We start from the raw sequence: 72,089 nt of genomic DNA, 5'->3' as shown, positions 1-72,089 counted from the left end.
TGCTAGGAAACATGGTAAAGAAAGAGAGCCTTGGGTTCAGAAACCCATGCCTTTTCCTCCCAAACCATCCAATAAAAAGGATGATGAGGATTTTGAGCACTTTGCTGAAATGATTAGACCTATATTTTTGCGTATGCGATTGACTGATATGCTCAAAATGAATCCTTATGCTAAGTACATGAAAGATATTGTTACAAATAAAAGAAAGATACCAGAAGCTGAAATTTCCACCATGCTTGCTAATTATACTTTTAAGGGTGGAATACCAAAGAAACTTGGAGATCCAGGAGTACCTACTATACCATGCTCCATCAAAAGAAACTATGTTAAAACCGCTTTATGTGATCTTGGAGCCGGTGTTAGTGTTATGCCTCTCTCTTTATATCGTAGACTTGACTTGAATAAGTTGACACCTACTGAAATATCTTTGCAAATGGCTGATAAATCAACTGCTATACCTGTCGGTATTTGTGAGGACGTGCCTGTTGTGGTTGCAAATGTTACTATTTTAACGGACTTTGTTATTCTTGATATTCCCGAGGACGATAGTATGTCTATTATTCTTGGAAGACCTTTTCTTAATACTGCAGGGGCTGTTATTGATTGCAACAAAGGCAATGTCACTTTTCATGTTAATGGTAATGAGCATACGATACACTTTCAGAGGAAACAACCTCAAGTTCATAGTATCAACTCTGTCGGAAAAATTCCATCGATTATATTTGGAGGTTTTGAATTTCCTCTTCCTACTGTCAAGAAGAAATATGATATACTTATTATTGGGGATGTGCATATCCCCGTTGAGGTAACCTAGTGTTATTCAAAATTTCTCCGGTTTCATGTTAATCGGAATGAGTTTGTTAACAAGACTTGATCAACCTTGTTAGTGGATTCCTTTTGACGAGCATGAGATGGATGAAACTAGAAGCACAACCTTCTGTACCCTCTCTATAATTTCTATTATTTATATTAAATAAAGTAAAAATAAATAATTTTCTGTCCGTCATCTGATTATCAGTGCAATATAAAAATACCTCGAAAATAAAAGTTCTCCAAATGCCCTGAAAATTAAATATGATTTTTTCTAGAATATTTGAGGATTTATGGAACAAAGAACACACCAGGGGGGCCAACCACCTTGCCACGAGGGTGGAGGCTGCGCCCACCCCCCTAGGGTGCACCCCCTACCTCGTGGGCCCATGGTGGCCCTCCTCCACTTATTCTTTCACCCATCCTCTTCTTCTTCCTCCCACAAACACGAAAAACCAACTCAAGCACGAGTTCCAGCCCTCTTTGCTGCCATTTTCGATCTCCTTGCTCAAAGCACCTCTCACAAAACTACTTGGGGAGATTGTTCCTTGGTATGTGACTCCTCCATTGGTCCAATTAGTTTTTGTTCTAGTGCTTTATTCATTGCAAAATTTTGCTGCTTAGGTGACCCTGTTCTTGAGCTTGCATGTCAAATTTATATGGTCAAAAGTAGTTTTGATGCATGATATAGGCCCTAGGCACTTGTAGGAGTAGTTGCTATCAATATTATTGAGTTTGGTTCACTTTTATTTTGAAGTTATTAAAAATTTCAGAATTTTTTTCAGAAAATGATGAGGAGATTATTGAGGGGCTCATCGAGCCAAAGCTCGAAGGAAAAGGCACCGAAGCCTAAGTATAATTTGCCGCGCACCGCGGAGGTTCGGGCGTGTGAATGGCCTTCCGAGGATTTCTTAAGAGCAGCCGGGATTTATGAAGATTTTCATGAGTTGGCTCATAATGCAGGCCTCACCTCTTTCCTCCACGACCAATGCGATCAGTATCTCTTACTCACAAATACCTTTGTGCAAAACTTTCATTTTCAGTCTTGGAACTCACCACCTACGGTGGAGTTTCATTTATATGATGAGCATAAGGAGATGTCACTTTATGATTTCTGTCGAATTTGTTTAGTCCCTTTTGAGGGCAAGACAGAAGAACCACATCGTGATGATGTGGAGGGATTTATTAATACTATCACTGTAGGGGAAACTAGGAAGGTTTCCGATGCACGAATCACTAGCATACATTTTCCTGTCTTACCTTACTTTGCATTATTTGCTAGTCATTGCTTAATTGGTCGCGGAAACTGTGGAAACCTTAATATCCCTGATATTATTATTTTGCTCCAAGGTTTATACAGTGATAACACTTTTAGTATGGGCGGCATTATTGCTAGACGGTTAAGTATGAACCGTACTTAGGGTCCCATCTTTGGAGGCATCTATGCTACACGCCTAGCTGCACATTTTAACATACCTATTAGGCATGCTGAGAAGGAAGAAAAAGTGCTGCCTCGTATTTATTTAGATTATAAAAGTATGGTGGAACATGATTTTATTGTTAAGAATAGGGCAGGAGAGCTTAAATATCAATTGTTCTTTAATAAACATCATCGTGAGACTATTACCTTGCCTGCTCCTTCTTTGTTTGATTTGACTGTAGGCACGTACCTTGTTCCGTTGACGGCTATCCACACCTACGGAACCCTGCACCAGCCGAGGAGCCAGAACCGGAACCACAATTTGATCCTTCATGACATTCTAACTATCAGTGGGATCCGGAGATGATTGCCAGCCAGTGGCAATCGGAGCCTTCTTCTTCCTCATCGCAGTATGACCCCAACTATTATTATGGATATCAGCCAGGCCAGCCATGGCCATAAACCAACTTAGGCCAAAAGCCTAAGCTTGGGGGAGTATGTATTTCTCACCGACATTACATTTATGTTCACACACACTCATTGCTAGATGTCGGTGCTCATACTTTTTCATTGTATCATCCATGCTAGTTTATTTCCTTTTATGCTTTCTTCTTCTGTTTTAATAAACCTTAAGAAAAAACCAAAAAAATTAGTTGTAGCTTCTAATTAATTTACTTTCCATGCTTGTAGTAGTAATTAAAAAGAAAACCCGAAAATATTTCCTGGTCTTCTTTTGCTTGTTGGGAGCTTTCCCGTGTAAATAGTTTTATTTCTTTTCTTTTCTTTGGGGGTCAGTAGGAGAAGACCATGATTAAATTACTAAAATGGCTCTTATATGCATTATTTTTATCTGACAAAAGAGCCCATATTTCCTTGTCTTCTCGTGTTTATTAAATGCTCACAGATTCCAGCTTAGTCCAATGCACGTGCACTCTTATTATTATTCACATCGTTCAGTCGTGCAAGTGAAAGGCAATTATGATGATATATGATGGACTGACTAAGATGAGAAAAGCTGGTACGAACTTGACCTCTTTTGTTTTTGTAAATATGATGAGTTCATCATTCTTGATTCAGCTTGTTATGAATAAACATGTTTGCAATGACAATTAGAGATCATAGTTGCTTGTGCCATGCTTGATTAGCTATGAGTTATAATGGTTCACCTTGCGTGCCAACATGCTATTAAAATGGTTATGATGTGGTATGATAGGGTGGTATCCTCCTCTGAATGATTTAAGCGACTTGACTTGGCACATGTTCACGCATGTAGTTGAAACAAATCAACATAGCCTTCACGATATTTATGTTCATGGTGGATTATATCCTACTCATGCTTGCATCCAATGTTTATTAATTTTAATGCATGTACATGGCTGTTGTCGCTCTCTAGTTGGTCGCTTTCGAGTCTTTTGCTAGCCTTCACCTGTACTAAGCGGGAATACTGCTTGTGCATCCAAACTCCTTAAACCCCAAAGTTATTCTAGATGAGTCCACTATACCTTCCTATATGCGGTATCTACCTGCCGTTCCAAGTAAATTTGTATGTGCCAAACTCTAAACCTTCAAATAATCATCCTGTTTTGTATGCTCGAATAGCTCATGTATCAACTAGGGCTGTCTGTATCTTCCATGTTAGGCGGGTTATTCTCAAGAGGAGTGGACTCCGCTCCTCACTCATGAGATAAATGGCTGGTCACCGGGATGCCCAGTCCCATGCTTTATGCCAACTAAATCAAAATAATTGCAAACAAAACTCCCCCTGGGACCTGACGTATGTTGGAGGCACTCGTTGTTTCGAGCAAGCCATGGATTGCTGTTTGTTGGTGGAGGGGGAGTATAAACTTTACCATTCTGTTTGGGAACCGCCTATAATGTGTGTAGCATGGAAGATATCGCCATCTCTTGGTTGTTATGTTGACAATGAAAGTATACCGCTCAAAATGTTATTCACCTCTATTTCAAAACCGAGCTCTGGCACCTCTACAAATCCCTGCTTCCCTCTGCAAAGGGCCTATCTATTTACTTTTATGCTGAGTCATCACCCTCTTATTAAAAAGCACCAGTTGGAGAACACCGCTGTCATTTGCATTCATTATTGTTAGTTTACATTGGGTTTGACTATGATTGGACCTCTTTTACCATGAATTACAATGTCTAGTCAGTCCTTGATCTTTAAAGGTGCTCTGCATTTATGTTTTGCGGTCTCAGAAAGGGCTAGCGAGATACCATCTTGTTATATCATATTATGATTGTTTTGAGAAAGTGTTGTCATCCGAGATTTATTATTATGGCTTGCTAGTTGATTATGCTATTGATATGGGCAATCATGAGACCTGAGAATTATTGCAAATGTGGTTAGTTATAATCTTTGCTGAAAACTTGAATGCTAGCTTGACATATTTACAACAACAAGAGCAAACAGAGTTTGTAAAAGTTTTTCTTTATTTCTTTCAGTTTGTTAACTGAATTGCTTGAGGACAAGCAAGGGTTTAAGCTTGGGGGAGTTGATACGTCTCCGTCGTATCTACTTTTCCAAACACTTTTGCCCTTGTTTTGGACTCTAACTTGTATGATTTGAATGAAACTAACCCGGACTGACGCTGTTTTCAGCAGAATTGCCATGATGTTGTTTTATGTGCAGAAAACAAAAGTTCTCGGAATGACCTGAAACTCCACAGAATATCTTACAATAAATAATAAAAAATACTTGCCAAAGATGAAGACCAGGGGGCCCACACCCTTGCCACGAGGGTGGGGGGCGCGCCCCCTACCTCGTGGGCCCCCTGGAGACCCCCCGACTCCAACTCCAACTCTATATAACTGCTTTCGGGGAGAAAAAAATAAGAGAGAAGAAATCATCGCGTTTTACGATACAGAGTCGCCGCCAAGCCCAAAAACCTCTCGGGAGGGCTGATCTGGAGTCCGTTCGGGGCTCCGGAGAGGGGGATTCGTCGCCGTCATCATCATCAACCATCCTCCATCACCAATTTCATGATGCTCACCGCCGTGCGTGAGTAATTCCATCGTAGGCTTGCTGGACGGTGATGGGTTCGATGAGATTCACCATGTAATCGAGTTAGTTTTGTTAGGGTTTGATCCCTAGTATCCACTATGTTCTGAGATTGATGTTGCTATTACTTTGCTATGCTTAATGCTTGTCACTAGGGCCCGAGTGCCATGATTTCAGATCTGAACCTATTATGTCGTCATCAATATATGAGAGTTCTAGATCCTATCTTGCAAGTCTATAGTCACCTATTATGTGTTATGATCCGTTATCCCCGAAGTGACAATAATCGGGATACTTACCGGTGATGACCATAGTTTGAGGAGTTCATGTATTCACTATGTGCTAATGCTTTGTTCCGGTTCTCTATTAAAAGGAGGCCTTAATATCCCCTAGTTTACATTAGGACCCCACTGCCACGTGAGGGTAGGACAAAAGATGTCATGCAAGTTATTTTCCATAAGCACATATGACTATATTCGGAATACATGCCTACATTACATTGACGAATTGGAGCTAGTTCTGTGTCACCCTATGTTATGACTGTTACATGATGAACCGCATCTGACATAGTTATCCATCATTGATCCAATGCCTACAAGCTTTCCATATACCGCTTTACGCTTATTTACTTTCCCGTTGCTATTGTTACAATCACTACAAAATACCAAAAACATTACTTTGCTTTCGTTACTCTTTTGTTACCGTTACCATCACCATCATATTACTTTGCTACTAAACACTTTGCTGCAGATACTAAGTTTCCAGGTGTGGTTGAATTGACAACTCAGCTACTAATACTTGAGAATATTCTTTGGCTCCCCTTGTGTCGAATCAATAAATTTGGGTTGAATACTCTACCCTCGGAAGCTGTTGCGATCCCCTATACTTGTGGGTTATCAGTGCTATTGCTTATGCGAGCAAGCCAAGTGTCTTCTCCCGCGCAAAAACGGGTCATAAGTGCGATGAGGGATACCATGGACTTCGTCTTTTCTTGGCCGAGGTGTTGGGCGAGCCACTCGTATCGGACGCTATGTTTGAAGGCCGCGAGGGCTTCTATGTCCGGACAATCCACAGTCTGGTTCTTTTTTATTAGGAACCTAGCTTGTCCAAAGCTGTCGGGCCGATTCCCCGGGTTGCTGGATTATGTGGCTAAGGTCATCGGCATCTGGGGGCCGAACATAGGTACCTTGGAAGTTGTCTCTGAATGCATCCTCTAGGTCCTCCCAACTACCAATAGAATTTTCTGGTAGACTATTCAGCCAGTGCCGTGCTAGTCCCTTAAGTTTGAGGGGAAGGTATTTGATGGCGTGTAGATCATCACCGCGAGCCATGTGAATGTGGAGAAGAAAGTCTTCAATCCATACCGTGTGAACTGTTGTGCCGTCATATGATTCGATGTTCATGGGTTTGAACCCTTCTGGGAACTAGTGCTCCATTAACTCATCGGTGAAGCATAAGGGGTGTGCGGCGCCCCTATATCGGGCCGTGTCATGGCGTAGTTCGGATGAAGTCCGTATGCGGTTTTCGGCCGGGGCCTGGTTATACTTTCCGCGCCGGGATTGGTAACCGTCCTCTCGCGCCGGGGCGTGCCCCCATGATCCATAGATTGATCTGGTTTGACCTGCTCTATTTTCTAGGTCCTGTCGTAGGTCATATGTATACCCCCGAGTTGTTGTTTCTCTACTTTTACAACGAGGTGGAGCAGGCTGGTGTTCGACCTGAGTTGTCATTCTGCCCTGGCCACGTGGTGGTCGGTTGGGTCCGTCAGCCGCGTTATGTGCGGGCAGTATGGGCTCCAGCGCCTCGTCGTCGAATTGGGTAGCAGTTTACGCTTCGGGTAACTCTTTGTTGGGCGTTCGAGGCCATACTCTTCGGCTGCCAAGACATTAGTCCATCTGTCGTTGAGCAGATCATGGTCAGCTTGCAGCTGTTGCCGTTTCTTTTTTAGGCTTCTAGCCGTGGCTATTAGCCGGCGTTTGAAGCACTCTTGTTCGAGGGGTTCCTCTGGCACGATAAAATCTTCGTCGCTGAGGCTTACATCATCCTCGGAGAGTGGCAGATAGTTGCTGTCCTCCGAGTCATTGTTCCTTGTTTGTTCGTCAGGGTCAGCTTGCCCGTCCTCCCGATCATCCTGTTCGGATGTTGGTTCAATGGGGTTTTCTTGGTCTTCGGTGTTCTCCAGAGTATCATTGTCTTCGGTCCCAGTATTGCTGTTCTTGCCGCGACGCGATTTAGAGTGACGCCGCTGACATCGACGTTTCGGTGGTATATCAGGAGGTTTGTCCTCGACTAGGTTTTTCTCATCATTGCCGTCGCTGTTCTTAGGTGTATCCACCATGTATACATCATACGAGGAGGTGGCCGTCCAACATCCGGTGGCCGGCAGATTTTGGGCCTGCTCCTCTCCGGCATCGTCGTCCATACCTTCGATGTCTTCGGAGGCGTAATCAAGTATGTCAGTTAGGTCCTCGACAGTGGCTATGAAGTTGGTGGTGGGTGGGAAGTAAAATTCCCTATTTCCAGCCCCTAGTCCGGGCTAGGCGTGATTCAGAAGCGGTTCCTCTGTGATGACGAGGGATCGCATTAGGTCCAAAGCCTCGTTTAAGAGTGGGGTTTGGACATGGTCGGAAGTTTCTGGGCTGAGCTCGCATGACGCGGGCCTCCAGGGTTCGGAAGTAGTATCCGAAGAAAAGTCCGGCCTTGCAATGATTGTCAGAGAAGCTATTCTTTCGGTGTTGAGCTCTAAGGCCGCAGAGAGTCTGGCGGGCTCTAGACTCCCGTCTTCGGACCTGATAACGCGCTCTGGATCTAAGGCCAGAGTGGTAGCTGAGGCCGCGAACCCTTGGAAGATCAAGTCTCCTCGGATATCAGTGACATAGTTCAGGTTTCCAAAACGGATCTAGTGACCAGGGGCGTAGCTATCGATCTGCTCTAGGTGGCCAACCGAGTTGGCCCGCAGTGCGAAGCCGCCGAATACAAAGATCTAGCCGGGGAGAAAAATCTCCTTCGCGGCAGCATTGTTGTAGATGATTGATGGAGCCATCAAGCCTTTCGACAACGGCACATCAGAACTCTCAATGAAAGCACCAATGTCGGTGTCAAAACTGGTAGATCTCAGGTAGGGGGTCCCGAACTATGCGTCTAAGGATCGATGGTAATAGGAGACAGGGGACACGATGTTTTACCCAGGTTCGGGCCCTCTTGATGGAGGTAATACCCTACGTCCTGCTTGATTGACTTTGATGAGTATAGGGGTTACAAGAGTTGATCTATCACGAGATCGTAATGGCTACACCCTAATTGTCTAGCCTGTCTGATTATGAATATCTCTATGGACTAAACCCTCCGGTTTATATAGACACCAGAGGGCACTAGGGTTTGTACAGAGTTGGTTTTACAGAGAAAGGAATCTTCATATTCGCACGCAAAGCTTGCCTTCCATGCCAAGGAGAGTCCCATCCAGACACGGGGAAAGTCTTTCGTCTTGTATCTTCCAGGCCCATCTGTCCGGCCCACGTCACGTAGCCTGGACGCCCGAGGACCCCATAATCCTGGACTCCCTCACTAGATGCCATGTTTTGTTTCTCTGTAATGCTTGAAACTCTTCTTACATAGCCTTTTTCCAACATAAATACTTGGATGCTTCTTGGAACGTACAAGGTTCGCCTGTTGAGCATGTCAGGACAAATTCAACCTTGTAATTTGTATGTTGAATTACCCCTGATTGAAGTCTTGTGCGAGGTGCAGTAGAAGTGGGCACAAATGCCTTGGGCACAGAGGATCCAGCGATCTGCTGCTGCTGTTCCGCCCCATGCACATTGGCCGAAGTAGATTCCCTCGACGGATCCTCTATGGCTATTACTGGTGAAGACGCCATCGATGGCGGCACAGAAGATCCGGGCAAGGCGGCCGCTGAATCGGGATGTGATCCCGCGCCCGCGTCCGCCTGGCCTAGGGGCCGCCTGGCATACATACGTAGTTCCACACCAAACCACACGGGCGGGTGGTTCACGGAAGCCGACACACGCGTGGGGGATGACTGGCTCGTGTCCCACCATATGTCGTCTGCTGGTTGGCGGGGCGCGTGTGGAGTGGATGGCTGGCTCACGTCCTGCTGCGCAGCCATTTCTGGTAGGTGCAGCGCTGATTCCAGTGGAGTGCCGCCACATGAGTCCTGGCGCGGCACCGATCCCGGGGAGCATTGCGATAGGTCTGGCATGGGCGATCCCGAGGAGGAGTCGATGCTAGGGGTGTTGCACCGTGGGGGCACATGAAATACTACTCATTTGACTTGTTTGCTTCACTGTTTTGCACCGACTTCTTTTCTGTTGCTTCGACATTCGACCCTGCAGTACCACAAAGCTCATTTTCAAGGTTAGGAGAGTTCGTCATGTGATCACAATTATTGTCCCGTGATGCAAAGCGGTCAAATGAGAGGGAAGTAGAAGAATTTCCTTTCGGGGGAGAGCACCGGCATTAGGATGGAGATTGGCGAAAGGAAAAACCCTCTCATGAAAGACAATATCTCGTGATATATAGAAACGTCCAATAGGTACATCAAGGCACTTGACACCCTTGTGTTGTGCACTATAGCCAAGACACACACACTGTTTGGAACGGAACATAAGTTTGCGATTATTATAAGGATGAAGATTGGGCCAACATGCGCACCCAAAGACACGAAGAGACTTATAATCCGGTCTAACATGAAGTAGTCCTTGCATGGGAGTGTCATTGTTAATAACACGACTAGGAAGCATGTTGATGAGATGGACGACAGTAAGGAACACTTCATCTCAAAAGTTGAGAGGCATAGATGCACCAGCAAGGTGGGCTAGTCCTACTTCCACAATATGCCTATGCTTGTGTTTGGCGGAACTGTTTTGTTGTGTGCATGTGTGCAAGATAAATGATGGAAAATGCCAAGTGTTTAAAAAATGAGTTTAGTTTCTCATACTCACCACCCCAATTAGACTGGACAGCGATGATCTTGCTATAAAATTTGCGTTTTATACATGATGGAAAATGCCAAGTGCTTGAAAGTTTTTGAATACTTGGAAAACATCAGAACGACGTTTAATAAGGTAAATCCAAGTAAATTTTCTCAAGTCATCGATGAAGCTAACATAGTAGGTATGTCTACCAACAGAGGAGGGTGTTGGACCCCATACATCGGAGAAAATAAGTTGGAGCGGTTTGGTAGAAATACTAGTAGAGACATGATATGTCAATTGATGAGACTTCACTTTTTGACAAGAATCACAAATTGTTCCGACACTACGCTCACCAACACATGGGAGCTGATTATTCTAAGCACTTGTTGAACAATATAAAAAGATGGGTGTACTAGTCTAGCATGCCACCTATCCGGTGAGATTTTGATGACACCAAACACTTGTTTATTGCAGCGTCAAAATTTGGGAAATAGTGGATAGAGCCCATGCGCGCATCTACCGCGATAGATAACTCTCCCCGTGACCTGATCCTTTATAAACAATAGGGGTGATATTCAAGAAAAACTTTGTTGTCAAGAGCAATGCGATGCACGGAAAGAAGATTTTTGGCAGTTTGTGGAACATGCAAGATGTTATTATTAAGATGAATATCACGATTAGGGGTTGCAATAATTGAATGACTGAAAGTGCAAGTGGCACTTATACTATATTTTGGTGTGATGAAAATGTGGTTAGTTGAACTAATATCGGTTGCTAAAGTTTATCTCAGGATATTGGTTCTAAGTGCTCACGATGAAGATGTGCGACCCCCCCATTTCAAAAAGGGCAAAGGCGTGGTCTTTCGACGCTTCGAAGGTTTTAGTTTTGCTTTGCTTCAAGTCGTAGGAAAGACCGCACTATCAAGAGGGGTTTGTGTGGATGAAAGTCATGTGGGAATGCCATTGCCGAGCCTTACTCTCTTATCCTTCCCACTCCGACCACCTAAAGAACTCAGTGTGTGTGCTGTGGTACTCAGAAAGCTTGCAACAGAAAGTTACTGGGTACCTCGTGCATACGGGGTCCTTTGACCCCCGTGCGCACGGGGTACTGCGTAACTCTCTGAGTACCCCGTGCGCACGGGGTCTTTTGACCCCCGTGCACACGGGGTACTGCGTAACTCACTGAGTACCCCGTGCGCACGGGGTCTTCTGACCCCCGTGCACATGGGGTGGTGTGATAGCCTCTGAGTACCCCGTGCGCACGAGGCTGACTTAGCCCGTGCGCACGGGGTCCAACGGGCATAAATCCCCACCTGCCCAAGAACACTATATATAGGGCCTTCTTCCACCTCCAACCCCCAACCCTAATGTCTTGTTGAGATCCACCATTGCTACACCCCATTTTGCTCAATACTCTCAATCCCTCCACCCAAACTTGTTGAAACTTTGGGGATTGGGAGAGCAAGACCCGATCTACAACTTGACCAAACCAAATCGCGTTCCCCACAACATTTCTTCCCCATTGACTTGTTACTCTTGGAGCTTGGGCTCCTAGGAGGTTAGAGGTTCCTCCGGAAGCTTCCTTGCTTGTGGTGTGCTTCGGAGAAGTTTGTAAAGGTGTGGTGGTCGCCTTCAAGACCAACCCCGAGTGATTCGAGGCTCATCCGCTGGGGGTGATTCGAAGGAGAATACGGTGAGCCTTCGGTGGCGTTCCGCAAGCTTTGGCTCTGGCTGTTGGGGAACGTAGTAATTTCAAAATTTTTCCTACGCACACGCAAGATCATGGTGATGCATAGCAACGAGAGGGGAGAGTGTTGTCTGCGTACCCTCGTAGACCGAAGCGGAAGCGTTGACGCAACATAGAGGAAGTAGTCGTACGTCTTCCCGGTTCAACCGATCCAAGCACCGTTACTCCGGCACCTCCGAGTTCTTGACACACCTACAGCTCGATGACGCACCCCGGGCTCCGATGCAGAAAAGCTTCGGGGAGGAGTTTCGTCAGCACGATGGCGTGGTGACAAGCTTGATGTTTAACCGTCGCAGGGCTTCGCCTAAGCATCGCTACAATATGATCGAGGTGTAATATCGTGGAGGGGGGCACCGCACACGGCTAAGGAACGATCACGAAGATCAACTTGTGTGTCCTAGGGTGCCCCCTGCCCCCGTATATAAAGGAGCCAAGGGGGGGGGTGCGGCCGGCCCTAGTAGGAGGCATGCAGGAGGAGTCCTACTCCTACTGGGAGTAGGACTCCCCTCCCTTTCCTTGTCCAAGTAGGAGAGGGGGAAGGAAGGGAGAGAGGAGAGGAAGGAAAGGGGGGCGCCGCCCCTCCCTCCTTGTCCAATTCGGACTAGGGGGAGAGGGGGCGCGCGGCCTGCCCTGGCTGCCTTTCCTCTTCTCCACTTTAGGCCCATGAGGCCCATTAACCCCCCGGGGGGTTCCGGTAACCCCCCGGTTCTCCGGTTTTATCCGAAACTTCCCCGGAACACTTCCGGTGTTCGAATATAGCCGTCCAATATATCAATCTTTATGTCTCGACCATTTCGAGACTCCTCGTTATGTCCGTAATCATATCCGGGACTCCGAACAACCTTCGGTACATCAAAACTCATAAACTCATAATATAACCGTCATCGAAACCTTAAGCGTGCGGACCCTACGGTTCGAGAACAATGTAGACATGACCGAGACACGTCTCTAGTCAATAACCAATAGCGGAACCTGGATGCTCATATTGGCTCCTACATATTCTACGAAGATGTTTATCGGTCAGACCGCATAACAACATACGTTGTTCCCTTTGTCATCGGTATGTTACTTGCCCGAGATTCAATCGTCGGTATCCAATACCTAGTTCAATCTCGTTACCAGCAAGTCTCTTTACTCGTTCCGTAATACATCATCCCGCAACTAACTCATTAGTTGCAATGCTTGCAAGGCTTAAGTGATGTGCATTACCGAGAGGGCCCAGAGATACCTCTCCGACATTCGGTGTGACAAATCCTAATCTCGAAATACGCCAACCCAACATGTACCTTTGGAGACACCTGCAGAGCTCCTTTATAATCACCTAGTTACGTTGTGACGTTTGGTAGCACACAAAGTGTTCCTCCGGCAAATGGGAGTTGCATAATCTCATAGTCATAGGAACATGTATAAGTCATGAAGAAAGCAATAGCAACATACTAAATGATCGGGTGCTAAGCTAATGGAATGGGTCATGTCAATCAGATCATTCAACTAATGATGTGATCCCGTTAATCAAATAACAACTCTTTGTCCATGGTGAGGAAACATAACCATCTTTGATTAACGAGCTAGTCAAGTAGAGGCATACTAGTGACACTCTGTTTGTCTATGTATTCACACATGTATTATGTTTCCAGTTAATACAATTCTAGCATGAATAATAAACATTTATCATGATATAAGGAAATAAAGAATAACTTTATTATTGCCTCTAGGGCATATTTCCTTCAGTCTCCCACTTGCACTAGAGTCAATAATCTAGATCACATCGCCATGTGATTTAACATCAATAGTTCACATCTTTATGTGATTGGTTCACATCTCCATGTGACTAACACCCAAAGGGTTTACTAGATTCAATAATCTAGTTCACATCGCTATGTGATTAAGACCCAAAAAGTGATCATGTTTTGCTTGTGAGAGAAGTTTAGTCAACGGGTCTGCCACATTCAGATCCGCATGTATTTTGTAAATTTCTATGTCAACAATGCTCTGCATGGAGCTACTCTAGCTAATTTCTCCCACTTTCAATATGTATCCAGATTGAGACTTAGAGTCATCTGGATCAGTGTCAAAACTTGCATCGACGTAACCCTTTATGATGAACCTTTTGTCACCTCCGTAATCGAGAAACATATCCTTATTCCAGTAAGGATAATTTTGACCGCTATCCATTGATCTACTCCTAGATCACTATTGTACTCCCTCTGTTAACACAGTGTATGGTATACAATAGATCTGGTACACAGCATGGCATACTTTATAGAACCTATGACTGAGGCATAGGGAATGACTTTCATTCTCTTTCTATCTTCTGCCGTGGTCGGGCTTTGAGTCTTACTCAACTTCACACCTTGTAACACAGGCAAGAAACTTTTTCTTTGACTGTTCCATTTTGAACTACTTCAAAATCTTGTCAAGGTATGTACTCATTGAAAAAACTTATCAAGCGTCTTGATCTATCTCTATAGATCTTGATACTCAATATGTAAGCAGCTTCACCGAGGTCTTTCTTTGAAAAACTCCTTTCAAACACTCCTTTGTGCTTTGCAGAATAATTCTACATTATTTCCGATCAACAATATGTCATTCACATATACTTATCAGAAATGTTGTAGTGCTCCCACTCACTTTCTTGTAAATACAGGCTTCACCGCAAGTCTATATAAAACTATATGCTTTGATCAACTTATCAAAGCGTATATTCCAACTCCGAGATGCTTGCACCAGTCCATAAATGGATCGCTGGAGCTTGCATATTTTGTTAGCACCTTTAGGATTGACAAAACCATCTTGTTGCATCACATACAACTCTTCTTTAATAAATCCATTAAGGAATGCAGTTTTGTTTATCCATTTGCCAGATTTCATAAAATGCGGCAATTGCTAACATGATTCGGACAGACTTAAGCATAGATACGAGTGAGAAACTCTCATCGTAGTCAACACCTTGAACTTGTCGAAAACCTTTTTCGACAATTCTAGATTTGTAGATAGTAACACTACTATCAGCGTCCGTCTTCCTCTTGAAGATCCATTTAATCTCAATGGCTTGCCGATCATCGGGCAAGTCAATCAAAGTCCATACTTTGTTCTCATACATGGATCTCATCTCAGATTTCATGGCCTCAAGCCATTTCGCGGAATCTGGGCTCATCATCGCTTCCTCATAGTTCGCAAGTTCGTCATGGTCTAGTAAAATGACTTCCAGAACAGGATTACCGTACCACTCGGGTGCGGATCTCACTCTGTTTTACCTACGAGATTCGGTAGTAACTTGATCTGAAGTTACATGATCATCATCATTAGCTTCCTCACTAATTGGTGTAGTAGTCACAGGAACAGATTTCTGTGATGAACTACTTTCCAATAAGGGAGCAGGTACAGTTACCTCATCAAGTTCTACTTTCCTCCCACTCACTTCTTTCGAGAGAAACTCCTTCTCTAGAAATGATCCATTCTTAGCAACGGATGTCTTGCCTTCGGATCTGTGATAGAAGGTGTACCCAACTGTCTCCTTTGGGTATCCTATGAAGACATATTTCTCCGATTTGAGTTTGAGCTTATCGAGATGAAACTTTTTCACATAAGCATCGCAACTCCAAACTTTAAGAAACGACAGCTTAGGTTTCTTGCGAAACCATAGTTCACACGGTGTCGTTTCAACGGATTTAGATGGTGCCCTATTTAACGTGAATGCAGCTGTCTCTAATGCATAACCCCAAAACAATAGTGGTAGATCGGTAAGAGACATCATAGATCACACCATATCTAATAAAGTACGGTTATGACGTTCGGACACACCATTATGCTGTGGTGTTCCAGGTGGCGTGAGTAGTGAAACTATTTCACATTGTTTTTAACTGAAGGCCAAACTCGTAACTCAAATATTTGTCTCCGCGTTCAGATCGTAGAAACCATATTTTCTTGTCACGATGATTCTCCACTTCACTCTGAAATTCTTTGAACTTTTCAAATGTTTCAGACTTATGTTTCATCAAGTAGATATACCCATATCTGCTCAAATCATCTGTGAAGGTCAGAAAATAACGATACCTGCCGTAAGCCTCAACACTCATCGGATCGCATACATCAGTATGTATTATTTCCAATAAGTCAGTTGCTCGCTCCATTGTTCCGAAGAACGGAGTCTTGGTCATCTTGCCCATGAGGCATGGTTCGCAAGCATTAACTGATTCATAATCAAGTGATTCCAAAAGCCCATCAGTATGGAGTTTCTTCATGCGCTTTACACCAATATGACCTAAACGGCAGTGCCACAAATAAGTTGCACTATCATTATTAACTTTGCATCTTTTGGTTTCAATATTATGATTATGTGTATCACTATGATCGAGATCCAATGAACTATTTTCATTGAGTGTGTAACCATATAAGGTTTTATTCATGTAAACAGAACAACAATTTATTCTCTTACTTAAATGAATAACCATATTACAATAAACATGATCAAATCATATTCATGCCCAACGCAAACACCAAATAACACTTATTTAGGTTCAACACTAATCCCGAAAGTATAGGGAGTGTGCGATGATGATCATATCAATCTTGGAACCACTTCCAACACACATCGTCACTTCACCCTTAACTAGTCTCTGTTCACTCTGCAACTCCCGTTTCGAGTTACTAATCTTAGCAAATGAACCAGTATCAAATACCGAGGGGTTGCTACGAACACTAGTAAAATACACATTAATAATCTGTATATCAAATATACCTTTGTTCACTTTGCCATCCTTCTTATCCGCCAAATACTTGGGGCAGTTCCGCTTCCAGTGACCAGTCCCTTTGCAGTAGAAGCACTTAGTCTCAGGCTTAGGACCAGACTTGGGCTTCTTCACTTGAGCAGCAACTTGCTTGCTGTTTTTCTTGAAGTTCCCCTTCTTCTTCCCTTTGCCCTTTTCTTGAAACTAGTGCTCTTGTTAACCATCAACACTTGATGCTCTTTCTTGATTTCTACCTTCATCGATTTCATCATCATGAAAAGCTCGGGAGTCGTTTTCGTCATCCCTTGCATACTATAGTTCATCACGAAGTTCTACTAACTTGGTGATGATGACTAGAGAATTCTATCAATCACTATCTTATCTGGAAGATTAACTCCCACTTGATTCAAGCGATTGTAGTACCCAGACAATCTGAGCACATGCTCACTAGTTGAGCGATTCTCCTCCATCTTTTGGCTATAGAACTTGTTGGAGACTTCATATCTCTCAACTCGGGTATTTGCTTGAAATATTAACTTCAACTCCTGGAACATCTCATATGGTCCATGACGTTCAAAACGTCTTTGAAGTCCCGATTCTAAGCCGTTAAGCATGGTGCACTAAACTATCAAGTAGTCATCATATTGAGCTAGCCAAACGTTCATAACGTCTGCATCTTCTCCCGCAATAGGTCTGTCACCTAGCGGTGCATCAAGGACATAATTCTTCTGTGCAGCAATGAGGATAAACCTCAGATCACGGATCCAATCCGCATCATTGCTACTAACATCTTTCAACACAATTTTTCTCTAGGAACATATCAAAATAAACATATGAAAGCAACAACGCGAGCTATTGATCTACAACATAGATATGCTAATACTACCAGGACTAAGTTCATGATAAATTAAAGTTCAATTAATCATATTACTTAAGAACTCCCACTTAGATAGACATCCCTCTAATCCTCTAAGTGATCACGTGATCCAAATCAACTAAATCATAACCGATCATCACGTGAAATGGAGTAGTTTTCAATGGTGAACATCGCTATGTTGATCATATCTACTATATGATTCACGCTCGACCTTTCAGTCAGTGTTCCGAGGCCATATCTGCATATGCTAGGCTCATCAAGTTTAACCTGAGTATTCTGCGTGTGCAAACCTGGCTTGCACCCGTTGTAGATGGACGTAGAGCTTATCACACCCGATCATCACGTGGTGTCTGGGAACGACGAACTTTGGCAACGGTGCATACTCAGGGAGAACACTTTTATCTTGAAATTTAGTGAGAGATCATCTTATAATGCTACCGTCAATCAAAGCAAGATAAGATGCATAAAAAGATAAACATCACATGCAATCAAAATATGTGACATGATATGGCCATCATCATCTTGCTTCTTTGATCTCCATCTCCAAAGTACTGTCATGATTTATATCGTCACCGGCATGACACCATGATCTCCATCATCTTGATCTATATCAATGTGTCGTCACGTGGTCGTCTCGCCAACAATTGCTCTTGCAACTATTGCTATCGCATAGCGATAAAGTAAAGCATTTATTTGGCGCTTGCATCTTATGCAATAAAGAGACAACCATAAGGCTTTTGCCAGTTGTCGATAACTTCAACAAAACATGATCATCTCATACAATAACTTATATCTCATCACGTCTTGACCATATCACATCACAACATGCCCTGCAAAAACAAGTTAGACGTCCTCTACTTTGTTGTTGCAAGTTTTACGTGGCTGCTACGGGCTGAGCAAGAACCGTTCTTACCTACGCATCAAAACCACAACGATAGTTTGTCAAGTTGATGCCGTTTTAACCTTCGCAAGGACCGGGCGTAGCCACACTCGGTTCAACTAAAGTTGGAGAAACAGTCACCCGCAAGCCACCTATGTGCAAAGCACGTCGGGAGAACCAGTCTCGCGTAAGCGTACGCGTAATGTCGGTCCGGGTCGCTTCATCCAACAATACCGCCGAACCAAAGTATGACATGCTGGTAGGCAGTATGACTTATATCACCCATAACTCACTTGTGTTCTACTCGTGCATATAACATCAAACCATAAAACCTAGGCTCGGATGCCACTGTTGGGGAACGTAGTAATTTCAAAAAATTTCCTACGCACATGCAAGATGATGGTGATGCATAGGAATGAGAGGGGAGAGTGTTGTCTACGTACCCTCGTAGACCGAAGCGGAAGCGTTGACGCAACATAGAGGAAGTAGTAGTACGTCTTCCCGGTCCAACCGATCCAAGCACCGTTACTCCGGCACCTCTGAGTTCTTGACACACGTACAGCTCGATGACGCACCCCGGGCTCTGATCCAGCAAAGCTTCGGGGAGGAGTTTCGTCAGCACGACGGCGTGGTGACGATCTTGATGTTTAACCGTCGCAGGGCTTCGCCTAAGCATCGCTACAATATGATCGAGGTGTAATATCGTGGAGGGGGGCACCGCACATGGCTAAGGAACGATCACGAAGATCAACTTGTGTGTCCTAGGGTGCCCCCCTACCCCGTATATAAAGGAGCCAAGGGGGGGGTGCAGCCGGCCCTAGTAGGAGGCGCGCAGGAGGAGTCCTACTCCTACTGGGAGTAGGACTCCCCTCCCTTTCCTTGTCCAAGTAGGAGAGGGGGAAGGAAGGGAGAGAGGAGAGGAAGGAAAGGGGGGGGCGCCTCCCCTCCCTCCTTGTCCAATTCGGACTAGGGGGAGAGGGGGCGTGCGGCCTGCCCTGGCTGCCTTTCCTCTTCTCCACTTTAGGCCCATCAGGCCCATTAACCCCCCGGGGGGTTCCGCTAACCCCCCGGTTCTCCGGTTTTATCCGAAACTTCCCCGGAACACTTCCGGTGTTCGAATATAGCCGTCCAATATATCAATCTTTATGTCTCGACCATTTCGAGACTCCTCGTTATGTCCGTGATCATATCCGGGACTTTGAACAACCTTCGGTACATCAAAACTCATAAACTCATAATATAACTGTCATCGAAACCTTAAGCGTGCGGACCCTACGGTTCGAGAACAATGTAGACATGACCGATACACGTCTCTAGTCAATAACCAATAGCGGAACCTGGATGCTCATATTGGCTCCTACATATTCTACAAAGATCTTTATCGGTCAGACCGCATAACAACATATGTTGTTCCCTTTGTCATCGGTATGTTACTTGCCCGAGATTCGATCGTCGGTATCCAATACCTAGTTCAATCTCGTTACCGGCAAGTCTCTTTACTCGTTCCGTAATACATCATCCCGCAACTAACTCATTAGTTGCAATGCTTGCAACGCTTAACTGATGTGCATTACCGAGAGGGCCCAGAGATACCTCTCCGACATTCGGAGTGACAAATCCTAATCTCGAAATACGCCAACCCAACATGTACCTTTGGAGACACTTGTAGAGCTCCTTTATAATCACCCAGTTATGTTGTGACGTTTGGTAGCACACAAAGTGTCCCTCCGGCAAACGGGAGTTGCATAATCTCATAGTCATAGGAACATGTATAAGTCATGAAGAAAGCAATAACAACATACTAAACGATCGGGTGCTAAGCTAATGGAATGGGTCATTTCAATCAGATCATTCAACTAATGATGTGATCCCGTTAATCAAATAACAACTCATTATCCATGGTTAGGAAACATAACCATCTTTGATTAACGAGCTAGTCAAGTAGAGGCATACTAGTGACACTCTGTTTGTCTATGTATTCACACATGTATTATGTTTCCGGTTAATACAATTCTAGCATGAATAATAAACATTTATCATGATATAAGGAAATAAATAATAACTTTATTATTGCCTCTAGGGCATATTTCCTTCACCGGCACCGCTCCAAACGGAGAGTAGCTCTTCCCCAAGGAAGAGTGAACTTCGGGTTAAAATCCGTGTCCTCGTCTCACTTGTGGTTAATCCTTTCCCACACCTTACTTTGTTGTTGTTTGCTTGCTGGCTTGCTAATTGGTTTGTTGCCTAGCATTTTTATCTTGGAGCTTGCTTGTCCTATAGGTTGCATTCACCTAGTTGCATATCTAGTGAACTCTTTTATCCGCTAAGCCTTAAAAACAACAAGAAAGATTAAAATTTGTAGTCTCCTATTCACCCCCTCTAGTCGACCATATCGATCCTTTCAATTGGTATCAGAGCCTCGTGCTCTAATATAAGGTTTTATAACCTTAGAGGATATGGTCGATCTAGGGAATGAGGGAGGTGGCACACCCATTGCGGAGGATGGTCAAAACCAACCCCCCCGCTGCAGCCGAGGCACTTGGTGCTCCTGTCGTTGCTCCCACCGCTCCTACTAACCCGAGTGTCCCCTTGACCGTGACCGATCTTCTTTCAATGTTTGCGGACCTCAAAGTCTCTATGTTGAAAGAGGTTCGGGCCTCGGTCAAGGAGGAAATTGATGCTCGCTTAAAGCCATCAACGACCGCATCAAACTCGTTTGATCCAAATGAGGTTCATGATGCGGATGACTCGAGGGAACCTCTTGCTTCTCCGGCTCGTAGTCAAGTTCCCAAGTACAATGCCGTGGAACCCTTTTACTCTCCTCAACCCTTGCAACATCCCCACATTAATCCCGTTGGGCCTCCGCCCCCTTTGAAAGCTAATGCATTTGCTAAGTGGAAGCTAGATATGGAGTCTCACATGCGCAGTGCTTTAACTCAATTGTGGTGGATTGTGGTCAATGGATTCAACCCCAAGGACCTAATGAATCTCACTCCAAGGGAAGCAGTTGACGACCAACTCAATGCTACCGCACTCAACATGCTTCGCACCGCCGTGACTGAATACTATAGTGACTCCATTTCTCTTCTCAAAATCGCAAAGGAAATTTGGGATTGCCTTAAGGAGGCTCTTGAAGGAGATGAAGCAATTCGAAGATCTCGGTTGGCTTTGCTCAAGCAAGAAGTCAATCTCTTTGTGAGGAATGAGGGTGAGTCCGCAGAAGAGGTTTACCGAAGGCTGAAGTCCCTTGTGCTCAACTTGAAAACCTTTGGGTGCACTTTGGCAAATGATGATTTCATCAAGGACAAGTTCATCGATGCTATGGTTCTCACAGAACATACCATGGTCATGATGGTTCATCAACGTCCGGACTATCACAAGTTGACCACAACTCAAGTTGTTTCCACCTTCTCTACCCATGTTCTTTTGGAAACCAAGTCCAAGAAAACATTTGCAATAGCTCAAGCAACCTAGAACCCCAATCTTGCTTTGAAGGCCAAGAAAGTGATAAGCGAACCCTCAAGGGAGGAAGAAGTGAGTGAAGAGATATGTGAGGAGGATAATGACACCTCGTGCTCGGCAAATGATTTTGTAGAAGACTTGGCTCTCTTAGTCAAGAAGTACTCCGGGACCATGGCAAACAAAGGAAAAAATCTTCAAGGAAGATCTTTTGGAAGAAGGAAATGCTACAATTGTGATAGCCTAAGACACTTTGTTCATGATTGTCCGTATGAGAGACGTGAAGACAAGTCCGAGAAGCTTGTGCTTAAGAAGTTCACCAAGTTTGCAAAGAGGAAGGATGACAAGGCTCTTGTTCATGAAGAATACATGTCTGGAGATGAAGATGACGGTGATGATGATCAAGTGGGCACGACCGCCTTTGCCATGCATGCCACTACCTCCTCCTCCACCACCAGCCTCTTCAACTCTCCAAATGAGGACAAGTCGTTCACTCATCGGTGCCTCATGGCCAAAGAGGTAAAAACAAAGTCCAAATCCAAGAAACCCGACAACTACACTCCCAATGTCTCATGTGAGATAGTGGAGGATGAGTGTGAGGAGGGTGTGGATAATTATGAGGAATCCTTAATGGCTTTCATGAAAACTCTTCATGGTGAAGCTCATGCTCGTTTTGGCGATCTCCTTAAGTCACTTGTCGAACACGATGACTTTATTGAGAACGTTGAAAACCTCCTTATAGAGGAAAAAGAGAGAGTTGATTTCCTCGAGCACGAACTTAATGAAGAGAGTGTCATGAGAGGATCACTTGAGGAAGCCTTATCTGCTCATCAAATTGACTTTGTTAAAACCAACGATGCTTTGCAACTTGCTCTTGGGAACAAATATGCTCTTAACGTCAGAGTTGAAAAGCTTCTAGTTGACCATACAAGACTTGTTGAGGAGCATGAGTTCCTTGTGATTAGTTCCAAGGTTGTCAAAGGTGACCTCATTGCCCTCACCGAGTCTTATGCCCAACTAAAAGCTACAACCATTAAGGCTCTCACTTCCATACCTCATATAGATTTAAATGATGATACTTGTACGGCTAACTTTGTTCATGATTGCACCTCCCTTCAAGAGGGGAATAAGAAGTTGAAAGCCCAAATTGAGAAAGGGCTTGTATCATGCATCCAAGGGGAGAAAAACCTAAATGACCTCTTGAGCAACCAAAAGGAGTGTGTTGCCAAGGAGGGAGTTGGGTTTAATCCCGCATCTAAGAGTGGTAAGAAAAAGAAGAAGAAGAACAACAAGAAGATCGGTCCGACTCCTTCCCCTCCCCAAAAAGGTAGTGTTTGTGCAAGAAGGGCACAAGGAGAAGGAGAGGGAAACAAAGGGTGTTTGGAATGGAAAGGTCATTAGGGACAAGGCCATTCCCAAGAATTTTGCCGGCAAGAACAATCCATCATATGTTCTCATGAGAGGAGATGATGGCTATACCTTTGCAAAATTTGTTGGAACTAACTATGATGATTATGCTTGGACTATTTGGGTTCCCAAGACCCTTGTTGCTAACTCACCAGGACCCATTGCAAAATGGGTACCTATAACCAAAGCTTGATTATTGTAGGACTATGTCTCCGGTGGAACTCAATGGGTGATCAAAAGTGGATGCACCAATCATATGACTGGAGAAAGGGAGATGCTTGTGGAGTTCATTGATTCACTGAAGGCCTCTTCGAACATCTCCTTTCATGACAATAGCAAGGGCAAGGTATTGGTATTTGGCAAGGTGGTAATCTCTAATGATTCGTCACTTTCAAATGTCATGCTTGTCCAATCCCTTCACTACAATTTACTTTCAACTATTCAATTGGCTCGTGCCGGACATGATTCACATTTTGGTGAATTCCATGTGACTGTCTTTAAGAGAAGCAATCTCAAAGTGGTCTTCATTGGGCATGTTGAAGACAACCTTTACGTGGTTGATTTCTCGAAAGATAAAACTCATCTTGCAACAGCCTAATGGCCAAGGCCGACGTGGGGTGGCTATGGCACTGTAGGCTAGCCCACGTGGGCATGCGAAATTTACAATCTCTCTTAAAGGGGGAGCACATTCTTGGACTAACCAATGTGTCTTTTGCCAAAGATCGTCCTTGTAGTGCTTGCATTGCCGGAAAGCTTCATGAAAAAGCTCATAAAGTGAAGACTATCATCACCACCTTGAGGCCCCTTGAGATTATTCATTTGGATCTATTTGAGCCTCCAACATATGATAGTTTGGGAGGGAGGAGGTATTGCCTTGTCATTGTTGATGACTTCACAAGATATACTTGGGTGTTCTTTCTCAAGACTAAATATGGAACTCAAGAAACCTTCATCAACTTTGCCAAAGAAGCTCAACGTCAACATAACTGTGAGATCAAGGCAATCCGAAGTGACAATGGCACCGAGTTCAAAAACTATACAATGGATGAATTCTTGAGTGAAGAGGCGATAAAGCACCAATATGTCGCACCATATACTCCCCAACAAAATGGTGTTGCGGAGAGGAAGAATCGGACTCTTATTGAGATGGCTAGGACCATGCTTGATGAGTACAAATCACCATACAAGCTTTGGGCACAAGCCATCAACACCGCATGCCATGCTTCAAACCGGCTTTATCTTCGCAAGCTCAAGAACAAGACCCCTTATGAGCTCCTAATCGGGAGAAAGCCCAATGTCAAATACTTTCGGGTATTCGGTTGTAAGTGTTTCATTTTAAACAAAAAATCCCGGTTAGCTAAATTTGAGTCTAGAACTTATGAGGGCATATTTGTTGGATATGCATCAAACTCTCATGCTTACCGAGTTCTCAATAAATCCACCGGGTGCATTGAGGAAACGGTGAATGTGGAGTTTGATGAAGATAATGGCTCCCGTATGGAGCAAATTGTTCCTAGTGTTGTAGGTGATGAGGCTCCTTCACAAGCTATAAGGAAAGTGGGGATAGGTCACATTCTTCCACAAGAAACACCCCATGTCCAAGTAGAAGAAGGAGTAAGAGCCCCTCTTGAGGATTTTCCACAAGGGAAGTCATCACTGACACCACTTGTACAAGATGCTTCGGGAAATAATGAACCTATCCAAGAACAAGATCAAGTCCCTCATATTCCTGAGCAAGATCAAGAGCAAACTCTTCCAAATAATGAAGAACCAATCGTTGAGGCTCAAGATCAAGCTCAAGGTCATGATCAAGATCAAGATCAACCCCAACCACAAGTGTCTTCATTGTCATCACTTCCTACCGAGCAAGAACTTGTGATTGCAAAGAGTAGAGTGTCTCCAAGGCTAAAACAATCCCAAGGGCAAGCTTATTCATCAAGTCCAAAACCAAGTGAAGAAGAGCTTGGCCGCAAAGAGCAAAAAGTGGCCGCCAAGCTAAAACATCTTCAACACCTCACCGAGAACATGTACGGAAGCATCAAAAAGGGGGTAACTACTCGTAGACGTTTGGCAAACTTTTGTGAACATCACTTGTTTGTCTCTTGTGTTGAGCCCCTTAAGGCGGAAGATGCACTTGACGATCCGAATTGTATATATAGATGCCATGCATGAAGAACTCAGCAACTTCACCCGCAACAAAGTGTGGACCCTTGTAGAAAGACCCAAGGAATTTCATAATGTCATTGGAACAAAGTGGATTTTCAAGAACAAACAAGATGAACATGGACAAGTAATAAGGAACAAGGCACGGTTAGTGGCACAAGGTTTCACCCAAGTTGAAGGTTTGGACTTTGGTGAAACTTTTGCTTCGGTTGTCCATCTCGAATCCATTCGCATCTTGCTTGCTTATGCCTCTCATCATGATTTCAAATTATATCAAATGGATGTTAAGAGCGCATTTCTTAATGGTCCTCTTAAGGAGTTGGTGTATGTCAAGCAACCTCCCGGTTTTGAAGACCCCAACCATCCCTCTCACGTTTATGAACTCCATAAGGCACTCTATGGACTCAAACAAACACCTCGTGCTTGGTATGATCACCTTACGGCGTTCCTAAGCGAGAAGGGGTTCCAGATTGGGGTAATAGATTCCACTCTCTTTACGAAGAGGGTAAAGGAGAGTTGTTTGTCTGCCAAATATATGTTGATGATATGATCTTTGGGTCCACTAACCATGCTATTAACGTTGAGTTTGAGAATCTTATGACTAAGGAATTTGCGATGAGCATGATGGGAGAGTTGAAGTTTTTTCTCGGTTTTCAAGTGAAGCAATTGAGAGGCGGAACCTTCATCAATCAATCTCGTTATATCCAAGACATGCTCAAGAGATTCAAAATGCAAGATGTCAAGCCAATGAAGACACCCATGCCCACAAATGGTCAACTTCATCTTGATCCAAATGGTAAAGAAGTGGATCAAAAGGTATATCGCTCTATGATCGGTTCCTTACTTTACCTTTGTGCATTTAGGCCAGATATTATGTTGAGTGTGTGTATGTGTGCAAGGTTTCAATCCTCTCCTAAGGAGAGCCACTATTCGACAGTGAAAAGGATCCTTCGATATTTGGTTCATACCCCAAACACTAGTAGAAAAGGGGGCAACGGTCCAGGCCGGGTCAGCCCATTAGTCCCGGTTCAGTCCAGAACCGGGACCAATGGGGGCATTGGACCCGGTTCGTGAGCCCAGGGGGCCGGCCGGGCCACGTGGGCCATTGGTCCTGGTTTGTCTGGACCTTTTGGTCCCGATTGGTGGGACGAACCGGGATCAATGGGCCTCGCTCCTGGACCACCACCATTGGTCCCGATTGGTGGCTTGAACCGGGACCAAAGGCTCCCCTTCGGTCCCGGTTCATGCCACCAACCGGGACCAATGAGGTGACTATATATACCCCCTCGCGTAAGAGCAGAGCACACTGCTCTGTTTTTTTCTGGCCGAGTGGGAGAGGGCTTGGTGGTGCTCTAGCTCACCTCCTATGCACACAAGGTGTTCGATGGAATGCCCGAGCCACACTACTTAAGCTTTCTCCTCTCCAAGGTCGACCTCCAAGCTCCATTTTCCTCAATATTTGTCTAGGTTTAGCGGTCCGTCACGCCCCGTCCCCATCTTCACCGCCGTCGATCACCCGCGCCGAGCTCATCGCCGGCACCACCGTGGTGAGCCTCTTGTTCTTATCTTCGTTCTGAAAGGAAAAATATTCTTACTTGTATGTTTACATAGATACTTGTATTATTTTCTTACTTTTATTATTGCATCTTATATAGTGTGATGGTTTTGGTATCCGCCCCCGTCGGCCCTCGTCCTGTCTATGATTCGGATGTGGTATATATATTATCTTTATAACTATAGGTTCATTTATTGTTTATGAAAATTATGCCGACCAACGTGACATAGATTTTATTTATGTAGGATGTATGTGAATCGGAAATTCCAACCGACCCTATTGTCGAGAGGTTAAATTTAGTTGAAGAAGAAAACAATTTGTTGAAGGAAAAAATAAAAAAATTGATCTTACGTCCTGTCTATTGTCGAGAATGTTGTGGCTGACAAAGGATTTGCGAAGCTACTGAAAATATTGAAGAAGAAGCTTCCAAAGGATAACGAATTGCCCGACAGTACATACGCAACAAAGAAGGTCGTATGCCCTCTAGGATTGGAGGTGGAGAAGATACATGCACGCCCTAATGACTGCATCCTCTACCGCGGTGCATACAAGGATCTGAATGCATGCCTGGTATGCGGTGCATTGCGGTATAAGATCAGACGAGATGACCCTGGTGATGTTGACGGCGAGCCCCCCAGGAAGAGGGTTCCTGCGAAGGTGATGTGGTATGCTCCTATAATACCACGGTTGAAACGTCTGTTCAACGAAGAGCATGCCAAGTTGATGCGATGGCACAGTGAGGACCGGAAGAAAGACGGAAGTTGAGAGCACCCGCTGACGGGTCGCAGTGGAGAAAAATCGAGAGAAAGTACTGGGATGAGTTTGCAAAGGACCCCAGAAATGTATGGTTTGCTTTAAGCGCGGATGGCATTAATCCTTTCGGGGAGCAGAGCAGCAATCACAACACCTGGCCCGTGACTCTATGTATGTATAACCTTCCTCCTTGGATGTGCATGAAGCAGAAGTTCATTATGATGCCAGTTCTCATCCAAGGCCCTAAGCAACCCGGCAATGACATTGATGTGTACCTAAGGCCATTAGTTGAAGAACTTTTACAGCTGTGGAATGGAAACAGTGTACGTACTATTAGGGAACGTAGTAATTTCAAAAAATTTCCTACGCACACGCAAGATCATGCTGATGCATAGCAACGAGAGGGGAGAGTGTGATCTACGTACCCTTGTAGACCGACAGCGGAAGCGTTAGCACAACGCGGTTGATGTAGTCGTACGTCTTCACGGCCCGACCGATCAAGCACCGAAACTACGGCACCTCCGAGTTTTAGCACACGTTTAGCTCGATGACGATCCCCGGACTTCGATCCAGCAAAGTGTCGCAGAAGAGTTCCGTCAGCACGACGACGTGGTGACGATCTTGATGTACTACCGTCGCAGGGCTTCGCCTAAGCACCGCTACAATATTATCGAGGATTATAGTGGAAGGGGGCACCGCACACGGCTAAGAATATGATCACGTGGATCAACTTGTGTGTCTAGGGGTGCCCCCTGCCCTCGTATATAAAGGAGCAAGGGGAGGAGGCTGGCCGGCCCCTATTGGCGCGCCAGGAGGAGTCCTCCTCCTAGTAGGAGTAGGACTCCTACTAGGAGGGGGAAGGAAGTGGGGAGGGAGAAGGAAAGGGGGGCGCCGCCCCCCTCTCCTAGTCCAATTCGGACCAGGGGGTGAGGAGGTGTGCAGCCCACCCTGGCTGCCCCTCTCTCTCTCCACTAAGGCCCATATGGCCCATTACTTCTCCCGATAGGGTTCCGGTAACCCTCCGGCTCTCCGATTTTTTTTTCCGAAATCACCCGGAACACTTCCGGTGTCCGAATATAGCCGTCCAATATATCAATCTTTATGTCTCGACCATTTCGAGACTCCTCGTTATGTCCGTGATCACATCCGGGACTCCAAACTAACTTCGGTACATCAAAACTCATAAACTCATAATATAACTGTCATCGAAACCTTAAGCGTGCGGACCCTACGGGTTCGAGGACAATGTAGACATGACCGAGACACGTCTCCGGTCAATAACCAATAGAGGAACCTGGATGCTCATATTGGCTCCTTCATATTCTACGAAGATCTTTATCGGTCAGACCGCATAACAACATACGTTGTTCCCTTTGTCATCGGTATTTTACTTGCTCGAGATTCGATCGTCGGTATCTCAATACCTAGTTCAATCTCGTTACCGGCAAGTCTCTTTACTCGTTTCGTAATACATCATCTTGCAACTAACTCATTAGCTGCAATGCTTGCAAGGCTTATGTGATGTGAATTACCGAGAGGGCCCAGAGATACCTCTCCAACAATCGGAGTGACAAATCCTAATCTCGAAATACGCCAACCCAACATGTACCTTTGGAGACACCTATAGAGCTCCTTTATAATCACCCAGTTACGTTGTGACATTTGGTAGCACACAAAGTGTTCCTCCGGCAAACGGGAGTTGCATAATCTCATAGTCATAGGAACATGTATAAGTCATGAAGAAAGCAATAGCAACATACTAAATGATCGGGTGCTAAGCTAATGGAATGGGTCATGTCAATCACATCATTCTCCTAATAATCTGATCCCGTTAATCAAATGACAACACATGTCTATGGTTAGGAAACATAACCATCTTTGATTAATGAGCTAGTCAAGTAGAGGCATACTAGTGACGTTTGGTTTGTCTATGTATTCACACAAGTATTATGTTTCCGGATAATACAATTCTAGCATGAATAATAAACATTTATCATGATATAAGGAAATAAAATAATAACATTATTATTGCCTCTAGGGCATATTTCCTTCAGTCTCCCACTTGCACTAGAGTCAATAATCTAGATTACACAGTAATGATTCTAACACCCATGGAGCTTTGGTGCTGATCATGTTTTGCTCGTGGAAGAGGCTTAGTCAACGGGTCTGCTACATTCAGATCCGTATGTATCTTGCAAATCTCTATGTCTCCCACCTGGACTAGATCCCGGATGGAATTGAAGCGTCTCTTGATGTGCTTGGTTCTCTTGTGAAATCTGGATTCCTTTGCCAAGGCAATTGCACCAGTATTGTCACAAAAGATTTTCATTGGACCCGATGCACTTGGTATGACACCTAGATCGGATATGAACTCCTTCATCCAGACTCCTTCGTTTGCTGCTTCCGAAGCAGCTATGTACTCCGCTTCACATGTAGATCCTGCCACAACGCTTTGTTTAGAACTGCACCAACTGACAGCTCCACCGTTTAATGTAAACACGTATCCGGTTTGCGATTTAGAATCGTCCGGATCAGTGTCAAAGCTTGCATCAACGTAACCATTTACGATGAGCTCTTTGTCACCTCCATACATGAGAAACATATCCTTAGTCCTTTTCAGGTATTTCAGGATGTTCTTGACCGCTGTCCAGTGATCCACTCCTGGATTACTTTGGTACCTGCCTGCTAGACTTATAGCAAGACATACATCAGGCCTGGTACACAGCATTGCATACATGATAGAGCCTATGGCTGAAGCATAGGGAACATCTTTCATTTTCTCTCTATCTTCTGCATTGGTCGGGCATTGAGTCTTACTCAATTTCACACCTTGTAACATAGGCAAGAATCCTTTCTTTGCTTGATCCATTTTGAACTTCTTTAAAACTTTGTCAAGGTATGTGCTTTGTGAAAGTCCAATTAAGCGTCTTGATCTGTCTCTATAGATCTTAATGCCCAATATGTAAGCAGCTTCACCGAGGTCTTTCATTGAAAAAATCTTATTCAAGTATCCCTTTATGCTATCCAGAAATTCTATATCATTTCCGATTAGTAATATGTCATCTACATATAATATCAAAAATGCTACAGAGCTCCCACTCACTTTCTTGTAAATACAGGCTTCTCCAAAAGTATGTACAAAACCAAATGCTTTGATCACACTATCAAAGAGTTTATTCCAACTCCGAGAGGCTTGCACCAGTCCATAAATGGATCGCTGGAGCTTGCACACTTTGTTAGCTCCCTTTGGATCGACAAAACCTTCCGGTTGCATCATATACAACTCTTCTTGCAGAAATCCATTCAGGAATGCAGTTTTGGCATCCATCTGCCAAATTTCATAATCATAAAATGCGGCAATTGCTAACATGATTCGGACAGACTTAAGCATCGCTACAGGTGAGAAGATCTCATCGTAGTCAATCCCTTGAACTTGTCGAAAACCTTTTGCGACAAGTCGAGCTTTGTAGACAGTAACATTACCGTCAGCGTCAGTCTTCTTCTTAAAGATCCATTTGTTCTCAATTGCTTGCCGATCATTGGGCAAGTCAACCAAAGTCCATACTTTGTTCTCATACATGGATCCCATCTCAGATTTCATGGCTTCAAGCCATTTTGCGGAATCTGGGCTCACCATCGCTTCTCCATAGTTCGTAGGTTCATCATGATCTAGTAGCATGACTTCCAGAACAGGATTATCATACCACTCTGGTGCGGATCTTACTCTGGTTGATCTGCGAGGTTCAGTAGTATCTTGTTCTGAAGCTTCATGATCATCATCATTAGCTTCCTCACTAATTGGTGTAGGTGTCACAGAAACTGGTTTCTGTGATGTACTACTTTCCAATAAGGGAGCAGGTACAGTTACCTCATCAAGTTCTACTTTCCTCCCACTCACTTCTTTCGAGAGAAACTCCTTCTCTAGAAAGTTTCCGAATTTAGCAACCAAAGTTTTCCTTCGGATCTGTGATAGAAGGTGTATCCAATAGTTTCCTTTGGATATCCTATGAAGGCACATTTCTCCGATTTGGGTTCGAGCTTATCAGGTTGAAGCTTTTTCACATAAGCATCGCAACCCCAAACTTTCAGAAACGACAACTTTGGTTTCTTGCCAAACCATAGTTCATAAGGCGTCGTCTCAACGGGTTTTGATGGTGCCCTATTTAACGTGAATGCGGCCGTCTCTAGAGCATAACCCCAAAACGATAGCGGTAAATCAGTAAGAGACATCATAGATCGCACCATATCTAGTAAAGTACGATTACGACGTTCGGACACACCATCACGCTGTGGTGTTCCGGGTGGCGTGAGTTGTGAAACTATTCCGCATTGTTTCAAATGTACGCCAAACTCGTAACTCAAATATTCTCCTCCACGATCAGATCGCAGGAATTTTATTTTGTTGTTACGATGATTTTCAACTTCACTCTGAAATTCTTTGAACTTTTCAAATGTTTCAGACTTATGTTTCATTAAGTAGATATACCCATATCTGCTTAAGACATCTGTGAAGGTGAGAAAATAACGATATCCGCCACAAGCCTCAACATTCATTGGACCACATACATCTGTATGTATGATTTCCAACAAATCTGTTGCTCTCTCCATGGTACCGGAGAATGGTGTTTTTGTCATCTTACCCATAAGGCCCGGTTCGCAAGTACCAAGTGATTCATAATCAAGTGGTTCCAAAAGCCCATCAGTATGGACTTTCTTCATGCGCTTTACACCGATATGACCCAAACGGCAGTGCCACAAATAAGTTGCACTATCATTATCAACTCTGCATCTTTTGGCTTCAACATTATGAATATGTGTGTCACTACTATCGACATTTAATAAGAATAGACCACTCTTTAAGGGTGCATGGCCATAAAAGATATTACTCATATAAATAGAACAACCATTATTCTCTGATTTAAATGAATAACCGTCTCGCATCAAACAAGATCCAGATATAATGTTCATGCTTAACGCTGGCACCAAATAACAATTATTTAGGTCTAATACTAATCCCGAAGGTAGATGTAGAGGTAGCGTGCCGACCGCGATCACATCGACGTTGGAACCATTTCCATCGCGCATCATCACCTCGTCCTTAGCCAATCTTCGCTTAATCCGTAGTCCCTGTTTCGAGTTGCAAATGTTAGCAACAGAACCAGTATCAAATACCCAGGTGCTACTGCGAGCATTAGTAAGGTACACATCAATAACATGTATATCACATATACCTTTGTTCACCTTGCCATCCTTCTTATCCGCCAAATACTTGGGGCAGTTCCGCTTCCAATGACCAGTCTGCTTGCAGTAGAAGCACTCAGTTTCAGGCTTAGGTCCAGGTTTGGGTTTCTTCTCTTGAGTAGCAACTTGCTTGCTGTTATTTTTGAAGTTCCCCTTCTTCTTCCCTTTGCCCTTTTTCTTGAAACTAGTGGTCTTATTGACCATCAACACTTGACGCTCCTTCTTGATTTCTACCTCCGCAGCTTTCAGCATTGCGAAGAGCTCGGGAATAGTCTTATTCATCCCTTGCATATTATAGTTCATCACAAAGCTCTTGTAGCTTGGTGGCAGTGATTGGAGAATTCTGTCAATGACGCAATCATCTGGAAGATTAACTCCCAATTGAATCAAGTGATTATTATACCCAGACATTTTGAGTATATGCTCACTGACAGAACTGTTCTCCTCCATCTGGCAGCTATAGAACTTATTGGAGACTTCATATCTCTCAATCCAGGCATTTGCTTGAAATATTAACTTCAACTCCTAGAACATCTCATATGCTCCATGACGTTCAAAACGCTGTTGAAGTCCCGATTCTAAGCCGTAAAGCATGGCACATTGAACTATCGAGTAGTCATCAGCTTTGCTCTACCAGATGTTCATAACATCTGGTGTTGCTCCAGCAGCAGGCCTGGCACCCAGCGGTGCTTCCAGGACATAATTCTTCTGTGCAGCAATGAGGATAATCCTCAAGTTACGGACCCAGTCCGTGTAATTGCTACCGTCATCTTTCAACTTTGCTTTCTCAAGGAACGCATTAAAATTCAACGGAACAACAGCACGGGCCATCTATCTAAAACATAAACAAGCAAGATACTATCAGGTACTTAGTTCATGATAAATTTAGGTTCAATTAATCATATTACTAAAGAACTCCCACTTAGATAGACATCCCTCTAATCCTCTAAGTGATTACGTGATCCAAATCAACTAAACCATGTCCGATCATCACGTGAGATGGAGTAGTTTCATTGGTGAACATCGCTATGTTGATCCTATCTATTATATGATTCATGCTCGACCTTTTGGTCTCTATGTTCCGAGGCCATATCTGTCTATGCTTGGCTCGTCAAGTATAACCTGAGTATTCTGCGTGTGCAACTGTTTTGCACCCGTTGTATTTGAACGTAGAGCCTATCACACCCGATCATCACGTGGTGTCTCAGCACGAAGAACTTTCGCAGCGGTGCATACTCAGGGAGAACACTTCTTGATAGTGAGAGATCATCTTAAAATGCTACCGTCAATCAAAGCAAGATAAGATGCATAAAAGATAAACATCACATGCAATCAATATAAGTGATATGATATGACCATCATCATCTTGTGCTTGTGATCTCCATCTTCGAAGCACCGTCGTGATCACCATCGCACCGGTGCGACACCTTGATCACCATCGTAGCATCTATGTCGTCTCGCCAATCTTATGCTTCCACGACTATCGCTACCGCTTAGTGATAAAGTAAAGCATTACAGCGCAATTGCATTGCATACAACAAAGCGACAACCATATGGCTCCTGCCAGTTGCCGATAATTTGTTTACAAAACATGATCATCTCATACAATAAAATTTAGCATCATGTCTGGACCATATCACATCACAACATGCCCTGCAAAAACAAGTTAGACGTCCTCTACTTTGTTGTTGCATGTTTTACGTGGCTGCTACGGGCTTAAGCAAGAAACAATCTTACCTACGCATCAAAACCTCAATGATAGTTTGTCAAGTTGGTGCTGTTTTAACCTTCGCAAGGACCGGGCGTAGCCACACTCGGTTCAACCAAAGTTGGAGAAACTGTCACCCGCTAGCCACCTTTGTGCAAAGCACGTCGGGAGAACCGGTCTCGCGTAAGCGTACGCGTAATGTCGGCCGGGCCGCTTCGTCCAACAATACCACCGAACCAAAGTATGACATGCTGGTAAGAAGTATGACTTATATCGCCCACAACTCACTTGTGTTCTACTCATGCATATAACATCAACACATAAAACCTAGGCTCGGATGCCACTGTTAGGGAACGTAGTAATTTCAAAAAATTTCCTACGCACACGCAAGATCATGCTGATGCATAGCAACGAGAGGGGAGAGTGTGATCTACATACCCTTGTAGACCGACAGCGAAAGCGTTAGCACAACGTGGTTGATGTAGTCGTACGTCTTCACGGCCCGACCGATCAAGCACCGAAACTACGGCACCTCCGAGTTTTAGCACACGTTCAGCTCGATGACGATCCCCGGACTCCGATCCAGCAAAGTGTCGGTGAAGAGTTCCGTCAGCACGACGGCGTGGTGACGATCTTGATGTACTACCGTCGTAGGGCTTCGCCTAAGCACCGCTACAATATTATCGAGGATTATAGTGGAAGGGGGCACCGCACACGGCTAAGAATATGGTCATATGGATCAACTTGTGTGTCTAGGGGTGCCCCCTGCCCCCGTATATAAAGGAGCAAGGGGAGGAGGCCGGCCGGCCCCTATTGGCGCTCCAGGAGGAGTCCTCCTCCTAGTAGGAGTAGGACTCCTACTAGGAAGGGGAAGGAAGTGGGGAGGGAGAAGGAAAGGGGGGCCCCGCCCCCCTCTCCTAGTCCAATTCGGACCAGGGGGGGGGGGAGGCGCGAGGCCCACCCTGGCTGCCCCTCTCTCTCTCCACTAAGGCCCATATGGCCCATTACTTCTCCCAGTAGGGTTCCGGTAACCCTCCGGCTCTCTGGTTTTCTCCGAAATCACCCGGAACACTTCAGGTGTCCGAATATAGCCGTCCAATATATCAATCTTTATGTCTCGACCATTTCGAGTCTCCTCGTTATGTCTGTGATCACATCCGGGACTCCAAACTAACTTCGGTACATCAAAACTCATAAACTCATAATATAACTATCATCGAAACGTTAAGCGTGCGGACCCTACGGCTTCGAGAACAATGTAGACATGACGGAGACACGTCTTCGGTCAATAACCAATAGCGGAACCTGGATGCTCATATTGGCTCCTACATATTCTACGAAGATCTTTATCGGTCAGACCGCATAACAACATACGTTGTTCCCTTTGTCATCGGTATTTTACTTGCCCGAGATTCGATCGTCGGTATCTCAATACCTAGTTCAATCTCGTTACCGGCAAGTCTCTTTACTCGTTTCATAATACATCATCTTGCAACTAACTCATTAGCTGCAATGCTTGCAAGGCTTATGTGATGTGCATTACCGAGAGGGCCCAGAGATACCTCTCCAACAATCGGAGTGACAAATCCTAATCTCGAAATACGCCAACCCAACATGTACCTTTGGAGACACCTGTAGAGCTCCTTTATAATCACCCAGTTACGTTGTGACGTTTGGTAGCACACAAAGTGTTCCTTCGGCAAACGGGAGTTGCTTAATCTCATAGTCATAGGAACATGTATAAGTCATGAAGAAAGCAATAGCAACATACTAAACGATCGGGTGCTAAGCTAATGGAATGGGTCATGTCAATCACATCATTCTCCTAATAATGTGATCCCGTTAATCAAATGACAACACATGTCTATGGTTAGGAAACATAACCATCTTTGATTAATGAGCTAGTCAAGTAGAGGCGTACTAGTGACGTTTGGTTTGTCTATGTATTCACACAAGTATTATGTTTTCGGATAATACAATTCTAGCATGAATAATAAACATTTATCATGATATAAGGAAATAAAATAATAACATTATTATTGCCTCTAGGGCATATTTCCTTCACGTACATGGGATGAGCACAGATAGGAGGAATTTAACCTAAAGGCGTTGCTGTTCGTGACCATCAACGATTGGCCCGCTCTCAGTAACCTTTCAGGACAGACAAACAAAGGATACCATGCATGCACGCACTATTTAGATGACACTGAAAGTATATACCTGGACAAATGCAGGAAGAATGTGTACCTGGGCCATCGTCGATTTCTTTCGACCAACCATCAATGTCGAAAGAAAGGCAAGCATTTTAAAGGCGAGGCATATCACCGGATGAAGCCCGCCATGCGTACCGGTGATCACGTACTTGCTATGGTCAATGATTTACACGTAATCTTTGGAAAGGGTCCCGGCGGACTAGCTGTAATGAATGACGCTGAGGGACACACACCCATGTGGAAGAAGAAATCTATATTTTTTGACCTACCCTACTGGAAAGACCTAGAGGTCTGCTCTTCAATCGACGTGATGCACGTGACGAAGAACCTTTGCGTGAACCTGCTAGGCTTCTTGGGCGTGTATGGGAAGACAAAAGATACACCTGAGGCACGGGAGGACCTGCAACGTTTGCACGAAAAAGACGGCATGCCTCCGAAGCAGTATGAAGGTCCTGCCAGCTACGCTCTTACGAAAGAAGAGAAAGAAATCTTCTTTGAATGCCTGCTCAGTATGAAGGTCACGACTGGCTTCTCGTCGAATATAAAGGGAATAATAAATATGCCAGAGAAAAAGTTTTAGAACCTAAAGTATCATGACTGCCACGTGATTATGACGCAACTGCTTTCGGTTGCATTGAGGGGACTTCTACCAGAAAACGTCCAATTAGCCATTGTGAAGCTATGTGCATTCCTCAATGCAATCTCTCAGAAGGTGATCGATCCAGAAATCGTACCAAGGCTAAGGAGTGATGTAACGCCCCGGACACACCCGCCGGTGGTCATTACTCCTGGCGGGATCTAGGCTGGCCCCATAGATCAATACTAGTCTTTTCTGCGCACTTTGTCCTCACTCATGTGCACCCGGGAGCAACTTCCCGGTCGGTCACCCATCCTGACACTACTCCAAGCTGAGCAGGCTTAACTTTGGAGTTCTGTCCGAATGGGCTCCCGGAAAAGAAGGAGTTCCTTATTGATATGAGTAGTCTATCATCCCTAATAAGCCAGGCCATCACAAGTGATGTGGCGCAATGTCTTGTCAGTTTCGAGCTGGTGTTCCCACCATCCTTCTTCAATATCATGACGCACGTCCTAGTTCATCTAGTCGACGAGATTGTCATCCTGGGGCTCGTATTTCTACACAATATGTTCCCCTTTGAGAGGTTAATGGGAGTCCTAAAGAAATATGTCCGTAACCGCGCTAGGCCAGAAGGAAGCATCTCCATGGGCCATCAAACAGAGGATGTTATCGGGTTTTGTGTTGACTTCATTCCTGGCCTTAAGAAGATAGGTCTTCCTAAATCACAGTATGAGGGGAGACTGACTGGAAAAGGCTCTCTTGGAAGTGACTCAATAATATGCAGGGACGAATATTCTTGGTCTCAAGCACACTACACAGTTCTACAAAACTCTACCTTGGTGACCCCGTATGTTGATGAACACAAGAACAGTCTGCGCTCCAAACACCCGGAGTAGTGCGACGACTGGATTACATGTGAACACATCATGACTTTCAGCAGTTGGTTGGAAACACATCTCAGAGGTGACAACACTGTTTGTGATGAGCTATACTTGTTGTCCAGGTGACCATCTTTGACTGTATTGACTTACAAAGGATACGAGATAAATGGGAATACATTTTACACGATCGCCCAAGATCAAAAGAGCACCAACCAAAACAGCGGTGTCCACTTTGATGCAGCAACCGAGAGCGGAAAGGACACATATTATGGTTACATAGTGGACATATGGGAACTTGACTACGGACATGATTTTAAGGTCCCTTTGTTTAAGTGCAAATGGGTCAATCTGTCAGGTGGCGGGGTACAGGTAGACCCATAGTACGGAATGACAACAGTGGATCTGAAAAATCTTGGGTACACCGATGAACCGTTCGTCCTAGCCAATGATGTGGCACAGGTTATCTATGTGAAGGAGATGTCTACCAAACCAAGAAAAAGAAAAGATAAGGAAGCGAATACATCATACGATGAGCCAAAGCGCCACATAGTTCTTTCAGGAAAAGGGATATCCTAGGAGTGGAGGGCAAGACAGACATGTTTGAATATTATGAAAAGTTTCATGAAATTCCTCCCTTCAATGTCAAGGCTGACCCAAGCATCCTGATAAACAATGAAGATTATCCATGGTTACGGCGCAATAAGCAAATGACATAAGCGAAGAAAAAGTGAAGACTTTCTCCCGCAACTATTATGATGATACCATGCCAACTTTGTAACACATGAGTATGCTATGCCAACTTTTTCGGAGTTCATTTGAAAACTATGAATTTAGGTCGAATTTTCTCTATAGGTGCATCTATGTTCATTTTTTTAGTAAAGTTAATCACAAACTTGTGATTCACACAAATTTCAAAGAATTCAAATTTGAAAACTAATGGCACTAACAGAAAGTTTATAATTTTTCTAAAACTAATGGCACTAACAGAAAGTTTATAATTTTGCTGACCTAAAAGAAAAAAGATTAAAAAATAAAGCAAAAAACAAAAGAAAATAAATAATACAGAAAACAAAACAAAAAAATTGAATAAAAATAAAAATAGCAACAATAAGTATTCTGTTGTAAGTAGAAACAAAATAAAATAAATAAAGCAACAAAGAAAACAAAAAAAACTAAAAAAGTGTTTTCAAATTTGAAAACTAATGGCACTAACAGAAAGTTTATAATTTTTTCTAAAACTAAAAGCAAAAAGAATTAAAAAATAAAGCAAAAAACAAAAGAAAATAAATATTAATGATAAAACACAGTAATATTAAATAGCAGGAAAAAGAATGACTCAAAAATCAATTTTTATAGTAAAGTTATTCATAAACTCGTGATTCACCCAAATTTTAAAAAATTCAAATTTAAACTATTCAAATTTTAAAACTAATGGCACTAACAGAAAGTTTATAATTTTTGTGACCTAAAAGAAAAAAATCACTAAAAAACTATAAGTATTTAGTTCTAAGTAGAAATGAAAAAATAAATAGTAAAAAAATGCCACCTATTGGGCCACCACGGCCTGAATACGACTAGAAGCCCATCCATGGGCCAGGATTCAGGTCCGCAGAAGGCCCAACAGGCCAACAGGCATAGCAGTGTGAGATTAGGCCCAGAGGCCTGCAGTTCAGAGGAGTTCGATGGAGATGGCGGGGCAGCGGTTATAAACAGGTGCGGCCACTCCTTAGCTAGCGAGGTGGGACTAAACATCCCACCGCACCGCGGCTTTGGCAAGCGGAGGCCTTTGGTCCCGGTTGGTGGCACCAACCGGGACTAAAGGGGGGCATTGATCACGGTTCGTGGCACAAACCATGACCAATGCACCCCTTTGATCGCGGTTCGTGGCACCAACCGGGACTAAAGGGGGCATTGGTCCCGGTTTGTGTCATGAACCGGGACCAATGCTCTCAGTATATAAGAAAGCACTTGTGAAATTTTCATTAAGTTCCTCATTCTCCTTGCTGCCCCGCCGCCCTCTGCCCCGACGCCCGTGCCCGTCGACGCAGTTGTCGTCGCCCCCGCCAATCGTCGCCGCGCCTCCCCTAGCCGCGCGAGGTCACCGTCGCCGCCCGCTCACCGTCGGCTGTGCCCTCGCCCAACGCAGCTCGCCGCTCGCCGCCCTGCCCCGACGCGCGTTGCGCGCCCCGGCTCGCCCGTCGTCATCGCCCTGCCCCGCCCATCGCCGTCGCCCCTGCCCCGCCCCACCCGTCGCCGTTGCCCTGGCCCGCCCGTCGCCATCGCCCTGCCCCTCCGTTGGTCCGGCCGGCGCCCCTCCCCTGTTTTTTTTCATATATTATATGCTTGTGTATATTGCTTCTTTGTGTATATTATGTATATATGTCAGTATATATATTGTGTATATTGCTTCTTTTCAGATTTTTTTTCATATATATGTTTGTATTTTGCTTTTTTATAAAAATGTATATATGTTTGTATGTTCTCTGTGTATATATGTTCATATATGCAAAAGTTAGATTTAAATATTTAGAAAAGGATTATCTATATATGTTCTCTGATTTAGTACATTTTAGGTTAGTTTCATTTCTAGAAAAGTTTTATATATTTAGGAGAGGAAAAAGGAAAATAAGAAGAGGAAAAAGGAGAAGAAGAGGAGAGGAAGAAAAGGAAGAGGAGAAGAAGAGGAGAGGAAGAAAAGGAAGAGGAGAGGAAGAAAAGGAAGAGGAGAAGAAGAGGAGAGGAAGAAAAGGAAGAGGAGAGGAAGAAAAGGAAGAGGAGAAGAAGAAAAAATAGAAATTTTTTCTATTTTTTCTTCTTCTCCTCTATTCCTTTCTTCTTCTCCTCTTTTTTTTCTTCTTTTTTTTCTTCGATCTTCTCCTCTATTCCTTTCTTCTTCTCCTCTTTTTATTTCTTCTCCGTATTCTTATGTTTTATCGGGTCTGTCGTCGTCGATATACCCCTCCCGATAACTTCAAGACGAGGGGGGGGGTCGATATACCCCCTCCCGATAACTTCAACACGAAGGGGGGGTCGATATACCCCCTCCCGATAACTTCAACAAGAGGGGGGGGGTCGATATATATACCACCTCCCGATAACTTCAACACGAGGGGGGGGGGTCGATATACCCCCTCCCGATAACTTCAACACGAGGGGGGGGGGTCGATATATATACCACCTCCCGATAACTTCAACACGAGGGGGGGGGTCAATATACCCTAAATAGCAAGTATCGTCGGTGTGAGATACATGTGGTCGTTGGTGTCGGACAGTACATCCACGTTCCACAAGTGATGCAAATCACAGCAAACGAACTGCCGAAGCTTTCCCTGAAGCTACCCCGCCATCTCAGCGGAGAAGCAGCATCGCTTCCACCGAGCTGCTTCAGCCGGAGCATGTCTCACTACTAGGAAAAGGCATGCTAGTTGCGCACCGAATTTGCCTTCTAATGGCGCACTACCGGTGCGCCACTGGCATCACGCCATTATAATTAAATTCTAATGGCGCACCACCAGTGCGCCATTAGTATCTGGTGTTCTAATGGCGCACCACGTAGTGCGCCATTAGTATAGCCTGCAGTGCACCATTAGAATGCCTCCCAGGGGGCCATATGTACCCATGTGCTTTGGCATTCTAATGGCGCACCAGCAGTTAATGCGCCATTAGTGTGATGATCATAGTGCGCCATTAGTGTCTTGTGTGGTGCGCCATTAGTATGAATATTAGGGTTTTTTTTGCTTTTCTAATTTTTGCACAGGTTACAAAATATATTATTGGACAGAATATAGACAGCAACACACATCAACATCAGATTCATCGAATACAATAGAAGATTAGTCTCCGAATACAATTCATCATATTAGTCTCCGAATTCAAAAGACCGAACAAAGATAAAACATTACAAGTCTCAAGACCGCGAGTATCGAGTTTGCCTTCACATTACAAGTCGATATCGATCATCTAAACTACCATCATATAGAAGAGAGCTGTGGTCATCACGATGAGCATCATCGCGATCAAACTGGTCTTCATCCGATTCCTCCAACGCTCCCTCCTCTCTCCCTCTAGATAGCGGGCGTATCTACATTCGGCCTCCGCCCTAGTGGTGTACCCTTTGTAACTGTTACCGCTGAAACGGTGAACCTGTCTCCGACACTCCTCCCAGTCGTCGTAGACTCCGGGAACCTTACCCTTGTACACGACATACGACGGCATCTCTATGCATAAGCCAAACAACAGACAATACATAAGCAATATGTAAGTATGCAACAAAAGGATTGGAAGAGAAAAGCAAGACATTAATAGCACGATTCATGGTCCTACTAATAAATAGCATCGATTACATCTAAGTTGAACGACTGTCCAAACCAAAGAGACATACGAATTCATTAAAGTATAATTACAACATGAGCCAATCAATGTTTCAGAACTACACATCACTACTTTCGACTCGACTCATCGGACAGGAACGTGGATGAAGCCGCCGTCTGTCGTGATGGTCATGAAATCGCGATCGTTGTCGCCCTGCATTTGTAGCATTTCATCTATCTCACTGTTGGACGGTTGATATCTGAGGAAGAACTGCCCCGAGGTATGAAGGACATCTTGATGGATGATGTCCGCAAACTCCGACTGGATGCGAAAGAATTCTTGTCTGAGGTCCGCATCCTGGACTGCCGACAAGCTCGCGGCCCAATCTTTGAGATTATCTAGTAGCAGAAGTTGATTATGGTCCCTTACGATCGCCCGCATGTGATGGAGGGCGTAGTAGGCATCCTTCTGACCGCCAGGCGGCTGCTTGACGCAGCAGAACTTCGTATTGTGTGAGAACATGTGCTTGCCGTACTTACGAACTTCCCAGGTGAAGGTGCCTCCAAATTTGGCGTAGGCGGGGAGAACATCATCAAGAACTTCCTTGACATTTGTGTAGTCTATCTTGGAGTTACGGTTCGGGTCTAAATACGTGGCCATGGAATATTTCGGGCTTAAGAGGATGAGTGTGCAATGTGTGTCACTGCACAGAACATGGAATGTTAGAAAAAAAAGAACGATCGAAATCTAAGAAATCATATGTTACGGGGCGGTTAAGGGATGACTTACTCGGGAAAGTAAGCCAAAAGGAAGTTATCCTTATCTGGGTTTGCTAGAATGACGCCTTCGAGGTGTGAACTCGCAACTTGGCGGTCCCCAGCGCTGCTCAAGTGCTTGGCACGCATGTAGAAGGGGTCGACTATCACGATGTCCGGGGTATTGTCTCTAATGATCCGCATCTCCATACTCAGCGAAAACAGCCGAACAAAGGTGTAGTGTAGCGGATGAAGGTTAAACATAGCAAAGATGTCATCAAACCGCAGGACGATCGTACCCCCGATGTCGCCATCCACAAAGCCCTTGCCCTCTGACACCTTAGCCACGAAAACCGGGTATGCCACATCCTTCTCTCTGAGACGCCGCTTCTCCAAAGAAAGAACACTATCGTGCAGACTCCGCATAGCACCGGTTGCAGCATTCAGCATATTTGGTGGTAGCATCGCCCTACCCGCCGCATGCACCCTCCTCGAGATATCCTTAGGTGAAGGTGGCCCGTCCTGAGCACAGATCGAACTCGGTGCCGGCTGGCTCGCACCGGCGCCGTTGTTAGTCTTTCGTTTCCGTCCCTTCTTCTTGATCTCCTGTAATGGGACCGAGTTCTGCTCATAGACCGCCTTCTTGAGCGTGTTGGGGCTGATAATATTTCGCACCTCAGCTATCTGAGGCTCGGTGAAGGCGGGAGCTGGAGGCGTGTCCTGAGAACTGAACGCCAGACGACGCCTGTTGCAATTGGATTTCTCTGCCGTACCAGCAAGATCACAGTTGTCTTGGTTGGGTTCTTGAGAAAGAGGCCCGCAGAACTCGTCAGCGTACCCATGTTCGGCAAAGTACTTATCAACTTTGGTAAATGTACCGTCGTCGTTGTCGTCGCCATCCGGATCCTGTGCCATAGGGCTGTCCGGATCCTGTGCCATAGGGATGTCTGGCAGGTCCGGTAGCGTTGCGGCGTTCTTGCCATGGCTTGGCGCCGGCACGACTGGGGGTCTTGTCTGTGGGGTGGTGTCCCCCACCCCCCAAATGAATCTGGCTCTTCGGCCAAAGCAGGGGCCAGTTTACGCAGGTGCTGAGGGTCATCTCATCTTCTTCGTCGGCCCCAGCGGGTCGAATCAGTGGTAACAGCTCGTCGCAGCCTGGCAGCACCCGAACCACTTCAACCCTATATATTGTGGGTGGCATCGAATTACCGTGGAACATGGGGTTGCCCGGTTGAACGATTCTGCCCTTGGCGACATCAACTAACTCGTCGCCCACGAAGTGTAGAAGAGTGCAAGGAACGTCGGCGGTGCCCTGCGAAAACATGTACAGGGCGTCAGGGATGCCCAGTCAAAGGCAGGGAGATGAAGTCATCGGCCGAGAGGCTTAGTTACCGTGATGCCGTCGAGCTCGGCTAATGTCGAGGCACCGCCAACGGCGGGCGTGCAACTGACAGAGGGGGCGCTTGCTGGCGAGGTGCCGGCCGGTGTACACCCGAGTGCATTAAGCTCCAATGCCCGTGCCGGCGCCGGAGACACGAATACCGCCTCCGCCGGAGACACCAATGGCTCCACCGCCGGAGACACCAATGGCGCCGCCGGAGACACCAATGGAGCCGCCTGCGCGCTGTGCGAGTTACTGGCCGTGAAGCTGGGAACCGGGGGAGGCCCCTGTTGGCCGCCCGCAATCCACGTCGTCAGCCCATGAATCAACGTAGGCACCATGGCGTTGAGCGTCGTTCCAAGTTGTTGTTGCACTTGCTCTTGGACAAGCTCCGGAATCCGCGCCACTTGTGCCTTGAGTTCTTCAACCTCGCGCGTCTGGCTTTCCAAGCTGGTCTTTTTCTCCTTCCGCACACCAGCGGTATAGTATGACCCCCATTTTGTGGACAAGCCTTTGCCGGCCACACAACCAGCTGACGTCGGCTTATTGAGCTTATCCTTGTTTTTCATTACGTTCAACGCCCTATTTAAAGGGGTGTCGAAAGGGGAGCTCTTAGACGACCCGGCGCTACTTCTTTCAGTGTCCCGCGAAAGGAACGTGAACCATTTAGAAATATTGGGGATTAATTAGAGTGCAACCATATGGAGCTAATTACGCGGGGGTGTATTCCTTACCAGAAGAAGCTCAAGCGCCCTGGTCTTTGGATCCGTGGTAAGCTCCTTTGTTATCGGGTCCTCCTTGTACCGGGCCCTGACATAGTTCCTGGTCTGCTTGTCACCGCTGTATTTCTCGAAGCGGGGCGGCAGGCCTTGCTCGGCACGCTCCGCGTCCTCCTTGTCCCATATAGGCTCCACCACTCTATAACCGCCGGGACCGAGTTTGTGTTCCCCTAAGTTCAACTCCCGCATTTCTTTCCCCCACTGACTTGATTCGGAGGTTGCACTGCGCTCGTACTTGATCTTGAACTCCTTGTACTCATCTTCGCTCATCAAAGGATATTTCGCCTTGATCTTCTCATAACTATCACCTTTATCAATCATTCTCTTCACCGCGCTTTTCCAAGTAGACAGGGCCGTGCTCATCTTCGTGAGGGCGGCACTGTTCACTTTATTCCCTGAGAGGCGTGTGTTTTCAAATTCGGCGGGGAACTTGTATCGTTCGTGCAGCTTCGTGAAGAGGAGGTTGCGCAAATTCCCTCGGTCCTTATGCCTAAGGTTCTCGGTGTTGATCGAGACGGTGCTCCGGAGAATGCACCTGAGCTGAACCGAGTACCCCTTGACTATATGTTTGGGCTCCGTTGGATTCCCGTCGGAGTCCACTTGAGTGAATTCCTCCTTGACGGTGCGGAGCGCATTCGGGCGCCGGTCCTTCCTTTGCTTCTTTGGTTGGCTGCCATCTGTGTGTGCGCCGCCATCATCAGTGGTGGCATCCTCGGCGGCACCATCAGTGGTGTCATCCCCGATGCCACTAGGGGTTGTGTAATCAGGATCGGTGTCTTCCGTGGCGTCCTCATAGCGGTGAGGTTGTTCCTCCATCTCCTGGGACAGCTCCCAAAATTGCTTGCCGCCCGAACCACCGGCCTCATCGTTGTGGGCCATGTTTCGCTCTAAATAGGAAAAAAGTTTGGTCAAAAAGTTGGTTATTGTCAAGGAATAAGATCATGGTCTCATCATTTAGGGTTTGTCGACACCGAGGCACCCTAAAAGCCTAAGCTTTCATCATTTAGGGTTTGTCGATGCCGAGGCACCCTAAAAGCCTAAGCGTACATCATTTAGGTTCTCATCGACACTGAGGCATCCGGGGCAGCCAAGTTAACTTTTCATCATTTAGGGTTTATCGATGCCGAGGCACCCTAGGTTAGGCCTAATCACTTGGCACTAATCACTTGGCTCTATTGCCACCTATGGTTTAATACAGCAAGAATAAAGGGGCAATTGATCCTACTTAATTAAGTACTAAGATACCCCGGCCCATGCATTAGTAGCAAGTACCTCATAGGTCCGATTTTTTTAGCAAAGTCAATGTAAAATTCACGGAAAATTTCAGCATGACCTTTGCTGAAAATAGGACATATGGAGTACCCGAATTTGCCGGAACGGAAGTTAATCGACATTCCGGCAAACTCAAGGGCCTCTCGGGGTACCTGCAAAATCATCATGACACGAAGGGCCTCTCAAGGGCCTCAAGCAGCAGCGGCGTCTCCCAGGACCCCATTTTTTTGCTAAATTTCTTTGAGCAACAATCAGAGCAGAAAATTCAGCATATTTCTATACAACATCACTGTAAAGATGAAGAACAGTTCTACAGCAGCCCATTTATATACAATAGCATCTTTGGTCATACCAATTTCTGAAACAATTCAAATCTGAACTGTATCTTTGGTCATACAAATCTCTGAAACTATACAAATCTGAAATATATATTTGGTCATACAAATTTATGGAACTAATCAAATCTGAACTGTATCTTTGGTCATACAAATCTCTGAATTTTTTTCTAAATCTGTGGTCATACAAATTTATGGAACTAATCAAATTCTGGATTCAGAAGTTGGACTTCAAAAATCTTTCATGCAAATTACTTGAATTACTGAAGTTAAATTGTTTTCAATCTGTCCATATATTGTTTTAATCTAGCCCACTAACCATATCTACAGCCTAACCCTATCTACAACAGAACCCACCCACTAGCCCGACTAGTCAGCACGCAACACACACACCAGGAGGTCCCGGGTTCGATTCCTAGGCTCCCCAATATTTTTTTATGCATTTTAAATGCTGTTTTTGATATTTATTTGTGTTTAAATATGTTCAAACTTGTTTAAATCATAACAGTAATATTTTTTTATAAAAATAGTAACAATTTTTAAAAAATATGTTCAAATTTGTTACTTGAAAATATCATCGGCGGCGGCAGTGGAGCGGGAGAGGGTGCGGGGGGCCGGGTGCTCGTCGGCGGCGGTGGAGCGGGGGAGGGTTGTGGTGGGTCGTCGGCGGCGGCGGAGCTAGCGGGGGAGGGTGCGGGTGGGATCGAGATGGAGGGGGAATCGAGATCGAGATGGAGGGGGATCGAGATCAAGTGTCCTCATGAATTCAAAAAGTGCCCATGAAATTTAAAAATATTCATGATATCAAAAAGTGCCCATGAAATACAATCGAGAAATGAAGACTACGATTTAAATACAATCGATCTTAGCTAGCTATCTGTTCACAATCTTCTTGCCCTTCTTTTTCGCAAATGGAGTTCTTCTGTTGGACGGACATCCTTTAGGTAGGGTGGTCCTGCTTCTTCTTGTGGTGTGTGCTGCTACTTCATCGTCATCGTCATGTTCGATCTTCGGGTCGCCGTACTTGTCGAAGTCTTGCTCATTGGCTACTCCATCCATTCCGATGATCTTCCTTTTGCCTCTCCTCACGACAACACGACTGGGCTTTGACGGGTCGGTAATGAAGAAGCATTGGTCCACTTGGGAAGCCAGTACCCATGGCTCATTTTTCGCGGTGACGTTTGCGCCCGCGGTCTTGGATTTGGCTTCGGGTATAACCATGGTGGTGAAATACCGGTCTTCTTTTAGGACGCTCTTGGTCCATCTGACACGGAACATCGGGACCTTCTCTCCAGCGTAGCTCAGCTCCCAGATCTCCTAGATCCTTCCGTAGTATCTGTCCTTGTCGTTACCGGTGTAGGATTCCATCGTTACCCTGGAGTTTTGATAACCATCGCTCTTCATGTCCTTGTCCTCGGTGTAGAATGTGTAGCGGTTGATATCGTACGCCTCATACGTCATCAGGTTGTGCTCGGCGCCCTGTGACAAGGCGAATATGAGTTGTTCTTCTGCGGAAGAATCTTCATGTAAAGGGTACGACAGAAGCTTCTTCTTGAACCAATGCGTGAAACAGGAGTTGTGCTCTTTGAGTATATCTCCGTCCGTCCTCTGTTGGCCTCGGTCATTGTACGTCTTCTCAATAAAGGTTTTGTGCTCTACCACCCAAGTATCGACCACGTCTATGTGTTGTAGCGCGACTAGGTTTGCTCTTTCAAAGTCGGCGAGTCGACCCTCGAAGTCGAGATGCATTTCGCGGCGACCCTCACGGTGACCCCATCCAGCGAGCCTGCCGAGGTGCCTGTTGACGGGCAGACCAACGGGGTTCTCGATGCCTAGATAATTCGTGCAGGGAGATGCACTCTTCGGTCAGAAAGCCCCTGGCTATACTTCCCTCTAGACGTGACATGTTGCGAACGTATCCTTTGATGACACCATTCATCCTTTCGAACAACATCATGCTGTGCAGGAACGTCGGCCCGAGTAGGATGATATCCTCCACGATATGGACCAGCAGATGCACCATAACGTCGAAGAATGCGGGCGGGAAGTACATCTCAAGCTCGCATAGTATCACCACGATCTCTTCCTATAGCCTTCTGAGTTGCCTCACGCCAATCGACTTCCGAGAGATGACGTCGAAAAAGTTGCATAGGCCAAATAGCGTTTCACGGACGTGCGCGTCCATGATCCCACGGATTGCAACTGGAAGTATCTGCGTCATCAGCACGTGACAGTCGTGAGACTTCATCCCGCTGAACTTCTGCTTCGCTGGGTCTAGGTATCTGCTTATCTTCCCCGCGTAACCGTAAGGAAGTTTTACTCCTAGGAGGCAGGTGAAAAACTGCTCGATCTCCTCCTGACTTAGAGTGAAGCACGCAGGAGGGTAGTCATTTCCGGTCTTCTTGGCCTTTTTGCCTTTGCGACGACTTTCTATGTCCTGCTTCGCCTCATCATCATCATCATCATCATTAGCGTGAAGCTCCTGCCTGATGCCCATTGATTTCAAGTCCGCCCTTGCTTTCGGCCCATCTTTGGTCCTCTCTGGCATGTTGAGCAGGGTACCAAGCAGACTCTCGCACACGTTCTTCGTGATATGCATGACATCAAGGCTGTGAGGCACACGATGGATCTTCCAGTACGGCAAGTCCCAGAAAACAGACCTCGTTTTCCATACCTTCAGCAGCGGCTCTGACGCCTTTCGCTTCTTTCCCGGCTCTGGCGCCTTTTGCTTCTTTCCCGGCAGTGGGCAGTCTTTCCAATTTTTCAACAGCTCGTCTATTTCCTCGCCGCTCCTCGTACACGAGCGTTTTCGGGGTTCGGTTTCACCATCGAACAGATCCTTGCGTTTCCTCCACGGGTCATCATCGTGAAGCCACCTTCGATGTCCCATGAACACGGTTTTCGAAGACCCGGGATCTCTATCTAGCTGGCGATACGTTGTGTCATCCATGCACCTTACGCATCCAAAAAATCCGTGGACTACCTGCCCCGCGAGATATCCGTAACCGAGATAGTCGTGCACCGTCGTGAGCAGTGCGGCTCTCATAGGGAAATATTCTTTCTCTGTGGTGTCCCACGTATTGGCTGGCGTTTTCCACAGCGTGTCTAGCTCCTCCTTCAGTAGCTCCAGATACAGATTGATGTCGTTCCCTGGTTGTTTCGGCCCTTCAATTAGCATACTCATGTGAATGTACTTACTCTTCATGCACAACCAGGGGGGAAGATTGTACATCCACACAAACACAGGCCAGGTGCTATGTGTGCTTCTCTGGCTGCCAAACGGATTGACTCCATCGGTGCTCGCGCCCAGCACGATGTTCCTTGGATCCTTCCCAAATTTTCGGTATTCGAAGTTCAATGCTTGCCACTGGATCGCATCCTTAGGGTGACTCAGCATCTTGTCTTTTTTATTTATCTCTGGATCATTTCCGTCATCTTCCCGCTTCTTCTCCTCCCTATCCACGTGCCAACGCAGGAGCTTTGCTACCTTAGGGTCCGTGAAATACCGCTGCAGACGAGGAGTGATTGAAAAGTACCACACCGATTTTCGAGGAGCTTTCTTCCTCTTCTTGTATCGAGTGACGCCGCACACCGGACATATGGTAGACTCCGCGTGCTCGTCCCAATAAATGATACAATTGTTCATGCACACATGGTATTTCACGTCCGGTAAATCCAGAGGACACACGATTTTCTTCGCCTCCTCGAAACTGGTCGGGCACTTGTTCTCCTTGGGAAGACGTTCGTGCCAGAATGACATGTTCTCGTCGAAGCATGCGTCGGTCATTTTGTGTTTTACCTTCATCTCCAGAGCCATGAGCATTACTTTCAGGCGGGTATCCTCGGGCCTGCATCCTTCATACAATGGAGTAACCGCGTCTATCTCCAGTTGATCCAGCTTGGCTTTCTCTCGGGCGGCAGCTCTTGTGTTATCCGTCTGCTTGAGAAGCAGCTCTTGAATATGAGGGTCCTGCACCCAGCCTCCATCGTTGTCTGCTCCGGCATCTTCATCTTCATGATCATGCCCTTCGTCTTGATCTTCCTCATCATCATGTACGACATCTTCTACATGATGACTGTGTACAACATCACCGTCGTGATCATGTCCTGGAGATTCTTCGTCTTCTCGCCCGCCCTCGCCGCGGTGGTACTTGTCTTGTTGCCCTTCCTCATTTCTTGCCCGGCCCCCATGGACGACTTCATAGTCATCTTCATCACCTTGCCACCGATAGCCATCCATGAAACCACGCAAGAGTAGGTGGTCCCGCACCTGCCCGGAATCCGGGTCCGCAATAAGGCTCTTCAGCTTGCATCTTTGACACGGACATCTTATCTCCGTCTCGTTCTTTTGAAGCATCTCAGCCTTCGCGGAGCTCAAAAACCTATTCACGATGCCTTCAGTCATCGTGCGGACCATGGTCGCCTGCGGGGTAGAGCAAAACGATATTTTAGAACCAAGAGAAAATTTGGCATGACCTTCCCTAAAAATAGGACCAAAAAGAATGCATAGTGCCAAAATTCTCGCCGAAACGGAAATGAATCAAAACATTCCGGCAAAATATTGGCAACTATCGCATTTCAAATACCGGTACCTTCAAACACAAACATATATGCAACACCACAAACATACATAGATCTAGCTAGGCCACAAAAAGTGCATGTGCACGTTGTTGGAGCGAGCTAGGGAGAAAAAAAGTAGATCTACATCATGAAGATAGCTTTCCCCTTACTTACCTATCAAAAAAAGGTTATTTCACCACTTAATTTTGATGAATCTATGGTGGAAATGAGGTGAGGAGGAGGAGATGGCCGAAAGCTTGGAGAAGGAGGTGGAGGGAATGAAGTGGGGAAAGTGAGTGGGTAGGTGTGGGGCTGTCCAAAATATCTTGTTGTGGTCCGAGGTTACTAATGGCGCACCACCAGAAAATGCACCATTAGTAACCCTGGTTACTAATGGCGCACCTGCAGGTGGTGCGCCATTAGTAGTTTTGCAAAAAAGTAAAAAAATAAATATATATACTAATGGCGCACCGGGTAATAGTGCGCCATTACTAGTTTAAACTAGTAATGGCGCACTGTGAAACGATGCGCCATTAGTAGTTTTGCAAAAAAAGAATAATTTTTTTACAGTAATGGCGCACTGTCTGCTTGGTGCGCCATTACTACTTAGAACTAGTAATGGCGCACTTTGACCTGATGCGCCATTAGTATGTATGGAAAATGGAAAAAATAATAATTTAATACTAGTGGTGCACCCTCTTTCTGGTGCGCCATTAGTGTCTTCCACACTAATGGCGCATCACCAACCGGTGCGCCATTAGTATATAGTAGTGGCGCACTGCTTCCATGGTGCGCCATTAGTATCAATCCTATCTATAGCCCTTTTCCTAGTAGTGTCTTGACGGCTCCTGCCAGCTATCCCGTGGATGCTATCACGGAGTCTCAAAATTGCCACCTTATGACGCAATGGATTAATATGAAGGTCAAGGCGGTTGTTGGCTCTATTTTTCCTACTGAACCCGGCGCAACTTTTCACTGCCGGCCGATTCCAGAAGGATATTCTAGGGTGATGGTGGATGAAATAACAGAGGGATTTGAGGACCTCCAGCTTGACCACCCTACCGGTGAAGGGGAGACTCGGCTGGGTTCTGCTCTGAAGACTCCATGCCTATGGCGGAAGGAGCTCATCAACCTTCCGAACTGGACGCCTCCGCCTCCTCCTCCTCCTCCGGCGAGTCAGGGCACTCCGCCTCCTCCACCGCCTCCTCCTCCAGCGAGTGACGATTAGGGAACTCGGGCGACTCCTTCTCTGGCGCGTGGCGGCACTCCGCCTCCATCTCCGCCTGCGCCGGTGCGCCCAAGCAGCCAGCCTCCTGGCCCTCCTCCTTCTCCGCCTCATCAGCAAGGGCGGAAGAGACCTGCCGCCGCTCCGGCTGCTCCGGCGCGTCGTAGTCCTTCTCCTCTGCCTCGTAAGCAAGTAAAGAAGACAACCGCCCCGTCTGCTCTGTCGGCGTCTAGCAGTATAGCCAGAGGTGGGAGGACATACAGATTCGGTCCTTCTCTGAAGACTCCAGAGAAGTTACCATACAAGAGGACCCCGGAGGAGAATGCCGAGATCACGCGAGAAGAAGTGAGGAACTTCTTTGAAGGGGTGAAAGCAAAGAAACATCCACCTCCGGAGGAGAAGGTAGATCCGGTGAAAGCGAAGCGCACTCTGGCTGCCCTGACAAAACCACCCAAGTCTCCGCCGAAAGGAAACTATGAGCGCATTATTGGAAAGGAATTTGCCAAAGCGGTGCGGTCGGGAAGTACTGTCAGTGATCAAAGGCTGAAAGAACGACGAGCTGGGAAACAAATTGCCCAGCTCGGCGAACAAGCGAAGCAATCGTGCCCCCCCGCTCAAGGTGCCTAGCGACATCGTCGCTAATGATCCGAGGATGGTGCCCGGTTATAGCAATCTTGGAGATTACCTGCCTGACGATGTACATTATGATTTCATGGAGGTGCAGATACAAAGATACGAGTATGGGAAGCCTCTTGTCAAAGATGAAAGATCTCTATCAACGATGATGCGAAGATTGCATGATTGGTACTTGAAAATATGCAGAGAGTCTAGGGGGAGGAGTACTTTGTATGTGAGAGTTAAAAAGGAGCATGACCTCGTTGGAATTGATCTGTTGCCTGTTCCCTTTGAGGAGTTCTTTTAGTTTTTCAATCAATTGGCCCTCGATAAAGCAACGGTCACCTGCTACTGTCTGTAAGTAGTACTACTTCTGTCATTAAGTCTCTCTATATAGCTCAACTCTTTCATTACATGTATTTATAATTATCCTCACTATATTATGCAGATTGAAGATCGTCAAATTGAAGAAAAGAAAAATCGGTGATATTGGGTTCATTAACACAAATATCATAGATGCAACTCAGGTTAAATTTCATGCCGCAGATACCGAGGCCAACTTGCTACGATCGTTGGTAATAAATGAAAACAAAGATATAATACTCTTTCCTTACAACTTCAAGTGAGTGTTACTGTCTTGTGCATATTCGGTTTCCCTTATATATTAGTCAAGGTTATAGTAATGTAATTGATGAGTTATGCATGCATGTGCAGTTTCCACTATATTCTCCTAGAGATTAAGCTTGAGCAGGGACTAGTAACCGTCTTAGACTCAAAACAAAAAGATCCCCAGGACTATGCGGACATGACTCAAATGCTCGAGAAGTAAGTTAAATCGATCATTATCCACCATATCAACAACTTTGTTCATTTCCTGATATATCAAGTAATTGTTTTCTTTGTCTGGCAGGGTTTGGAAAAAATTCACCAAAAAAGCTCCGGGACTCCCGAAGAAGCTGCAATTTAGACACCCGAAAGTAAGTACTATAGTCGCATGTTCCGCGCATCTCCTATTGATTCAAGCGCTAGTTTCATCAATACCATTTGGCATTCTTGCTTATCAGTTTGATTGACCTCTATTTCTTGTAAAGTGGTTGTGGCAGGAACAAGGGAATGATTTCTATGGATACTACGTTTGCGAGTCCATCCGCCACACGACCTGTGAGCGGGGCTACTTTGACGAACAATATGAAGTGCGTAAATAACAACATTCACAATTTTATTTTATTACCATAATTTGTGTTGAGTTTCATTCATTCATATATATATGTATTGACCCCCTTCTTCAAATTAGATGTTTCGGAAGCGGGATGAACTCCTAGCACCAGCTCGCATGCGAGCAATTCAAGAGGAATTGGCGGCATTCTTTCTTGACCACGTGATTGCTGAAGATGGAGAATACTATGTGGACCATGAGTCCGTATGTTAGGAGATTATATTTGTAAGAGATAATTATTGTATATATGTAGCCGGTAGTGTCGTATAGATATACGAGAACTTGTTGTTCGACCAATCTCTCGGAGAAGGAGAGGTGGTCGATATCACTTCTCTCTGTATGCATATATGTTCATGACGATCTTCTGTTTCCTTTATTTGCTTACTAGCTAGCTAGCGTGTCTAGTCCTCTCTATACGTATGTATAGTATGTAGCGTCGACCAAGCACGGACATAAGAGAGGACACTTCTCTCTATTAATTATAGCTAGCTAACACAATATATGAAACACCTAAATTAACCCCCCAAAACCCCCAAACCCCCGCCCTTTCAAAAAAAAACCCAGCCACAGAAATGCTGACACGTTGATGCATATTGGTCCCGGTTGGTGCCACCAACCGGGACCAAAGGCCCTCCTGCCTGGGCTCCGCGCACAGGCCACGTGGAGGCCCATCTGTCCCGGTTCTGGATTGAACCGGGACTAAAGGGACAGGGCATTAGTACCGACCCTTTAGTCCCGGTTCAGGAACCGGGACAAAAGGCCCTTACGAACCGGGACAATAGGCCCTTTTTCTACTAGTGAAACTTGGGCCTTTGGTATCCCAAGGGATCATCATTTGAGTTAATGGGTTACTCGGATTCGGATTGGGCTGGAGACAAGGTTGATCGCAAGTCCACTTCCAGTTCATGTCAATTCCTAGCGAGGTCGTTGGTAAGTTGGTCTTCAAAGAAGCAAAATTGTATATTTCTCTCCACAGCCAAAGCCGAGTACATTGCTGCCGGAAGTTGTTGTGCTCAATTATTATGGATGAGGCAAACTTTCATGGATTATGGTGTCAAATGTGACAAAGTGCCTCTTTGGTGTGACAATGAAAGTGCCATCAAGATCGCCGAGAATCCGGTTCAACATAGCAAGACCAAGCATATTGAGATTCGCCATCATTTCATTAGAGATCATGTGGCCAAGGGAAACATTGAGTTACTCCATGTCAACACCGAGAATCAACTAGCCGACATCTTCACCAAGCCCCTTGAAGAAGCAAGATTCCGCGAGTTAAGGCATGAGCTAAATATCATGGATATTAGTAACTTGGGATGAAATTCTTGCTCATACACACATACTCATGTATTATCTTGCTTAGATGTAGGCACATGTCTAGGGGGAGCTAGCTCAACACATGAGCTATCTTATCCTAGAAGTGCATAAAACAAACACAATCTTTCACATAAGCCACTTTAGGTGGTACTTGTGCTTCAAAGATGAGTATTGGTCTTGGGCCCAAGGTTCATATCTTCACGGTGCCATACCAAGTAAACTCAAACATGGTGGCCTCGGCCACCGCCCTCTCTTGAGGGTTGTGCCCGTGTTTGTTTCGCGTGTGTGGTGTGTTGTTTTTTGTGTCTTTTCTCTCCTTTTTATTGGTGGGTTTTTCCCGCTTCTCTTTTGGTACAAGTGCTCCTCATATGCCCTTCTCGTAGTGATAGGACTTTTATTGCGGTGTATTCGGAAATATAGACCGAGTGTTTTGTGAAGTAGGGGTAAGAGTCTACACTCAGCCCTGTATTCAAAAAAAATCATCACTCATGTCAAAGTTCCTGAATACCCCGTGCCCACGGGCTCTGTACCGTGCGCACAGGACCCCCGTGCCCACGGGGCTCACTTAGCCCGTGCGCATGGGGTCTGCTGTTTCTGGCCCTAAAGAGGTGGGGCGTGGGGGGCTCGGGTTCATTCCCACCCATTCGCCCCCTCCACTCCCCGGGAAACCTCCAGCGCCACCGCCGTCGCCTCCGCTCGCCGGAGCTCCTCCGGGCTTCGTCGGGCTTCTTCCTCCATGGATCTGCATCAAATGGGTTCCTCCTCTAGTTGGTCATGTCCTCTTATTTTCTCTCCATCAGTTCCTCTAGTTTATAGCTTTAGGGTTTCCTCCATAGTTTCGTTTGGCCTAGACCTTTGTTTAGACATAATTCGATGTGCATAGGTCCTTTGGTCTCTCTGCTCCACCCACTCCCGGATTTCGATCCGGAAGTGGCTGCCGCTGGGAGACCCCCGTGTCCACGGGGTGTTTGACCCCCATGCGCATGGGGCCCCGTGTCCATGGTCCTGTACCGTGCGCATGGGACCCTCGTGCCCACGGGGTCTAAACCCCCATGCGCACGGGCTATCCAGGAACTTTTTGCCTGGATTCTGTCTAACTCCTTGCCATCCTTCTTGCATTTGTAGTCATTTGTGTTCGTGCTTTGTTTTGTTGGGTGTTTGCATGTATTTCAGACTCCGCTGACAAGAGGTCTGAGCTTCGTCACAAGCGTGCAAAAGGAGGATCAAAGGACTACACCATTGCTCGTCGCCAGCCGTCTGAAGGCATGGGTCAGGGGTCTGGGTCAGGTCAGGGCCGTGTTCGCCATGTTGCCTCAAAGCAGCCCATTGTTGAGACCTCCGATAATTCTGAGGAAGATTATGACTCGCAAGATGATACTTAGTATGACAACCCCAATGTTGATGATGAGATAGAAGAAGAGGATGATCGTGTTGAGTAAGATGAAGAAGAGGAAGAGGTGTCTAGTCCCGACCAAGCCATTCCGGGTGGTCGTGGCCTCCGGAATATGCCTCTTGCCAAGTGGACCAAGCCAGAGATCTGGGCTGAGAGACAGAGCCATCCTTATGCAGCTGCCACTGGATCCTCGCTTCAAGAACGAGTTTCAGCAAAGGGTCTATCATGAGCTTCTTATGACCAAGTCAAAGAAGTTTGCTCCTTACAAGCAAGTCAACACTGAGAGTTTGCGTGACAATGATCATCTGTATCCCAGTGTGTACTCTGCTCTTGGCAGATTGGGTCTTATTCCGTTTGTCACCTTCAACCATCCCTATACTGAAGATCTAGTGATGCAGTTCTTTGCCACTCTGTTTTTCTCCAATGACTCTTCTCACACCCTCACTTGGATGTCTGGAACACATCGGTGCTCGGCTCCCATGGCAAAGTTCTCTGAGATCATTCCCTACCCATTTATGGATGCAGAGGCCGTTTCTGATGAGTTTGGCATTGTTAGGGAAAGTGGGCAGCGCACTAAGGATGAGATTGCCTTTGCTTACAAACAAGAGAAGTCTTTTGTCACTGGGTCAATCAAAGATCGCTTGCCCCTCTATGACACCATGCGCCATATCCTGAGGTATACCCTCACTCCAAAGGCCGGGGATTCCCATAACATTCGGAGCTCCATGCTAGATGTCTTTGTGCATCTTCATCAGAAGAAGAAAGTGGATGTTCTGGATTTCATGTACTATGAGCTTCGTCAGTGTGTGCAAGAGAACAAGTCCTTGATCTATGCTCCATTCATACAGACTTTGATTGAGACCATCTGTCCTGCAAAGTACATTGCCTCTTTCAAGATCTCTGTTCCTAAGCGCAACTCCAACTGGACCCCGGCTGCTCCTGCTCCATATGTGCCTATCAAGAAGGGGCGCAACCCTAGGCCTGAGGATCGTGCCACTTATACTCCAGGCATGTCCTCTACTGCACGGATCCCTCGTGGTAAGGCCAAGTCTGTTGGTTCTGAGGCCATCTTGTTGGAAATATGCCCTAGAGGTAATAATAAAATGGTTATTGTTATATTTCCCTGTTCATGATAATTGTCTATTGTTCATGCTATAATTGTGTTATCCGGAAATCGTAATACATGTGTGAATACATAGACCACAACATGTCCCTAGTGAGCCTCTAGTTGACTAGCTCGTTGATCAATAGATGGTTACGGTTTCCTGACCATGTACATTGGATGTCATTGATAATGGGATCACATCATTAGGAGAATGATGTGATGGACAAGACCCAATCCTAAGCACAGCACAAGATCGTGTAGTTCGTCTGCTAGAGCTTTTCTGAATGTTAAGTATCATTTCCTTAGACCATGAGATTGTGCAACTCCCGGATACTGTAGGAGTGCTTTGGGTGTACCAAACGTCACAACGTAACTGGGTGGCTATAAAGGTGCACTACAGGTATCTCCGAAAGTGTCTGTTGGGTTGGCATGAATCAAGACTGGGATTTGTCACTCTGTATGACGGAGAGGTATCTCTGGGCCCACTCGGTAATGCATCATCATAATGAGCTCAGTGTGACTAAGTAGTTGGTCATGGGATCATGCATTACGGAATGAGTAAAGTGACTTGCCGATAACGTGATTGAACGAGGTATTGGGATACCGATGATCGAATCTCGGGCAAGTAACGTGCCGATTGACAAAGGGAATTGTATACGGGATTGCTTGAATCCTCGACGTCGTGGTTCATCCGATGAGATCATCGTGGACCATGTGGGAGCCAACATGGGTATCCAGATCCCGTTGTTGGTTGTTGGCCGGAGAGTTGTCTCGGTCATGTCTGCATGGTTCCCGAACCCGTAGGGTCTACACACTTAAGGTTCGATGATGCTACGGTTATTAGGAAGACTTGTATGTGATTATCGAATGTTGTTCGGAGTCTTGGATGAGATCCCGGACGTCACGAGGAGTTCCGGAATGGTCCGGAGGTGAAGATTTATATGTAGGAAGTTGTCATACGGTCACCGGAAAGGTTCGGGGGCATATCGGTATTTTACCAGGGCCACCGAAGGGGTTCTGGGGGTCCACCGGGAGGGGCCACCTCTCTCGGAGGGCTGATACGTCTCCAACGTATATATAATTTTTGATTGCTCCATGCTATATTATCTACTGTTTTGGGAAATATTGGGCTTTATTTTCCACATTTATATTACTTTTGGGACTAACCTATTAACCGGAGGCCCAGCCCAGATTTGCTGTTTTATGCCTATTTTAGTGTTTCGAAGAAAAGGAATATCAGACGGAGTCGAAACGGAACGAAATCAACTAGAGAAGTTATTTTTGGAAGGAAACACACCTGATGGACTTGGACCCTACGTCAGGGGAGACATGAGGTGCTCACGAGGGTGGGGGGCGCGCCGCCCTAGGGTGCGCCCCCCCTGTCTTGTGGGGCCCTCGTGGCTCCTCCGAAGTCCTCCCTGCACCCATATATATCGTCGTACCCTAAAACTTCCAGAACGGAGATTAGATCGGGAGTTCTGCCGCCAGAAGCCTCCGTAGCCACCAAGAACCAATCTAGACCCGTTCCGGCACCCTGTCGGAGGGGGCAATCCCTCTCCGGTGGCCATCTTCATCATCCTAGTGCTCTGCATGACGAGGAGGGAGTAGTTCTCCCTCGGGGCTGAGGGTATGTACCAGTAGCTATGTGTTTGATCTCTCTCTCTCTCTCGTGTTCTTGAGATGATACGATCTTGATGTATCGCGAGCTTTGCTATTACAGTTGGATCTTATGTTTCTCCTCCCCCTCTTCTCTCTTGTAATGAATTGAGTTTCCCCTTTGGAGTTATCTTATCGGATTGAGTCTTTAAAGATTTGAGAACACTTGATGTATGTCTTGCCGTGGATATCTGTGGTGACAATGGGATACCACGTGCCACTTGATGTATGTTTTGGTGACCAACTTGCGGGTTCCGCCCATGAACCTATGCATAGGGGTTGGCACACATTTTCGTCGTGATTCTCCGGTAGGAACTTTGGGGCACTCTTTGAGGTTCTATGTGTTGGTTGAATAGATCAATCTGAGATTGTGTGATGCATATCTTATAATCATGCCCATAGATACTTGAGGTGACATTGGAGTATCTAGGTGACATTAGGGTTTTGGTTGATTTGTATCTTAAGGTGTTATTCTAGTACGAACTCTAGGGCTGTTTGTGACACTTATAGGAATAGCCCAACGGATTGATTGGAAAGAATAACTTTGAGGTGGTTTCGTACCGTACCATAATCTCTTCGTTCGTTCTCCGCTATTAGTGACTTTGGAGTGACTCTTTGTTGCATGTTGAGGGATAGTTTTATGATCCAATTATGTTAGTATTGTTGAGGGAACTTACACTAGTGAAAGTATGAACCCTAGGCCTTTTTCACCATCATTGCAATACCGTTTACGCTCACTTCAACATTAGTTACCTTGCTGTTTTTATTATTTCAGATTACAAATACCTTTATCTACCATCCATATACCACTTGTATCACCATCTCTTTGCCGAACTAGTGCACCTATACAATTTACCATTGTATTGGGTGTGTTGGGGACACAAGAGACTCTTTGTTATTTGGTTGCAGGGTTGCTTGAGAGAGACCATCTTCATCCTACGCCTCCTACGGATTGATAAACCTTAGGTCATCCACTTGAGGGAAATTTGCTACTGTCCTACAAACCTCTGCACTTGGAGGCCCAACAACGTCTACAAGAAGAAGGTTGTGTAGTAGACATCAAGCTCTTTTCTGGCGCCGTTGCCGAGGAGGTGAGTGCTTGAAGGTATATCTTTAGATTTTTCAATCGAGTCTTTTAGTTTCTTGTTTTATCACTAGTTTAGTTTATAAAAGAAAACTAAAAAAATGGAATTGAGTTTGTCCCATACGCTTCACCTTTTTAATATCTTCCGTGAGTATGATGGAAAGGATAATTGTGCTCAAGTGCTAGAAGAAGAAATCTATAATATGTTTGGCACTAAATATTTGAATGATGAGCATGATTGCAATGTTGTTAGTACGAATTCTTTGAATATCTATGATGCTAATGATGATTGCACTAGTTATGATGCCTCCTATAAACATGTCAATTTTGTGGAGTGCATGTTTGCAAGTACACACCAAATAGGGAAGATAGATATTGCAAGAGGCATAAGTACTTAGAAACCAAATTGTTGCAAGAAGAGCTAGATGAATTTGCTGAAAATTTATTATTTCTTAGTCCTACTTGTGAACTTTGCAATGAACGTAATCATTTTAGTGCCCAATGCAAATTGTTTCATGATCGTATCGTGTCCAAAAATTGTGATGACTTGATTTCCCTTGCACATCATAATGAACTTAGTTTGCTTTTGGGTTATGAATAAATTAAACGTAGAATTAAGGATATTCCAAAATTTGCCCTTGATAAAGTTCTTCATTTTAATCTAGAGAAAATTTATATGTATTGTGCGGTGAATTGCATTGACAGTCCTTATATTGCCAATTACATAAAGAAAAGAAAACAAATAGAAGATGAAGAGAATACTAATGAAAGGGAAGAGACTTCCCAATATCCTCCTATTATTTATTATGATGAATCAGGTAACGAGGAGGAGCCTTCTACTCAACCAATCTCATTAATAAGGAGCTCCAAAAAGAGGATTGAACCCCCACATGATGTGGTGAAGAGGAAGAAAAGAAAAAGGAAGAGAGGTAAAAAGGTATCTCTCCCAAATAAAGTTGCTCCTATTACTATTGTGCCTCATGAAAATATAACTGTGGAAGATAATGATACTTCTTATGATCTTGAAAATCTTTTTGGCACATGCTTGGAAGAATATAATAATTGCTATACTATTAGTGCTATCCATGCTATTAATGATGAGAGTGATTATGCTTATGATACGAAAAGGCCCAAGCTTGGGGAAGCTATGTTTGATGAGGATGACATATTTGAGAATATATTTGATGCAATTAATGTTTGTCCCAAGTTTGGGGATGCTACGCTCAATGAAGATTATATTTTTAGTCTCCCAAGTTTTGATATGCAAATTCAAAATGATAATAACATGCCTCCTACTTATGATAATTATTGTGATGATACTTATGCTATAAAAAGTAGTGATTATATTTATAAAACTTGTAATGGTTATGATTACCCCTTCTCTGAACATTACTCTTTTAATGTGGAAACAATTTATAGCATTCAAGTTTCCTATGATACTCCCACTATTCCGAATAAGAAGAATTTTGCTTATGTGGAGAGTAATAATTTTTCTATCCTTGTACATCATGAAAAGAATGCTTTAGGTACTGGTTATATTGTTAAATTCATTCATGATGCTACTGAAAATTATTATGAGGGATGAATATATGCTTGTAGGAATTGCAATAATATCAAGTTTCCTCTCTATGTGCTTAAAGTTTTGAAGTTACGCTTGTTTTGCCTTTCTATGCTAGTTGATTATTGCTCCCATAAGTTGTTTGTTCACAAGATACCTATGCATAGGAAGTGGGTTAGACTTAAATGTGTTAGTCATATTCTTCATGATGCTCTCTTTATGTTTCAATTCTTATCCTTTATGTGAGCATCATTGAAATCATCATGCCTAGCTAGGGGCATTAAACGATAGCGCTTGTTGGGAGGCAACCCAATTTTATTTTTATTCCTTGTTTTTTGTTCCTGTTTAGTAATAAATAATTCATCTAGCCTCTGTTTAGATGTGATTTTATGTGTTTAATTAGTGTTTGTGCGAAGTAGAACCTTTGGGAAGACTTGGGGGAAGTCTTGTTGATCATGCAGTCAAAAACAGAAACTTTAGCGCTCACGAGAATTGCTGCCATTTTTTTGGAGAGTGATATTTAGTTAATTCTTTTTGCAGATGATTAATAGATAAATTCCTCAGGTCCAGCAATTTATTTTAGAATTTTATGAGTTCCATAAGTATACGTTTGATCCAGATTACTACAGACTGTTCTGTTTTTGACAGATTCTGTTTTTCATGTGTTGTTTACTTATTTTGATGAATCTATGGCTAGTAAAATAGTTTATAAACCATATAGAAGTTGGAATAAAGTAGGTTTAACACCAATATAAATAAAGAATGAGCTCATTACAGTACCTTTAAGAGGTGATTTCTTTTCTTATACTAACAGTGCTTACGAGTTTTCTGTTAAGTTTTGTGTTGTGAAGTTTTCAAGTTTTGGGTAAGGATTTGATGGACTATGGAACAAGGAGTGGTAAGAGCCTAAGCTTGGGGATGCCCAAGGCACCCCAAGGTAATATTCAAGGATAGCCAAGAGCCTAAGCTTGGGGATGCCCCGGAAGGCATCCCCTCTTTCGTCTTCGTTCATCGGTAACTTTACTTGGAGCTATATTTTTATTCGCCACATGATTTGTGTTTTGCTTGGAGCGTCATGTCATTTTATTTTGCTTTGCTTGATGTTTGAATAAAATACCAAGAGATGAAATTCTTAAATGTTAGAGAGTCTTCACATAGTTGCATAATTATTTGACTACTCATTGATCTTCACTTATATCTTTTGGAGTAGTTTGTTGTTGCTCTAGTGCTTCACTTATATCTTTTAGAGCATGGTGGTAGTTTTATTTTGAAGAAATAGATGAACTCTCATGCTTCACTTAGATTATTTTGAGAGTCTCTTAAATAGCATGGTAATTTGCTTAAAATCCTAATACGCTAGGTATTCAAGAATAATAAAATTCTCTTATGAGTGTGTTGAATACTATGAGAAGTTTGACGCTTGATAATTGTTTTGAGATATGGAGATGGTAATATTAGAGTCATGCTAGTTGAGTAGTTGTGAATTTGAGAAATACTTGTGTTTAAGTTTGTGATTCCCGTAGCATGCACGTATGGTGAACCGTTATGTGACGAAGTCGGAGCATGATTTATTTATTGATTGTCTTCCTTATGAGTGGCGGTCAGGGACGAGCGATGGTATTCTCCTACCAATCTATCCCCCTAGGAGCATGCGCGTAATACTTTGCTTTGATAACTTCTAGATTTTTGCAATAAGTATGTGAGCTCTTTATGACTAATGTTGGGTCCATGGATTATACGCACTCTCACCCTTCCACCGTTGCTAGCCTCTCTAGTACCGCGCAACTTTCGCCGGTACCATAAACCCACCATATACCTTCCTCAAAACAGACACCATACCTACCTATGATGGCATTTCCATAGCCATTCCGAGATATATTGCCATGCAACTTTCCACCATTCCGTTCATCATGACACATTCATCATTGTCATATTGCTAGCATGATCATGTAGTTGACATAGTATTTGTGGCAAAGCCACCGTTCATAATTTCTTCATACTTGTCACTCTTGATTCATTGAATATTCCGGTACACCGCCGGAGGCATTCATATAGAGTCATACTTTGTTCTAGTATCTAGTTGTATCATTGAGTTGTAAATAAATAGAAGTGTGATGATCATCATTCAATAGAGCATTGTCCCAATAAAAAAATAAAAAAATAAAAAAATAAAAAGAAAGGCCAAAAAAAGAGAAAGGCCAAATAAAAAAAGAAAGGCCAAATAAAAAAAGAAAGGCCAAATAAAAAAAGGGGCAATGCTACTATCCTTTTTTCCACACTTGTGCTTCAAAGTAACACCATGATATAGCGAGTCTCATATATTGTGCTTCAAAGTAGCACCATGTTCTTCATATAGAGAGTCTCATATGTTGTCACTTTCATATACTAGTGGGAATTTTACATTATAGAACTTGGCTTGTATATTCCAATGATGGGCTTCCTCAAAATGCCCTAGGTCTTCGTGAGCAAGCGAGTTGGATGCACACCCACTTAGTTTCTTTTGTTGAGCTTTCATACATTTATAGCTCTAGTGCATCCGTTGCATGGCAATCCCTACTCACTCACATTGATATCTATTGATGGGCATCTCCATAGCCCATTGATACGCCTAGTTGATGTGAGACTATCTTCTCCCTTTTTGTCTTCTCCACAACCACCATTCTATTCCACCTATAGTGCTATGTCCATGGCTCACGCTCATGTATTGTGTGAAGATTGAAAAAGTTTGAGAACATCAAAAGTATGAAACAATTGCTTGGCTTGTCATCGGGGTTGTGCATGATTTAAATATTTTGTGTGGTGAAGATGGAGCATAGCTAGACTATATGATTTTGTAGGGATAGCTTTCTTTGGCCATGTTATTTTGAGAAGACATAATTGCTTAGTTGGTATGCTTGAAGTATTATTATTTTCTATGTCAATATGAACTTTTGTCTTGAATCTTATGGATCTCAATATTCATATCACAAGTAAGAAGAATTAGATTGAAATTATGCCAACTAGCATTCCACATCAAAAATTATCTTTTTTATCATTTACCTACTCGAGGACGAGCAGGAATTAAGCTTGGGGATGCTTGATACGTCTCCAATGTATCTATAATTTTCGATTGCTCCATGCTATATTATCTACTGTTTTGGGCAATATTTGGCTTTATTTTCCACTTTTATATTACTTTTGGGACTAACCTATTAACCGGAGGCCCAACCCAGATTTGCTGTTTTATGCCTATTTCAGTGTTTCGAAGAAAAGGAATATCAGACGGAGTCAAAACCGAACGAAATCAACTGGAGATGTTATTTTTGGAAGGAAACACACCTGATGGACTTGGACCCTATGTCAGGGGAGACACGAGGTGCTCACGAGGGTGGGGGGCGCCCCCTAGGGCGCGCCCCCTGTCTCGTGGGGCCCCCGTGGCTCCTCCGACGTCCTCCCTGCACCCATATATATCGTCGTACCCTAAAACTTCCAGAACGGAGATTAGATCGGGAGTTCCGCCGCCAGAAGCCTCCGTAGCCACCAAAAACCAAACTAGACCCGTTCCGGCACCCTGCTGGAGGGGGCAATCCCTCTCCGGTGGCCATCTTCATCATCCCGGTGCTCTCCATGACGAGGAGGGAGTAGTTCTCCCTTGGGGCTGAGGGTATGTACCAGTAGCTATGTGTTTGATCTCTCTCTCTCTCTCGTGTTCTTGAGATGATACGATCTTGATGTATCGCGAGCTTTGCTTTTATAGTTGGATCTTACGTTTCTCCTCTCCCTCTTCTCTCTTATAGTGAATTGAGTTTCGCCTTTGGAGTTATCTTATCGGATTGAGTCTTTAAAGATTTGAGAACACTTGATGTATGTCTTGCCATGGATATCTGTGGTGACAATGGGATATAACGTGCCACTTGATGTATGTTTTGGTGACCAACTTGCGGGTTCCGCCCATGAACCTATGCATAGGGGTTGGCACACGTTTTCGTCGTGATTCTCCGGTATGAACTTTGGGCACTCATTGAAGTTCTATGTGTTGGTTGAATAGATCAATCTGAGATTGTGTGATGCATATCGTATAATCATGCCCACGGATACTTGAGGTGACATTGGAGTATCTAGGTGACATTAGGGTTTTGGTTGATTTGTATCTTAAGGTGTTATTCTAGTACAAACTCTAGGGCTGTTTGTGACACTTATAGGAATAGCCCAACAGATTGATTGGAAAAAATAACTTTGAGGTGGTTTCGTACCCTACCATAATCTCTTCGTTCGTTCTCTGCTATTAGTGACTTTGGAGTGACTCTTTGTTGCATGTTGAGGGATAGTTTTATGATCCAATTATGTTAGTATTGTTGAGGGAACTTACACTAGTGAAAGTATGAACCCTAGGCCTTGTTTACCATCATTGCAATACCGTTTACGCTCACTTTCAACATTAGTTACCTTGCTGTTTTTCTTATTTCAGATTACAAATACCTTTATCTACCATCCATATACCACTTGTATCACCATCTCTTCGCCGAACTAGTGCACCTATACAATTTACCATTGTATTGGGTGTGTTGGGGACACAAGAGACTCTTTGTTATTTGGTTGCAGGGTTGCTTGAGAGAGACCATCTTCATCGTACGCCTCCTATGGATTGATAAACCTTAGGTCATCCACTTGAGGGAAATTTGCTACTGCCCTACAAATCTCTGCACTTGGAGGCCCAACAACGTCTACAAGAAGAAGGTTGTGTAGTAGACATCAAGGGCCTAATGGGGCAAGGGGGCCGGCCCCCTTCCTCCTTCCCCTATAAATAGAGGGGCAAGGGGAGGGCTGCACACAACATCCAAGGCGCAACCCATCCCCTCCCCAACACGTCTCCTCCTCTGCAAGTGCTTGGCGAAGCCCTGTCGGAGTACTGCTGCGCCACCACCACCACGCCGTCGTGCTGCTGTTGGATCCCTCTTCCTCAACCTCTCCCTCCTCCTTGCTGGATCAAGGTGCGGGAGACGTCCTCACTCCGTACGTGTGTTGAACGTGGAGGTGCCGTCGGTTCGGCGCTAGGATCATCGGTGATTTGGATCACGACGAGTACGACTCCATCATGCCCGTTCCCTTGAACGCTTCCGCTCGCGATCTACAAGGGTATATAGATGCACTCCTCTGCCCCTCGTTGCTAGATGACTCCATAGATTGATCTTGGTGATGCATAGAAAATTTTAAATTTCTACTACGATCCCCAACAGTGGCATCATGAGCTAGGTCTATGCGTAGTTTCTATGCACGAGTAGAACACAAGTTGTTGTGGGCGTCGATTTTTTTCAATTTACTTGTCGTTACTAGTATTATCTTGATTCGGCGGCATCGTGGGATGAAGCGGCCCGGACCGACCTTACCCGTACGCTTACGTGAGACTGGTTCCACCGATTGACATGCACTAGTTGCATAAGGTGGCTAGCGGGTGTCTGTCTCTCCCACTTTAGTCGGATCGGATTCGATGAAAAGGGTCCTTATGAAGGATAAATAGAAATTGGCATATCACGTTGTGGTTTTGGCGTAGGTAAGAAACGTTCTTGCTAGAAACCTATAGCAGCCACGTAAAAACTTGCAACAACAATTAGAGGACGTCTAACTTGTTTTTGCAGCATATGCCGTGCGATGTGATATGGCCAAAAGGATGTGATGAATGATATATGTGATGTATGAGATTGATCATGTTCTTGTAATAGGAATCACGACTTGCATGTCGATGAGTATGACAACCGGCGGGAGCCATAGGAGTTGTCTTAATTTATTTATGACCTGCGTGTCAACTTATACGCCATGTAATTACTTTACTTTATCGCTAACCGTTAGCCATAGTAGTAGAAGTAGTAGTTGACGAGACAACTTCATGAATACACGATGATGGAGATCATGGTGTCATGCCGGTGACGTCGATGATCATGGCGCCCCGAAGATGGAGATCAAAAGGAGCAAAATAATATTGGCCATATCATGTCACTATTTGATTGCATGTGATGTTTATCATGTTTTACATCTTATTTGCTTAGAACGACGGTAGCATAAATAAGATGATCCCTCGCAGTAATTTCAAGAAAGTGTTCTCCCTAACTGTGCACCGTTGCTAAGGTCCGTTGTTCCGAAGCATCACGTGATGATCAGGTGTGATAGGTTCTAACGTTCGCATACAACGGGTGTAAGCCAGATTTACACACGCAACACACTTAGGTTGACTTGACTAGCCTAGCATGTACAGACATGGCCTCGGAACACGGAAGACCGAAAGGTTGACATGAGTCGTATAGAAGATACAATCAACATGAAGATGTTCACCGATGATGACTAGTCCGTCTCACGTGATGATCGGACACGGCCTAGTTGAATCAGATCATGTATCACTTAGACGACTAGAGGGATGTCTATCTGAGTGGGAGTTCATTAAATAATTTGATTAGATGAACTTAATTATCATGAACATAGTCTAAAATCTTTACAATATGTCTTGTAGATCAAATGGACCACGCTAATGTTGTCCTCAACTTCAACGCGTTCCTAGAGAAAACCAAGCTGAAAGACGATGGTAGCAACTATACGGACTGGGTCCGGAACTTGAGGATCATCCTCATAGCTGCCAAGAAAGTATATGTCCTTGAAGCACCACTAGGTGAAGCACCACCCCCAGCAAACCAAGACGTTATGAACGCTTGGCAGTACCGTGTTGATGATTACTCCCTGGTTCACTACGGTATGCTTTACAGCTTAGAACCGGGGCTCCAGAAGCGTTTTGAGCAACACGGAGCATATGAGATGTTCCAAGAGCTGAAAATGGTTTTCCAAGCTCATGCCCGGGTCGAGAGATATGAAGTCTCCGACAAGTTCTATAGTTGTAAGATGGAGGAGAATAGTTCCGTCAGCGAACACATACTCAAAATGTCTAGGTTGCACAACTGCTTGTCTCAGCTGGGAGTTAATCTCCCGGATGATGCGGTCGTTGACAGAATCCTTCAGTCGCTCCCACCTAGCTACAAGAGCTTTGTGATGAACTTCAATATGCAGGGGATGGAAAAGACCATTCCTGAGGTATATTCAATGCTAAAATCAGCGGAGGTGGAAATCAAAAAGGAACATCAAGTGTTGATGGTGAATAAAACCACTAAGTTCAAGAAAGGCAAGGGTAAAAAGATCTTCAAGAAGGACGGCAAGGGAGTTGTCGCGCCTGGTAAGCAAGCTGCCAGGAAGAAGCTAAAGAATGGACCCAAGCCCGAGACTGAGTGTTTTTATTGCAAGGGAAGTGGTCACTGGAAGCGGAACTGCCCCAAGTACTTAGCGGATAAGAAGGCCGGCAACACCAAAGGTATATGTGATATACATGTTATTGATGTGTACCTTACCAGTACTCGTAGTAGCTCCTGGGTATTTGATACCGGTGCAGTTGCTCATATTTGTAACTCAAAACAGGAGCTGCGGAATAAGTGGAGACTGGCGAAGGACGAGGTGACGATGCGCGTCGGGAATGGTTCCAAGGTCGATGTGATCGCCGTCGGCATGCTACCTCTACATTTACCTACAGGATTAGTTTTAAACCTCAATAATTGTTATTTAGTGCCAGCTTTGAGCATGAACATTGTATCAGGATCTCGTTTAATACGAGATGGATACTCATTTAAATCCGAGAATAATGGCTGTTCTATTTATATGAGAGATATGTTTTATGGTCATGCCCCGCTGGTCAATGGTTTATTCTTATTTAATCTCGAACGTGATATTACACATATTCATAGTGTGAATACCAAAAGATGTAAGGTTGATAATGATAGTCCCACATACATGTGGCACTGCCGCCTTGGTCACATTGGTGTCAAACGCATGAAGAAACTCCATGCAGACGGACCTTTGGAGTCTCTTGATTATGAATCATTTGACACGTGCGAACCAAGGCTCATGGGCAAAATGACCAAGACTCCATTCTCCGGAACAATGGAGCGAGCAACCAACTTATTGGAAATCATACATACTGATGTGTGCGGTCCAATGAGTGTTGAGGCTCACGGTGGCTATCGTTATGTTCTCACCCTCACTGATGACTTGAGTAGATATGGGTATGTCTACTTAATGAAACACAAGTCTGAGACCTTTGAAAAGTTAAAGGAATTTCACAGTGAGGTCGAGAATCAACGTGACAGGAAAATCAAGTTCTTACGATCAGATCATGGGGGAGAATATTTGAGTCACGAATTTGGCACACACTTAAGGAAATGTGGAATAGTTTCACAACTCACGCCGCCTGGAACACCTCAGCGTAATGGTGTGTCCGTACGTTGTAATCGCACTCTATTAGATATGGTGCGATCTACGATGTCTCTTACCAATTTACCGCTGTCATTTTGGGGCTATGCTTTAGAGACTGCCGCTTTCACTTTAAATAGGGCTCCGTCGAAATCCATTGAGACGACACCATATGAATTATGGTTTGGGAAGAAACCTAAGCTATCGTTTCTAAAAGTTTGGGGATGCGATGCTTATGTGAAGAAACTTCAACCTGAAAAGCTCGAACCCAAATCGGAAAATGCGTCTTCAAAACTATTGGGTATACCTTCTACCTCAGATCCGAAGGCAAGATCTTTGTTGCCAAGAATGGATCCTTTCTAGAGAAAGAGTTTCTCTTGAAAGAAGTAAGTGGGAGGAAAATAGAACTTGATGAAGTATTGCCTCTTGAACCGGAGAGTGGCGCAGCTCAGGAAAATGTTCCTGAGGTGCCTGCACCGACTAGAGAGGAAGTTAATGAAGATGATCATGAAACTTTAGATCAAGTTGCTACTGAACTTCATAGGTCCACAAGGACACGTTCCGCACCAGAGTGGTACGGCAACCCTGTCCTGGAAATCATGTTGTTGGACAATGGTGAACCTTCGAACTATGAAGAAGCGATGGCGGGCCCAGATTCTGACAAATGGCTGGAAGCCATGAAATCTGAGATAGGATCCATGTATGAAAACAAAGTATGGACTTTGACTGACTTGCCCATTGATCGGCGAGCCATAGAAAATAAATAGATCTTTAAGAAGAAGACATACGCGGATGGTAATGTGACCATCTATAAGGCTCGGCTTGTCGCTAAGGGTTATCGACAAGTTCAAGGGGTTGACTACGATGAGACTTTCTCACCCGTAGCGAAGCTGAAGTCCGTCCG

General features: G+C 44.8%; 1 pseudogene; it reads left to right on the top strand.

The window, feature by feature from the left end:
• Window positions 1-26,168: 26,168 nt before the first annotated feature.
• Window positions 26,169-56,133, top strand: LOC147986567 (secreted RxLR effector protein 161 pseudogene; annotated as a pseudogene).
• Window positions 56,134-72,089: the final 15,956 nt, after the last annotated feature.

The sequence above is a fragment of the Triticum urartu genome, chromosome 2A (genome assembly GCF_056163025.1).
Source record: "Triticum urartu cultivar PI428250 chromosome 2A, HENAU_Tu73, whole genome shotgun sequence".
Taxonomy (NCBI): Eukaryota; Viridiplantae; Streptophyta; class Magnoliopsida; order Poales; family Poaceae; genus Triticum; species Triticum urartu.
The sequence above is the reverse complement of the archived record's forward strand: the minus strand, read 5'-3'. Positions and strand labels throughout refer to the sequence as shown.